The sequence below is a fragment of the Tinamus guttatus genome, unplaced genomic scaffold (assembly GCF_059628265.1).
Source record: "Tinamus guttatus ecotype Peru unplaced genomic scaffold, ASM5962826v1 Tinamus_guttatus_pri_ptg000027l, whole genome shotgun sequence".
NCBI classification, from domain to species: domain Eukaryota; kingdom Metazoa; phylum Chordata; class Aves; order Tinamiformes; family Tinamidae; genus Tinamus; species Tinamus guttatus.
In genome coordinates, this window is record NW_028288561.1 from 3088999 (window position 1) to 3158719 (window position 69721).

A 69721-nucleotide genomic window follows, 5' to 3' on the forward strand; every position below is an offset into this window, starting at 1 on the left:
AGCCCTGTGCCACGTGCTCTAGGTGACCCTGCGTGTGCAGGGGATTGGACTGGATGACCTCGAGAGGTCCCTTCCAACCTTGAGCATTCTGTGATTCTGTAATTCTATGATTCTATGTCCTGCCCAGCTAATATGGGGCAGTCTCTGTAGCAGAGACGGAGAAGCAACCAGCTGGGTTTGATATTTAGCACAGGACACATAGGGGGTCCTGTGCCACAGCAGGCTCCACCAATGTACCTCCCTGGGACACACTGATACCCTGACTTGGACCAGAAGAGAATAAACACTGAAGTGCTGAGGATGGCTCATGAGAAAGGAGTATGGAGAGGTGCCCTTCATCATCCTCACCGAGTGCAGCTGAGGGTGAAACCAGCTTCTGCTTTTGCAGGGCACCACAGTGCACGGGTATTTTCCCAGGCATAAGCACATGCTGCATAAAATAACTTTTGCTTTAAGGAAGAAAACCAACGCTCAATTCCTGGACTTCGTGGTTACCAAGATAACCCTTGGAGTGGGAGCAGTGTCTGCCACAGTGTGCAGAAACCAAGGAGCGATGGCTCAGAGGTTGCCTGTTCATTGTAGGAACGCGTTGATCAGGAGGGTAGAGGTGAGAGCACAGGTACTGACCTTGTTAGCAGCCCCACAGGCTTCTGGAAGGCATCTTGACTTTGTCTCGCTGGAGGAGGAGCCCTGGTGGAGCCTGCGGAAGGATTTCCACTACTTTTGTTCACATCTAATCCTGCCTTGGGAGCAGCGCTGGAGCAATGGGGAGAAGGGAGGGATACAGCAGCCTGCCCCCTCCAGAGCTGCTCCGTGGGCTCCCAGTGCACATTCCCGCTGGGAAGGGGTACGTGAGCACGTGAGGAGGGGGTTGTCCCCCAGCCCCGCTGCGTTGCAGGATGCTGCCCTGCTCCTGCCTGCCTGGGTAAGGCCGGGTGGCCTCCAGCCCCACGTTATCCCAGCTCTGGGAGTTCAATAAGGCAGATTTTGCCTTATTTTTTAAAGAGAAACATTTTAATTGTACCTATCATTGTAAAGTGACTGTAATGCCAGTAAAGCGTGCCTAATTGGCAGGATTTGGAGACCGATCATTTCAATTTATGCCCAGAACAGGTAGGGCAGCAATGACAGCCTCTCCCACCCAACCCCACCCCTTCTCACCCTGCCCTGGAGGGACCACCTGGAGGGCTGAGAAGGGAGTTCCCTCCCTGCGTGCAATAAAAAGGCACCGTCCTACAGTAAATAGCAGTTTAAGCTTATGGCTGTTTAATAGCTAGGATACGTCTGGTAATAAAGCTTTCGCGGGGCTCGTGCAGAAGAGCACCTGCTAGTGAATTAATGCAAAACGCAGGAGCGGGAGCCTTTTTTTTTTTTTCTTCTTGTCTTTAAAGACTTGGCAGGAAACACTGCAGTGGAATTTTCACTTCATGTTACCATGAGGTCAGTGGGAAAATAGCTCAGCACCCCTAGCCTGTCTGCTGGAAACGGTTCCCATCACTGCCACAACTTGCTGTAGCCTTCCCAGAACCGTGTGCTGGTTGGTATCACTTCCCTCTCTTGAGGCTTCTTCAGTGTGTTGAGATCTGCTTTCTAGTCCTTTTTGTTGAACCCTTTCCAAATTGCCAACCTGTCTCATGAACTGTCTCCCCTAGAACTAGACACAGGATTGTATTACAACAGGTTCGATTTCATCATTCCCACCTATTCTGAGTGCAACATAATCCACAAGGCAAAATCCGTAAGAGCTAATTCTGGACAAGGACACAATTGAGTCGCACGCATGATCGACAGAGGAAGAACTACCAAGGAGTAGTGGTTTTCTCTTGTAAAGTATCTGCTTAGCTAAATAAAATCCTTTGCCATAAAGAGCCATGTACAAACACCACGCCAGTGTGAGCTTTTAGAGAATCAGACTTCTGCAATTGCAAAAATAAAATAAAAATAACATTTTCCAGTAGCCATTAGTAGCACTGAGATTGCCCAATGCAGGAACCCTTACTTTTCTCGGCATCTGCTTTATCAGTTGCCTTCCAGCCCGCAGAAGTCCACGACTGTTGGCAGCAGCTCTTGCTGATGTGGCGAGGATTATTGCTCAAGATCCCTTTCATCCCCAGCCAGGTACTAACACCGCGCTCTGAAACTGTGCCGTGCCAGACCTGGCCAGCACACAGACCGAATGGGCTCCTCCGGCACAGTGAGAATTGTTTTGTTTTTCTTTTTGGCCTGTTTGGCATCTTTCTGGACATCCATTTTTGCTGTTGCATTTTCTTTCCCTGGGCTTATGCCCCTGCCACAGCTGCATCCCAGCAATAAGCAGGGGCCTGGCAGCCGCTTCTGGAAGGACACGCTGCACCAAAGCAAACTTTAAGGCTCGTGTTCAGCGCCGGTTTGCTTACGCTCGGGTATAACATACACTGGTGCTTGCTGGAAGAGGGGCCCAGGGGGAGAGCAGATACCTGTGATGTGAAAGTGCTCCAAATATACTAGGGCATGTAGGTGAAATGGAGCAGGATACAAACATTTTCCCAGAGACACTGTGAGCTCAGATCCATGTATATACAGATCCATGTAAATACATCCATGTAAATACAGATCTATGCATTTATCATTATTCATGTGAGTAATAATAGTTCCGCTGAAATCACTGAAGCTACATGTATAAAACGAAGCACATGTGTAAGATCAGGATCTAAATATATAATAGGCAAATACACCTGCAGCTATGGCAACTGCCTCGTAATTAGACACACACATATGTGCATAGAGCTGCTATTACATTTAGGGACTAAGAGACCATCTAAAGATACAATAAACTAGTGAAAGAACCAGAAACTGTGTCTCTGAATTCACGTGCTTTTGCCAAAGCTCAGGCTTAGTCTCATGCATCTTAATTTCTGCATTCAGGAATTAAGTCAGTATTCTGCATTTGTCAACTCTGCAGCTATATAATTCGCTTTGCAAGTGTACACAAGGGCTGAAGTCATTTCAGCTACCTTTTGCCTTCTGCTCTTTGGCGTTTAGGGACTCAACCCAGCAATCAGCTCTATTCTTAACTTGGAGCACAGAAATACATTGTGTCACCATGACCAGTGAGCAATAACTCAGCAGCAGGAAGGCAAAGCTGCTTGGAAGTTATCTCCATGGAGCTGGCACCACGAGCTGGGGTTGGGTCGTGTTAAGTGTAAGTGGCCATGGTCCAGCTTGTCTTCCTTGAACAACCAACTCCTCATTTTTTTTCTCATCTGACTCATCCTGTGGTGCCAAGTTATCCCATAGAGTTCATCCTGCTCCTGTGCATTTAAATGATAGACACGCTTACGTATCCTGATGAATTAGCTAGCTTTGTTTTCTGGCCTTTTGTGTTTCAAGCAACAAGAAAGGCAGAATCCGTATTTTCCATTTTCGCCTGGATTCGCGGAAGGGTGGCAAGCGGCTGTGCGGAACATCCCGCCCCGGGTCAGGGTCTCGCTGGCCGGGTGACAAGGAGGCTGCCGCTCGCAAGCCACCAGCGCTGCCCTTGTGCCACACAAAGCAGCGCCAGGCGCCTTCCCTTGCCCTCGTGATTCCCTTTCGGAATTACTCCAGCCAAGTAATTGTTTCATCATGTTGCACCGGAGATCTCTCCCCTTGCGTTTCTACAGCCCAGCTCCTCCGCTCACTTGCACAGCTCCGTAGAGCTCGATCGGGCGCGAGACGGATTTTGTGTTGTGTGAGAGAGACTTTGGTTCTTGCTACTGTAATTTCTAGACAACATCAATGAACTACATACCACAGGCTTAATGAGCTGCTCTGGCGATATTCTAGTAAACCCAAGGTATTTACAGAGAGCAAACACTGCGCTGCGCGGCTCTGTGCGGCGATGCGAAGCACCCGGTGTTGCAGCCTCTGTCAAAACAGGTCTGTGGTTCCCCATGTGCCGCGCGGAGGGGACGTGCGGGGCCTTGGAGGATTTGTTATTGTGTAAATCACTTGGAATTATAGAATGAGGCCTAGATAAAACCTCAGGTTTAAAGACCCTAAATCCTGAGAAAGGGCTGTGATAGCTGTGGAATGTGAGATGTAGGAATGCCAAGGCAAGAGCAGATGGGACAGGGCCAGGCCAAAACTGGATATAGACCAATATCTTGGACTGTAATTACCCTGAAAAAATAGTTGGAACTAAATATTCTGAATCTGTGAAAAATTTAGAACAACTGAAGGTTAAATTTGGCCCTATTCTGTGAAACTGTGACCTTGAGAGATCTACTGCACGGCAGATCACAGCATCATGTCGGGACCATCGCGTGTCTCCAGGGCCGCAGGGGCTGACGTCATTTCAGAGGGAAACTTTCTTGCAACCTCACGTAGTTCTGTGTCAGGATAACACAACCTTTAAACCTCACACGATCCCGATGTCGATCCAAGGCTGTATCTAATCTGTTCAGGTGTTTACATACTCATCACAGCATTATGCAGCTTATCTGCCCAGGCTGCGTCAAAATATGCTTCAGTTCATGCTGAAGAATTGGGAACCTCAGAAAACCTCAGGATATTATCCAAGTTTGGAGTTTATACCAAAGTTTGGCTTTGTATCACAAGGATCAGGCTCTCAGGGCATGTTCTGGGTCACAACAAATAGTTTAAATAGAACTTTGCTCTTTTTATAATTTCAGTTGTCTGTTTGGGGGTATCTCTCACAGGAGAAATAATGCCCTCACATATTTACTCTACATTGTCCAAATAATATTAATTTTACTTGATTGATTGATTGAAAAAGAAAAAAAAAAGGATTCAGAATTTAAACTGAATTATTTTCTTGGATGTGGTTAACTATATTCCTAGTCTTGTTTTGATTTCCTGCTCGTATAGGAGCCTTTCAACATACACTCAGAGATTTATATTCTCTAGGGCATGACTTTTGCTCTAGAACTCTGGCTATTAAGCGTCTCCATACAGTTAAAGATCAAGCAAAGCTAGTCTTAACACTCAGGAGGGTGGTCAAGGAAATATTTTTGCATTATCGATCAGTAGCAAAAAAAGAAAAAAATCCATCCTTACCCTGTTCACTGTACGATCATTGAGAACCGAATGCAGAGCCCTTCCATTCTAGTTTGGTGGCGTTTTAGACTTGGTGTTGGTATGGATGACAGGAAGATACAAGACAATAGTCCTTGTATCTTAAGTGATGGCATTAATAGTCACAGAAAGGATGATGTGTAATTTGGTCTCATGTACGTTTTCCTGCTTACTAATGTTGCACTGGATTTTATTCTGGTCGCTGCTAGTGAAACATTGCTCGAGGACTATCTAGCATGAGAATAACTTCATATTTTTATGCACACCCACATTGGTGACAGTTGTTCTAACAATACAGTTGTGAAGGTAAAATCTGCACAAACGTCTAGGATGCACTAGTTACACTACTTACAGCTTTTCCAGGTTGTAATCCGGATAGTTGAAGGCACTTTTTGGATTTTGATGAGAGGAGAAAAATCCACACTTATCAAATGTGACCGAGTCTCCTATCTCAATAATCCTGTGATGCATATGTGCAATTGGGGTGACTTTATCTGGTTAAACAATTAGTACAGAAGAAAGTGCAACTTTTCCAGCAACCTCTAAGAGTCATTAATGGAAGGCAGCGGGAAAAGCAACGCACAATGTCAGAGCTGCAAGGATTACCACATGCTTGGGCATACAAAGGAAGTAGAAAATAATAATCTGTATTAATACATAGAAGAACGGCTAACAAATTAGTAATTGTCAGTATATTTAATTATTTTGTTTTAAAATAGTACATAAAATTTCTTTTGCAGAACTAAACATGATTGAATTGAAATACCTAGTAAACGATAAAACAGTGTTAGATGCTTTGTCAATGGTAGGGATTTGACCTTCTAGATTTATTTCTGCATTTTAGTAGTAGTGAGGAAGACCTATATGAATCAGTAAATGAAATAAACAAAGTGAAAGAGGAAAAAAAGCCCCAAACAAATGTCGTTTATAAACTTCCACAAGTTTCAAAGCAGAAAACTAGAATCATTTGCCATAACTCAAGCATGGTTTGCTTGAGTATACACACACAAGGTCCTGCCACAACTTACACTGAGTTGATCTAGGACTGAGAAGATTTAGGACAAAGAAATCTTATAAGAAAACAGCCAGGATGAACCAAGCGATGCTTTCAAGCAACAGAATCTTATTTGTAATGTGAAGCTAGATCAATATTTGGAGCTGAGACAGCATTTGGAGAGGGATTTTCCGATTCCCCCACTGTGATTAGAAAAGGTTTTTGGAATCTTTTGTCTTCTTCGGTGCTTGGAGTTGTCTCAGATTCATTTCCAAAGTATTCTTTTTCTAGGAAGTATTTTAATTGCAAGGGGCTTTTTTTGTACTCTTATTTTTAAAGTAGGGTATTTTGTGACCTCTATGCATGTAAAAGTGCTACAAAGCTCCTAAAGTGTAGGTTATGTGGCTAAAACAAGATTAAAAAGGAAGGATTCAGAAATTCTCTTTCTGAATCTTCCATGAATTCCTTCTGAGACTAGAGTAAAATCGGTGCATTATATCCTCTGTTTTCCCTCTGAAATTGCATTTTTCTGACAAAGACTCAGCGCTGCACAAGTTCCCTCCAGAACAAGAAATCTGTGACCCAAATTAGGAGATACATTGGAATACAGCAGGAATTTAAACATCATTCTTTAAATTGCAACCGCACGCGGCTCCGACTCTCCCTAGCTGCAGCAGGCAAAGTTTAAGGACGGGGATTAGCTCATTCATGCTCTATCTCCAGAACTGGACTATAACTTAAACAAATATAAATACCTTTAGTACATGTTATCTTTCAATCTCCCCTGCCTCCCAGCCTCCACAAACAGAGCGTTTGATGGAAGCTTCGTCGCCTATAAGGAAGAGGAGACATGTACGTCCGGAGCCCTCCGGTCCCGCAGCGTCGCCGCGGCCCCGCGCGCGGGCCGGGAACGCCGCTCCTGCGTCTGGGGAAGGTGCTCGGCCTCCAGCACGCCAAGAAAACAGGACCTAGCGCCGTGGAGCAGTTTCGTAACGAGAACAGCAGGATCCACAGCCACGGGGGGCTGTGGAAACCACGGTCACGAGGGACGGCCCAGGCGAGAGCTCGCGCCCGGGCGCCGGGTGTTCGTAAAAGCCACTGGACGCCCCATACAAAGTAAAAAGCAAAAAGAACAAAAATAAAGAGGAGATGCATCTGTTTCAGGCCACACATATCACTTCTTACCCTGCCTGCGCCGCTCCTGGCAGGAGCAGCATAGCGGGAGCAGGAAATGCAAAGCAAAGTTCAGTGAGAGCTCCGGGAGCTTTACCTGCCCGAGGAAGATATGATCTTAAGTGTCAAAAATGTAAGCAGTTCCTTCAGCAGAACACATGCTTTGCTTAAAGAAACGCTAGAAATAAGCAGACAAAACCAAGAAGTTTTTCTGCTCTGCATTGCTCTTTATCCTGGGATATACAAATTCAAATCTGTTTTTTTTTATTTAAAAGAGAAAACTCTATTCAACTGTCAAACACAGTATGGACAGTTAGGAAGATTTCTTTGCGGGGCATAAGGAGTCTTATGCCCTGCACTAAACTCTGCGCTTAAATTTGGCCTAACAGGAAAATGGAAACTGCTGAGTAAGACCTTTGCTCAGCTCCCTCCAGCCACCAGCTCGAGCCTGTTGACTTTTTGCAGCCAACCCCAGGGCAGCAAGATGGGGACACGGGACGCGGTGGCCTTGGCCAGTCGGGCTCCCTGCAGCAGCAGCAGAGCCCGGGTTCTCCCCAAAACAAAGCGGTGGCTGCTGCAAACTTCCTCCTCGCCTGCCGCCCCCGCGCACACGGAAACCAACCCCTTTCCACGCAGAAACCCCAGCGTTCAGACACGCCGCTTTGAAGTTTGGAGGGGAAGTGTCAGGGAGAGCCGTTCACGCGCCTCTCACCTGGCCGGGCTCCCCGCGAGCTTCCTGAGCCACCACCAGATTACGGACGGCCAACAGAAACGCTACTTTCTCGTGTTTAGTCCTGTAAACTGCAAACATAAGAAATGCTGAACGGTAACTTGGAGATTAGACTCTCAAGAAAGAAAGAAAGAAAGAAAACCTCATTTCGGCCTGCCTGCCTTGTTTTCTCCACCCTCCCTCCCCCTTTGGACTTGGCGTGGCTTTGCCAAATGCTGCTCATGGCTTGGCCGGCAGGTCTCACTCTACGCATCAAGAACAGGGAGAACTGCAAAGAAGCAAAAACAAACACCTCCTCCCCAAACAACCCCGCGCAGCAGCTATGGCAAGTGTAAGAGGAAATAAAAAGCGGCAGGAAAAAACGGACGGGCTAAAGCTCCAGCTCTGCTCTTTTCTGGGTTTCTCTTCTTTTGTTTTGTCTGGGTTTTTTCTTTTTTTCTGTTTTTCTTTTTGCTGAGTCACCAAAAAAAAGCCAAAAGACCAACAAAAATCCTGGTCCTTCTCTCAGCACTGAACTGGATTCACTTGAATTTTCAGCTCTGTCTCCAATCTAACTTTAAAGATGCCCTCTGAATAAAACAAGCTACTTTTTTTTTTTTTTAACCTAGTCATAAAGTTTATTAAAATTGTTCATTAATGCTTCAAATGTAGCAAGAATGCATAGATCCCAAAATATACATATGTATTTTCTTATAGAAATAGATTATTCTTTATAATAAAAAAAAAAGTAGGAACATCTTTAACAGATTACTCAATTCATGACTGACAGTTACACGAGATTGCATCATGTACACAGCATTCCCAGCCATGCTTCGCGGATTGCATCACTCTGCCCTCGCTCTCCTCTCGCTTCTTTTTAAATAACCCCCCGCGCCCGCAGCCCGCCGAGCCCGCCCGGCCCGGGGGGGGCTCCCGCCGGCGCGAGAGAAAAAAAAAAGACCAAAAAAATAAAAAATAAAAGGAAAAAGCGACAACCAAACCGAGCGGCCGCCGGGCTCCGCGGCAGGAGGGAGGGATGGAGGCGGCGCTCGCCCCGCGCGGGGGTCAGCAGCGCGGCGAGGTGGCGAGCAGCGGCTCGGGCAGCTGTTTGAACAAGTTCCTGAGGGTGCTCAGCTCCCGGGAGAGCTGCTCCACCTTCTTCTGCAGCCGCTCGTTCTCGGCCGTCAGTTCCAAGACCTTGTGCTGCGTCTCCAGGTTGCGCATCTTGGCCTTGTCGCGGCTCTTGCGCACCGCGATGTTGTTGCGCTCGCGCCGCTGCCGATACTCCTCGCTGTGCTTGTCCACGCACTTCTTGGCCTTGTTCTTGCCCGCCGCGGCGCCGGAGTAGCCCCCGCCGGCCGCGGCCGACTTGGAGGGCTCGGAGGGGTTGGGGGTGCCGGGGGGGCTGGACGAGGACGACGTGGAGAGGTTCCCGCTGCTGCCGCTCGGCACCGACTGGTAGCCCAGGTAGGAGCGCGCGGCGCTGCCGTAGGGGGAGGACATGCCCCCCGGCGCCGGCCCCGCGCCCCCTTCCTCCTTGCGGGGCCCCTTGCAGGAGTCCAGGCTCTCGAAGACCGGCTCCACCTTGGTGTCCGCGGCGTGCGGCGCGAAGCAGCCGGGCAGCGGCGCCGGCTTGTGGGCCTGGCCGGCGCCCGGCGGCCCGTGGCGCGCGAGGCTGAGGTAGGTGTAGTCGGGCTTCTTGCCGCCGCCGCCGCTGCCTTTATAGTCCTCGGCGAAGAGATCGGAAAGGAAATCTTGGCCGCCGCTGCAGCTAGGCTCAAAGTTGCCCCCTGCTGCTGCCGCGGGAGGAGGCGGCTGCGATGCGGCGGGCTCCAGGTAGGGGCTGAAGTCGATGGCTCTCTCGTGGTCCCCCACGGAGAGCTCGCTCACGGCGCGGCCGCCGGCCGCCCGCGGGTGCAGCTTGTTCAGAGCAGCCAGACAGTCCGCCTCGTAGTAGAAATTAGCCACTTCCATGGATTTAAAGGCGGGCGGCTGGATGGGGAAGCATGCTGTGTCCCAGGCCACCAGGCGTTGCATGAAAGCAAAGGGCGATGCGGGGAGGAGGAAACGGCGCAGGGGGCCCCCCCGGCAGAGGATCAAGCTGCCGCCGTTGGGGTGGGGGGCTCCGGACCCGGCCGCAGTCCGTGGCGCTGGGCACGGCCCCCGGCTGCGCTGCCCGCGCTGCTGCCTCAGGCGCTGCGGCTCGCCGGGGCTCCGCTGCTCCTGCCGCTGCTGCTCGAGCCCGCGTTTCGCCTCCGGACCATCTGGTTGCGGGTCCCGTGTCCTAAAGTCTCTGACTTAGGAAAGTTCCTTCGCTCAGTTATTTATAGGGGCGGTGGATCCCATAGCAACAGGAACGTCAGCGCCTGGCCGCCTGCCACGCTGCACGCTTCGCAACCGCTGGCGCGGGCCCCGCAGGAGGCACCGGGGGTGTGTGCGTGTGCGACTGTACCGAGCCACCCCAACAGAGCCGGGCCGGCTGCCGAGGGAGGGACTCGCAGTCCCGCAGGTAAGGCAGCGAGCAGCCAGCCCCGCTTCCCAGCGGGGATTGCGGAGCGCTCCCAAAGCCTGCAAGCGACGCCGGCGAGCGCTGCTCGACCCCGGAGGGTCCGCGGGACGTGGGACCCTGCGGCCGCCTCGGCTGCAGCCTGGGTGTTTCACATCCACGGGTAGGGCTTAGTGCAGCAGGGCTGACAGTGCTGTGCAGAGGTGGGTGCCAATCCCGCTTGGGTCCCGTTTTACCCTCAGGGAAATCAAGGCAGGCGAGATTTTTCCGAGCTCTTTTGCCAAGGCAGGGAGAAAGCTGCAAATAGAAGCCAGATCCTGCTATTCTCCGGCCAGTGCTTGATTAAGTAAATCCCACTGGCAGGCAGAACTGTCCCATGGAGACGTGCTCCAAACTGCTTTACAACGGCGGGTGGGGAACTCGGTGAAACGGAGCTGGAGCCGGACACGGCGCTGCTCCAGGCTCCCTTCGCGTGGTCAGAAACCGAGCAAGCCCCGTGCACTCCCCTCCCCACCTCTTCGCATGGGGATGGTGGCCTTAAAGTTTGTCTGAGCATATTTACTTTACACGATATGGTGCAACTCTGAGGGTACACAAGTGATAGGGAACTGGTGCTCCGAAAGCAAAGGGGGCTGTGTTTAAAGTGAGCCAGAAAGAAAGTGCGATACGTGCACAGGAACATGGAGTCCGCTGGGGCCGCGATTTTAGAATCGCAGGGTAAGTTTGGGAAGGAAGACTGAATCTTGATGTCCGTTTTAATTAAAGACACCCACCTTGAGAATCAAACTTATATTTTCTCTCCCTTACTCCCACATTTACCTGTCTACAAGCCGGTGATTCATATCCAGAATAAAGGACATTAATTTAAAACAAAACATATAATTAAAGGAAGTAGGAGTGTCCTTCGCCTCAGTAAAGAAGACCCAGCACTGCAGGGAAAATGACACTGCCTCTCAGAATAATGTGAAGCAATCCTGCGGTGTGGGAAATATTGTAACGTTAAGCCAGAGGAACAGGTATTGCATTATACGATTTAAACAGTCAACTGTTCATAATGTTCAAACCTCTGAATTTGAAAAGAGGAAGAATTTAGAAAGCAGTCCGTAGAGGCCATCGGGATCCTCTGACTTTTCTGTTTTTCTTCTCTTTTCTTGTTCTTTTCACATTTTCAGTGGCTTTTGCTTTCCATAACTGAAGTACCCTAACAGGTTTGCAGACTTCAAATATTTCTAGTTCCATCTTTATCTACCAAGCTAATCTTCGGTGAGCGCACCAGAGATTAAATTGGAGCTGGGCCTGGCCAGAGGCCTGGTCTGCAGGTTGCAGTTAGAGCCCATACCTTCCCAAATACAAACATCTGTCCTGGGTGCAAATACTGGCAAGTTGTCTTGAGCCGGGGCTTGTTCTTCGGGCTGTTTACTCTCTTCTCTGGGTCTTTATCCTGCATTCTCATCTGACAGCTCTACGCGACGGCCGCCCTAACTGGCCCTTGCAACTGAGCTCGTGGAAATTGGGCTCATTTGCTTTCTACCTCCGGAATGTCTTGGGGCTCACAAGCAGGTCTGGCTCCCCAAAATTCACCCTTGGTCTTTGCTATTAGCTAAAACTGGACATTAAACTGAACTGGTAACGCTCCTGGGCCCCAGAGATGTTCTTGGAGGCCTCATATTTGCTGCCTTCCACCTTCTGCCCGATGCCCTCCTGCTCTGCAGCAGAAACGCGCTCCCGAGCCTGGGCCGAGCTTCCCTGGCAAAACGTCTGTGCAACCATCATGTGAAAGAGATTGTATCGGGGTGGCAGGGCCCACACCTCCTTTCCCGGCCGGTGCTGAGTAATTCCGTACTCACGGAGATCACACGTCAGCCAGAAAGGTAATTGAGGTCGGATGCCCGGCCTGTCGCCTCCGTCCCGTCCCCCCCGGCCTCCCGACTCTCCCTGCCGCTCTTTAAACTTCCTCCAGCCTCACCTCAGGGCCCGGCAGCCACTCGCGGGGAGGCAGCATCCGCTCTTCTCATGGGAACCTCGCTGTGGGCCTGGCCGCTTATCCCAAACGCTGGCGTTCTGCAAGCCGCTTTGGAGCTGGCTCTGGTTTCTTTTACATTGTTTCTGCGCTTGTCATAACGAATGCGTGGCCAGAAAGGGGCCTTCGGGAGCGGGAGCAGGTGCAGAGCAAGACGTGCACCGTGAAGGGTGTCCCGGCACCCCTGAGCTCCCCACAGCCTGTCCCTGAGGCTCCACACCTGGCCAGCTGTGCATGGGCTAATAGGAATCCCCCTGGAAAGCCTTCTCCATAGAGAGGTTCTTTAGGTAGGAGTTGAGATGCCAGGATGAGACATTCCTGGCTGAGGGGTCCAGGCACTGGTATTGCCCTGCGGAACGGCTGAGGACAGGAGCCCTTTTGTAAGGGGTCTCCCAACGGAGCAGCCTTCGGCAGAGTCAGCATTTGGGGAAAAGTGCTGCTTTCTAGTGACTTCCTGATTTCCTTTTTCAGAACTAGTCAGTTGGGGATGGAGACGGCATCACCCACAAATTACTTTGTTAGATTCCAGTTTAATAGTGACACACAGTGACACATCGTACACTGAAGAGTTTATAGGAACTGTGGACTGAGGTCTGTATGCTAGAAAAAAAAAAAAAAAGCTGGTGATAATTTGTGGTGCTTGTTGTTATATATAACACGAGGCTTGTGTTATTTGCCTTGTGGATCTCTCAGCCAGAGAGCCACAGTCCAAAAACCCAACACGCAGAGGCAAAGAGGGGCAAAGAGGGAGGACGTTAATGCCAGAAGTTGGCACCATGCACCAGTGAATGGGGATTTGCAGCCTGTGTTGGAGGCGAGTTAGAGAGGAGAGTAACTCGTGGGGAACAGCAGTGTCCATGCACACGGGCCGGGGCAGGGAGAGCACGGAGGCCACGTACGAAGGTCCCGGGGGAGTAGGAGGTGGTTTTGTCTGAGGGGCTGGCTTAAGTGGAGTCTTGCTACGATAAACGCTGCAAAATAGAGAGCTAAAATGGCAGTTTATTTCTAGGCATTTTCTGTGCTCTACCTTTCAGTTCTTCCTAGCCCCAGGTCCATTTTTATACAGCTGAAAACCTTACGCCAGCACAGCCACAGCTCACGAGGTCTCCCTGCATATCAGTCTCTTGCTTCCCACCCACCCCTCTCCACTGTATAAATTTGTGAAACACCAGATCTGGACAGCATCTCACTCAGGAAGAGGTTGGCTTTCCTTCCCTCTCCCCTGGTTCTCAGACTTGAGACTCTTCTCATTTTAACATGCAAACTGTGGGCACATCCTCTCCTCTCTCGTTAAGCCCCAGCCTTCGTGCTCAGCAGCGCCAGCCCCGTGGCAGGGCCCTGGCCACGTCTCCCAGCCTCATGTGGCTCTTTCGTCGCAGAGCAGAGTCCTCCCCCTGGCTCAGTGCTCCCTCACCCCTTCTCCCATGTGACAAGGGGATGCTCGGGTATTTGTTGGCCTTCTGCTTATTTTCTGCTCACCTCTGACCCAGCATGCTTGGCCTTTGCAGCAGCAGGTTGCTCAATCCCTGCTTTATCTACACGCTGCTCTTTGCCCTACCGGGTGCTGCAGAGATGACACCTGAGGATTGGCACTGGAGCCTCCAGCCAGTGAGACAACATGAGCAAAATACCTTCTCCCACCCGACGGAAAATTTTCCGGAGCAGATGAGAGGTCAGAGCACCCACGCTGGGGCTGTGCAAGGAGCAGAGAGGCAGGGTGTGCACAGGGCAGCAGCCGCGTGCCCCTTCAGGGCAGGGACAGTGAGAGGTGGCATTTTGTGACGAGTCTGTTTTCTTGTATGGCTAAAGACGTAGCAGAGGAGTTGCTGTCCGCTGGCTCTCCAGAAGTTCTCTGTAGGCATCTGACGTTTCCTAGCTAATCGTTCTCTCTTGGTTTGATAAATTGGTTGCAGATATTGGAAAATAAAGATTATCCCAGGCCACTGCTTTGTGTATGGGGTATCCAAGTTCTTTAAAGATTTGTGACAGAAAATGGTGATTGGATCCTTGTTGGATACCCTGACAAGTGTGAGAAGTTCCCACTAATAGAGGTCAGTCATTCACACTGAAATTTCTGAAGGAGAAACTTCTGTTCAGAGGTCCTGGGGCTGCAGACCAGGTAGCTGGAACTTCACAGCAAAACCTACAGAAAAAAACAGTGGAAAACCACTGCAAACCTGTAAGTGCTCATGGGCAACTTCTTGAAAGGTGGCAAATTAAATTGCTGTAACACAGAGCAATGTGTTTAATGCTTTCCCTAACTGAAAATACAATAGGGAGCAGCCTGGGCAGCAAATGCATCCACAATGACAGATCACTGCAAAGACACTATGGGTATATTTACCCTGAGGCACTGAAAGTATCACTATGGGTAACGTGGACCACGGGAAGCCTACACAGGGTGGCAGGAGAGTGGGTCTAACTGAAGAGTGAAACAGCTACTGATAATATTACACATATATGGGAGAGCTGTACCTTAGACTTCACAGTTACTTCATTTCAGGTGCTTTCATTTGAGCTCTGTGGGTAGCGTGGGGCTGCCTGGGATTCGGAGGTGCGGGTTTGAGTGCCAGTGTGCGAGCGCAGCCTCAGGGCAGCCTCATCACCCGGCCGCTCGCCTCTGCACGCCGAGTACCAGCGGGATGGCCCAAGCCAACGTGCACTGTGTGGTGCCTATTGCACCCAGCTCGGCGCTCACAGCCCTGGGAGGGAGCCGGGGCTGTTCCCCTTCTCCCACCCACCAAATCCTTCCCGTGGCCGAGGGTCCAGGCAGGGAACTGCCGCCAGCTCCTGCTCCCTCTGGGCCTTGTGCATCGGGAAGGGCCCAGGGTTGCATAAGGGAGAGGGACAGGCAGGAGAAATGAGTGTCCAGACCCTTCCTGATGGAGACAAGCTGTGCTGAGCACTGGAGAACAGTGGCCAGCAGGGATCCCCTCATTCAAAACGTCCATGTGCTTGGTAGGCACCACTCATGTTTGGGCATGCAAGAGGGAAGTGTAAGGAGGTGTGAATTTGCAGGGAGAGCAGTAGCCAGGACCCCAGGTCCCTTTATACATAGAAAACATTTAAATCATTCAACCTCTCTGGAGAGGAATGGTCTTGGCTGGGCCCATTGCGTGGGAGACACTGCAGAGACCACGAGCACACTGCAAACAGGACACACACAGAGAGCGGCAGGTAACGGCTTTTATGAAATATGTTCAAAACCCTGCGGTTTGGGGTGTCTGTAATAACCCACTGGCGAACAAGCGCAGCAGGTAGAAGTGCGAACACTTTCCCTTCGTCTGCTTTTGCCCCGTGCCCCCGACAAGGGCGCAGCCGGGACCACCGCGGAGCCGTCACGCTGCTGCTCACACCGAGCGCTACGGGGCTCGCACGCGTTTGGACCCTTTCCCACCCGCGCCCGGGCGCCTCGGGGCCGCCTGGCCCCGCTGCGGCCCGGTTCGGCCCCGCTGCGGCCCCGTTCGGCCCCGCTGCGGCCCGGTTCGGCCCCGCGCGCGGCCCGCGCCGCTGCCCGGGCTCGCGGCGCCACCTAGCGGCGGCCGGAGAGCAGCCCCGCTCCCGGCTCGATCCCGCCGGGATTCGGCCCTCGGGAGGAGCTGGCGCCGCTGCGGGGGTCCCCGCGCGGTGTCCCGGGGGAGCCCCCGGGCCCTGGCGGGCGCCTCAGCGCAGGGGCGGCTCTCGCAGACAGCAGGGAGCTGAAGCCAGGGCGGCCCTGCCCCGGACGAGCTGGCCGGGGGGAGCTCTTTGAACGGCCCCCGGTGATGTGGCCGCTTGGGTTCTGAGAGGGTCTTGCCCTTCTCCCAGCACAAATTGCACAGGAGTTGCCTGCATAATGTCCTGCTCCTGTTCAGAGGCTTGGCGCAATGGTCCCAGGAGCCACACGCCTCCCGGGAGGCTGCTGGATTCGTCCCTTCACTTCTAAGATGGAGTTTCTCCAGGATACTGCACTCGTGCAGCGCTGCATCCCTGCGCTGCGGCGGCACTGAGGCTGCAGCAGGTCCTGGAGCTGCGCCCAGCCCAGGAATTAACTTGCTGCTTCTCCCTCCCAATAGAGAGGAAAAGGAACATTATTCAGATGTGTCCTGAGCCTTGGCCAGCTGCTGCGCAAGGACCAAACCCTCAGAGCTGTTCTCTCCTCAAGGGCCTTGTGCCTTGAAATGTTCAAATGAGATTAGATAAGGCTTCAGAAACACTTTTGCTAGGTTTGTCTTTTAAGAGTCACATTGAAATTATTATTGGAAGATGTTGGTTTACTCCAGGCAAAATCAAGAAAAAAATAATAACCTTTTTCCAAGAAACTTTTATAACCCATGCAAAGCCAAACGTTGCTGGCAATTTACTGCCTCTTTCGTCCTGGCAGCCCCAGAGCCTTGACAAAACAAAATGACTAACAGATGTTGACAGTGCCTTGGGAGTTGCTCCCAAGAGCCATGCCTCATATAAAACCACTTATATTTTACATCTAACTTAAATATTCATAACAGGGATATGGAGCCACATAGCTCAAAACACCTTTAAATGTGCCTTCATCGACACAGTGAAGATGGGTTCCCGGAGCACCTCTTCCACGCCGACACCGCTGAGGCCGCCATAACCCTGCAGCATCTCGGGACGTGCTCGGCCCCGGCACAGCGCGACCCCGCACACGTCTATTATTTTTACAGACATGATGCAGTTCCCAGGTGCTGCTGGGCCCGTTGGGCCTCGACAGCAGCCCCGGGGCATCGAGGCGGGCGCTGGGAGGGGGGTGAGCGGCGCCGAGGAGCCGCCAGGGGGCGCGCGGGGGGACGGAGGTGGCCCTGGGGGTGGTGGCGCCGCGCGGTGGCACTAGGGGACACTGTGGGGGGGAGGGCACCCTGCCCCAAAGTGGGGCTTAGGACGCGGGAAGCCCCTCGCTGGTTGGCAGAGCGGTGCCCGAGGTGCCGAGCGCTCCGCACCGCTGGGCTGCCCTGGGTCACGCCGCCGAGGGCCGCTGGAGCAAAGGGCACCCGGACTGCGACGCCCGCAAGGCACCAGGTCACCGCAGCCCGCACCGGGGCCGCTCGGAGCGCGGGCGGGAGCCGCGAGAGCAGCGAGCGGCAGCGGCGGCAGAGGCCGGGCCCGGCCTGCGCCCCCCCCCCCCCCCCCCCGCCGGGGCAGGTGCCGCTCCAGCTGTGCCCCCCCCCCCGCGGGCAGATGCGCGGGGGCCCAAGGGCAGCTCCAGCTGTGCCCCCCCCCCGCGGCGATGCAGCCAGATGTGCGCGCGGGGCGGGGCGGCGGGGCGCGCGCGCGCTCCAGATGTGCTTCCGTGGCCGCCGCCGCCGCGCCATTGGCTGCGGCGCGCGGGGCGCGGGCGCCCATTGGCCCGGCGGCGGCGGCGCGGCGGCGCCCATTGGCGGGAAGGCGGCGGGGCGGGGCCAGCCGCGCCCGTCCCGTGGCGCCCCGCCCCGCGCCGCCGCCGTGGGCGCCGCCGCGCGGCCCCATTTCCGACGCCGCCGCCGCCGCCGCGGGGCCTGCGCGCCGCTGCCCGCCCGCCATGGCCCAGCGCGCCGCCCGCCACGAGCCCGCCGAGGGGCCCGAGGGCGGCGCGCGGCGCTGGGGCGCGCAGCACGCCGGGGCCCGCGAGCTGGCCGAGCTCTACTCGCCAGGTGACGGCGGCGGTTCTGCGGGCGGGGGGTGCGGGGTGCGGGAGGTCGCTCGCGCCGCCCCAACGGTCCCTCCGATCCCCTCCTTCCTCCCGGGCGGGCCCCGCTGCTCCCCGGTGCCGCAGCCGGGCCCCGCGGGCCGGGCCGGGTTCCCGGTGCCCTCCCGGGGTCGCTCTGCGCCGGGGGCCGCTGCGGTGCCGCCCGGGGCCAGGCCGGGCCGGGCGGCTGCAGGCGCTGCCTCTGCTGGGGGCTTGGGCGCGCGGTGCCCGCACTGCGCCTCGGGAAGCTGCGTTGTGTATGTGTGCATGCATAGATATATGCACACAAAGAAAATATATATATATATGTATTTGTATGGAGGGGGTTCTTTTGCTTTAGCTTGCTTTTTCTGAAGCTTGTGGTCACCTCGCTGGGCCCTGGCTAACAGCTATTCAGTTATTCTGTGCAAATAATAACTCGGTGCTATGGAAGTGACTGCAAACTCCTCAAAATAGAGCTCACTGATTCCTTTCAGGTCAAGCCGGGTGCTCGTGTCCTTCCCGGTGAGCTCGGCTGAGGGAAGGGAAGGGGCGGCGTGCGGGACCCTCCGTGGCAGAGCCGCGTGCCGGCGGATCTTAGGAGCTTAGCTCGCAGATCCAGGGAAAAGCAGGTGGTTTTCCTTGCGCAGCGATCAGAAGGTGGAATGTGCTCGGTGGTTTCTCTGCTTGCTGAGCTGTTCGGGCCCAGTCCGTGCCCGTGGCAGCGCGCGGTAGTCACCTCTCCTCGCCTCGGAAGAGGCGGCTGCGTGACGTCCTCCAGCCGCTGGCCTAGGTGTGCGGCTCCGGCCCAGGCCGATGGCTGCTCCTCGCAGCTCTCCCTGTGCCCTCGCTTACAAGGAAAGCGACTTCTCCCCAGGCGACCTGTTACCTTATCTCGAGTTGTAGGTGGAAGTTCCTGAAAATCATGTGATGTAGCTCCTATGTAGAGCAATATCTAGCAGCAGGGCGTGCTGCGTGTGCAGCTTTTTTGGTGTTACATAAGTAATTTACATAGAGAAGCAACATTGGAATAGGCATCTCTGGCAGTGGCAGGTCGTGTTGAACCGCCGAGGTCTCGGTGAGTCCGTTGGCAGAGCTGGGTCTGGGCTTGGACCCTGCGGGATCCCTCGGTTCGGCGGCCGAGTGTTTGCACAGCCCGAACTCGGGGGACCGCTAACGAGGAGAGCGGCGGTTCCCCACAGTCGCCTAATTGTTCCGGGCGGACCTACCCGCTTAGCTCTCCTAATCAGGGTGTGGATTTCTTATGCAGGAAGTGATGTTAATTAACTCTTATTTCATTACTCCAGGGATGGAGTCTCCTGCATTATGACCCAATGCTGTCTTGCAATTCTCTTGTTCTTGTGTCCTAATTTAATTTTTAGCTTCTCTGCTATTCTAGGATATTTATTAACTTACATACTCATCAAAACCCCGAGCTGCAAAAATCTTTGTTCTGACTTCTTTAGAAGATTGTGTGGAAGCACGCTGAGGGCTCTGCTGATCCTCCTTGATGTTCCTAGGTCCCTTTTCCTTTTGTGCTTGATCCAGAAGGGCCATTAATGTTTAGAGATGAACTCGAGCAGACGGTAGGTCAGTGCAGAGGAGGAGGAGGAAGGCGCTGGCAGGCGCCCGTGGCACCGTGGCGGCTGTGCAGGTCGCCCGCGGCCGCTCTCGTGCACCACGCGGGTCGATGCGCTCGGCCTCGAGCGCGGGACGTGTCGCGCTGCGCGTGGGAAGGGGCTCGGAGCTCCCCGCTGTGCACACAAGAACTGACCCGACAGCTTCCAAGCACCTTAGAGTTAACTAAAACCTGGGCCTTTCAGGGCCGTGGCGGCAGCTCGGGTCTCCTACCCAGAGGCCAGCGCTAAAGTTCGCCTCCTGATGCCTTAATCCCTGTGGGTCTCGTCCTGAGCCGTCCCTTGCTCTTGACCGAGGGCTTTGCAAGGATCTAGCACTGATTAGTGTACAAAGCCGCCTGGTTGTCCAGCTCTTCAGGTTGTTACAGGATCCTGACGTGTCTGCTCTTTTTTGGAGGCATTAAATGAGGCTTTTGTAGAGGGTAAAGCAGTACAGCAAGGTGCAAGAATGCCCCGTGCCAGTGCTTTCTCTCTGCTCATTCTGTCTGGTGTCAGGGCAGAGTGCCTGGGGATTGCAGCCTCATACCTGGCTGCAGGAGTGTGGGTTAAATAATATGCAAGAAGCTCAAGAACTGGACTCGCAGTGCTAGAGCAGAAATTCCAGCCACCAACGTGCTGGATAATGTTTTTCCTGTTAGCGTGACAGCTTTATTTACAAGTGCCGAGATGTTGAATATTTCTGTTCCTAAGGTGATTTAACTATAGGCAGCTGAGGCCAGAAATTTGTTCCTGAATTCAGCCGTAGCAGCAATACTGAATATTGAATGAAATGCATTTTTCATAAAAGACTTGATGTGGAGGAGCATTATGCCAGCAGCACTGGGAGAAGGAAACTAGGACAGTGTGAGAAGATACCAGCTCTGTCCCTGTTGTGTTTGGCAAGGGGGAGGGAAGGGTTAGTGGCTCAGGGGACGGGAATGTCATTTCACACAATATGCACACCTCGTGGATAAATAACTTCTGCTTCACTTTCCTGTTAGACCAATGGAATGAGTCATCAGGCAGTAGAACAGTCTTTCTGTATTATTTAGACTTTGAAATGTCCGCTCGGATAAAAGTAAAACATGCTTTTTCTCTTCAACAGGAAAAAGAGTACAAGAATGGATCTCTGTCATCTTATGCTTCTCTCTGATCTGTTTCAATTTTTACAATCTTCTCTTCTACTTGCGACTGGAACACACGCCCTCTGTTATTGTTGGGATATGTAAGTAGAAACGCTCGCTGCAGTGAACAAGGCAAGGCTGTCTGTTGCCATGCTGCAAACAAATGTGATATTTTACACTTGCCTTATTACCGGAAAGGGAGAGGGACATTTGTTCACAGGCAGTGGTGGTGTCTCTGAGATGATATCTGCACAGATTGTTACTAGCTTGTCTTTCGTATCAGTGGCTTCTGAAGAACCTCACCTGTGAGATTCCTAACTTGCAGAGAAGTAGCTAAAAGCTGTCGAAGTGGGTATAAGAACCCCACCTCGCAGTGTAGCTGTTGCAAGCATAAGGACTATTCAGGGAGGAAATAGATGTTAAAGTGTTAGGGCTGGAGAGGAAAAACACAAGAATTTGTAAGAGAATAAATGCTTTTATGAAAGGTGTCTCAGACACCATGTTGGCTAGGATTTCTGGGGACTGTTAATTAAAAGTGAATACTTCGGGGTTAGTATTATGCTTTCATGTCAGGCTGTGAGTTTGGCCTTTACCCTAAGCACTGAGCTTTTCTCTAAGAGTGTAAGAGAAGTTTTAGCTTCCTTGTTGTCATAAATATGACTTGCTAGGAAAGCAAGCTCAGCCTGGAGGACTGCTGAAGCTGTCTGGGTCCTGCCAGTACAGGGCTGGTCCTGCCCAAATTACCCTTTTAAGTATAACCCAAGTCTCAAGTGCTTTTTTTCTTACCGTAAGCAGAGGGTCTGTCTTGGAGTGTTCTGATCATTGCTGCTCATTGATTCTTGGATGGCAGATAGCTCCAGGATTGCTTTTATTTTGTCTTGGAGTTTAGGAACCAATTGGGTTCCTCCAGGACTGCAGATAATTGATATAAGCAGTTTCTTCCTTCCTGTGCATCAGTTGGGAGTGGAGAAGGGGTAGGAAGAAATGTTTTTATTTCAGGTATGGACTTCATAATTATGAAGAATGCAATATTGCTTTTTATGTCTTATTGAAGTGTTTTTTTAAATCTACTGGCCCAATCCATTTGCTATTTGTTTGTAAAGTGTTCAAGACACTTGTAAGGAGAAGTAGGAATTTGATAGTGCTGCTTTCCAAAGGGATTTTTAAAACAGTAAGTCTTTTAAAACAGTAAGTCCTTCTCCTGATCATAAGATGTATTCTGAATACCACAGTGTGCCAGCCTGCTCTTTCAGGTGGTATTCCAGTATCTTCAGTATCTTTAGTTACTGGTTTATAAAATTAATTGCAGTGTGAGTTGGTGACTCAACTTTATTGATAAAATTGGTTTTTGCATGAAATTAGGAGACAAGTTTTCTTCTTCACTGAACAAGAATGGCTACTAAAAGGGACTCCACAGTATTCATTACATCATTCTCAGTTTAAACCTGTCCACAACTCGAATGCTGCTTAAGAGTCAGAGAGAAAAAGTATGTGCCATATGGACTTTGTATTACTAGTGCAGCAATAAAATGCTGCTGCCTACAAACTTTCTTGAGAACAGGCAGAAGAGAAGGCAGGAGAATAAGCAGACTGAGCTGAAGCAGGTGGGCTGCAGTAGTCAGCTTGGCCTGGCCAACTCGGGCTGTTCTGAGCAGTCAACATTGTTATTGGTAGCTGGAATATCCTGCTGCAGATGAGAATGTTCCTGTGGCAAAATTCCTGTCTGTTAGATAAGTTTTCTAGGCGGCTGTGTGTATGTGCATGCACTTTTGTTTTGTCTAATACTGAAAGGCATGAGAGATTTCCCTGAAAAATGTGAGGGTAACTATGGGCAAGGCTCTTATACGTGGCCAGTATACATTGGGAACATGGGAAAAGTAAATGGAACTAATCTTTATTTTAAAAAAAAGGGGGGGGGAAGGGGGAAGAATGTTAGCTGTGCAATGCAGAGCTTTCCTAATTTGCTAGTGAAATTATAGCATGGAATGAGGCAGGGAGGAAGATGGCAACTAAGCATTTTAATAATTTTCCAGTGTGCCTGCAGCATTTATTGAAAGCAATGCGAACTCCTGGTTGTGGGCGTGTATAAATATGTGTTTTTATATGAAATGTCTTACTCAAAGGAGATAATTATGACACTGGATAAGATGGCTACAGGTGCTCAGGGTCTGTGTTTTGTTGCAAAATGTTTTTTTTGTTTTTTTTATAGACTTAGTGTGTGTTAACATGTTTTAAAGGAAAACAGTACTCGTTCATAATTATGGTGCATATTACTAATCGTATACAACCAGGATATTCAAATAGTGGTACCTAATAGGTGCAATGAATCCTTGTTAAGGCTGAGAAGTAGAAGCCCCTGATGGCTTGTCCTTCACTTGGATGCTCAGCCAGCGAAGTTTGAACAGTTGTCTTTCCACCATGAGTTGTTGTAGTTTCACTTGCTCAAATTAGTCTTTGCCTCTTTGCTGCTGAGATAGAGCTATTGAGAGACATGGAGGAGAAAATTCCATTGGAACAATGCCATCCTGATAAGGAGACGTGTGGGAGAGAATCAGTTATGATGATTAACCGGTAGTAGGATCTGTTTGCAACTGTCTTTCATGTCAAAGTTAATATTGATAAAAGCTCAAGTCCTCAGTTATTCTGGTTACCAACTTAACTGATAAAGCAGCCAATTCGCTGATAATGTTATTTAAGTAGTAGTGAATGATTAAAGTAGCGGAATCCAGATTCTGTGTAAATAAAGAAGTGTAGAAATAACTGATAGCACATATAAAAATGAGTGCAATAAAGTAGAGTGCAGCCCCATTTTGCTGTCCTCAATACATCATAACTCCAGATAAACTGTGGGTGCTGTCAGATTCCTACCATGCAGCAGTGATTAGCTTTTACTAGGTTTTGTGCAACTCCTCTGCCTAAGTGTCCTGCTTCCTACATAATCACATGCAGTACAACTGGCAAGACGGGATGTTGGGTCATGGACAGCATGGGATGTGGCCTCCCCAAAACCTACCTGGTGCTTAGGTTACAAAATTGACCCTTGTGCTGAAATTGGAAGATGAACATTCTGCTGTTGAACTGGCTTTTTATGAAGTTAGAATCGGGTCTTTGACTTTAGAAATTACAGGCATTTGAGAAATCTGAAAGTGAGGAGTGATCTGGTCTTGCCTGTGTTGTTGTGGGCCAGTTTAAGACGGCCTCTGTGTGCCCTTATGTAAATATTTTTTTCTTTCAAGGAATAGAGACAATTTTGAGCCTTTAGAACATTGTTTCACCTTGCCTAGACCCGGTCTATATAACTAAAGACTGCATTACTGTCCTCTTCCCTCAATGCCTTTAAAGGCATGCATAGTTGTAGGTTGAGTTATGTTATAAATATATTAATCTAGTAATACTTGGGACTAAAAAGATTTGCTCTTCCTCGTACTGGCTCCAGAGAGCGGTCACTTCCTTGGGAGCGGGCAGCCTCCTGGGGACTGGACTCCCAGGGCTCGCTGTAATTCGCTGTGTTGAGCTGCCTGCAGGCACACGGGGCAGGGAGAGAAGGCAGGTGGGCAGTGTATTATGCTGTTTTAGAAGAAAAAACAACAGAATTCAGTTCTTTATGCTGACTAAAGATGGTCTTGCAGGAAAGGAAGAGAAACTCATGGCTCCCCCATCACCTTCCCTTCCTCACCTGCAAAAAGCGAAAGGCAGAGGTTGGATTTCCCTTGTTTCTGTGTTTAAAAACCCCAGGGGAGGTTTTTCCCTTGTTTCTGTGCTAAATCTAGTCGTGCCTTAGTCTCAGTCACTGTGAGGAGTTAAGAAAACTTTTTTGTGCAACCTGACAATTACGGGGAAGTAGACATGAATTTAGTTACTTTCTTACAATATATATTATTTTATATATATCCGTATGTATATATGTAGCTGTGTGTGTAGGTGTGCATGCATACGCTTAACTGGTGTAGGCCTGGCAGGAAAAAAGCTTGAGATGAAGTTTTGACATTCCCTTTTTGCCTGTCGTGACCAAACTTCCCATTGCACTGGGACCCCTTCCTAGCGACCCAGCAGAACCAGTGCAGCCCGTTGGAAAAACACAAGATAAGTTTAATCACTGCTGAAGTGAGAGATAGGGAAATATGTATTTTTTTTTCAATCCTCTTTGAAGCAGAAATGCCTAATTATGACTGGTGCTGTGAACTGAGGGAGCGTGCAGAAAGAAATCACTTGGCATAGTTTAAAAATAGCACCTCGTTGTGATCAAGGCCCCAGACGTTTTGTCCAAGGCTGAGCAGCTCTGTGGGGCTGCAGCTCGGCTGCGTCGCAGAGCCCAGTGCTGAGCGTGGGACACGTCCCGTGCTGAGGTGACACCGTGGCACACGTTAAACCACAGCTGCCCTTCAAATGGGCTGCTTGCAAATCCTACTGCCTGACAGCAAAAGGGTCTTTTTGCATGTCTGTAACCACCCCGCGTCATTTTGGATTTACTTTATACACTGAAATGAATTTTTGCTTGAAAATTTGATTTAAAGTTTCTGGAAATTACATCAGAGAAATCTTTAACAAATGAGAAATCTCCTTTATTTAGGTCTTAGCCCAAATAAATCAAGTCTTTCTCATCTGCACTTTCATCCCATCAGAAATAACTGTTGGTTACCTGGTAACTGTCAGTAATTAGGTGTTTTCCATCCTAAACTGTACCACTTTTGGATGCGGAGTCTCCACAAATCGCTGTGATTAAAGAGATTCTTTGTTTTTCTTGCACTGATTCTATTGCAATAATACAATTCAATTGTTTACATCTTACTTTTTCCTGTTAATTCATTTCAAATGGGGAGGGGGAATGTTAAAATAGGAGCTCTGTTTCTTCCCCACTCCTGAGATCCTCTGGGTTGTTGGCCTTGAGAGGGGAATGGGAATGTGGAGCATCGCTCCTGTCTTGCGCTGGGGCGGGTGATTTTGACACTCGTTTTCCATCCCTCATCCAGCTCGGATTCGGAGACCAACTCCAGGCTCGCGGGCTGAGGGCTGTTCTGTGCAGGAGGGCTGAGGCTGAGCCACCTTCCTGCTCCTCCGGGACACGGAGGGAGGCCGGGGACGCTGGTGGCAGGGAGGGAAGCTGGTGACACGGCCAGTCCGCGCTCTCCTCCCTGGCTGTTTGTGTGCACCGGAATGTGCTGCTGCTCCTTATCTTGGTGACGGGCACTCCGGGACAAAGAAAACTCTGTTGCCTGCTGTGTTCTCCCAGGCTCTCTTAAAGTTGCAGGGCTTTCGGTAGAGAATTTGGGAAGCGTAGCTCTCGGTGGTCCTGATGCACTCCAAATAGTGCCTCTTTCACAGAATCACGGAATGGTTGAGGTTGGAAGGGACCTCTAGGGATCAACTGTTCCAACCCCCCTGCTCCAACAGGGACACCTAGAGCACGGGGCACAGGGTGGCATCCAGGCAGGTTTGGCAGAGAAGGAGACTCCCCAACCTCTCTAGGCAGCCTGTTCCCAGTGCTCTGTCACCCTCACAGTAAAGAAGTTCTTCCTCACATGGAGGTGGAACTTGCTTTCATTTAATCCCCCCCAAAAATACCATGCTGGAGTCTTGCCCTTACGAAGCAGCAAGTTGCAGCGAACGCTGAGAGTAGCGATGGGCTTGAGCAGGCGAGCACAGACCTTGAACAAACGCAGCATTCTGGCTGCTCCTGCCTGAGCCAGGCGGGTGTTTGGGTATTAAAGTCTCCTCTGGGTGCAAACTTGTGTGCAGAAAGTCATCTGGTTCTGCAGAGAGCTCAGCTGACCCTGCTTGATTCCTGGGAGTATTCTACATGCGTGAAGCCAGAGGATTAGTTTGCTTAGTCACAGTGGTGAAAGGATTGGATTTTTTACATCCTGTGATTTTTCTTTTAGGATCCTTTGTCCTTTTTTTCACAATTTCACATTCTCACAAATGCACAATCAACCAAAGAATAGGAATGGTTTGCTTTGCACTAATAGACTGAGACTAAAGACTTGAATTTAAACTTTGGCCATTCCTATCACTGAGTTTATGGGATGGCTTCTGACCCGGAGGCTCTGTTGAGGCTCCGTGGCAGTTCCCAGGACGGCAGGGGATGTGTGTGTGCTCTAGACAAGCCTTGCAGGGCACAGGGGGATTCTGCCGGCTCCCCGCGTGCGTGAGACTGTCGAGGGAAGGGGAAGACAGATCCTCTGCATCTGCGATCCTCTGCATGGTGCGACCACCGGGTGAAAGTGCTGTTGACTATCAGCTACCTACCGTGTTGTTATACATTTTCTATCTTGGACTCTGGCACATACTTTCCTCTGTTGAAAGGCTGAACTATGAGAAAGATGCCTCGAGGCAACAGGGAGTAAACTCGACATGCTGCTGCTGGATTGTGCAGGTGTAGCCTGTATTCAGCAAACTCTTTGCATTTTCATCGGTTGTCACCTATTCCAATCACTTCTGTTGCTGTGTAAGCTAGATCTAAAATGATCTTTTCTTATTCACCTTTTGCCTTAGGCTGAGGCTTAGGTTATTTTTTTAGCAGTCTCTGGAGCACATTTATTATAGACACAGCCTTTTTGGAAATCTAGCCATAATATGATAATAAAACTATAGACTTATAGAGACCTTTCTTCTGTTTCATAGGTCAGCTGTGTTCTGCTTGCTTGCACTGTTAGCTCCAGTTTTGACTGAGTGTTTTTCAGTTTGGCATGGGCAGAAAAGATCCAACTTTTCTTTTTAAGCTGTCGCATTTTATACTTGCTAAAATGCCCTAGAGTCCTTTTCTTATTGTGACTTGCCCCCATATCCAGCCCTTGCCTTCTGGGGTGCAATGGCAGCTACACTGCAGTAAGTGCACCCAATGAGAAATGCAGATGATTGAGGCGTTTTAGTTTTGAATATGTGTAATACATAGCGTATTCTAGCATATTAATTTTAATAGAAAATGAAAAAATCTGTCTTGACATGGAATTAGCCTCCTCCTTTGACTCTTCTACTTTAAAGCTCACAAGTTCATGTAGTCACTGATGAAGAGCTGTACTTTTTTATGATAACACGTAAATGTATTACTATTTACCATCAAATGGTGGTTGCCTCCCTCTCCAATCTGGGCCAAGATTCTACAACTGAAATTTTCTAGTAAACCTGAAGCTCGGTCTGTTCTGCAGTGGGGTCTCCATCTTAGATTTGAGAGGTAACTATGCAGAGTCAGTCTCATGCTTGGCTGTACAAAACCTCAGCGAAAACAACTTTTTTTTGGCTTTCCTGTTGCAAACATGCAAAATACCTTTATCTGTTGAACAGCTTCAGTCTGAAATGTTCAGTTCTCATTTGGCTCCTTTAATCTCATGCCTGAGTGCAGTCCAGTAGCAGGAAGTGGTTCATGACTTGCTCAGAAGAAAACTCCTGTGTTAAGGTTGAAAGTTGTAAACTCATAATTTTGTACTTAGCAAGGAAGAGAGGGAGTGAGGCCTTTTCTCTTGACACTAACCCCTCCACACTCTCTAGCTTATGAAGGGACCGCAAGCAGCAGCAAAACTCTCGAGGCCTCAGTAAGAGTTGTCATCCCCAAAGGTACCTGTGAAGTATCACAAACAGGGGATGGTTGGAAAATAGAGCCCTCCTATCAACTGCAGGTCTGCCACCTCTAAATCCCTGTTAAAACACCAGCGCAGAAGTGGTAGTTGTGTTTATCCTTTTGGACTTGAGTCAGGTGCTCACCTACTTTAAAATGTCTGCAGCTGATCAGACTCCATTTGTTTGCCTTTGGCCTCCCTGTAAGCTCGGCTTATTTCTTCTGATTCAGCAGTATCTGAAAACAGAAACACAGAAAAAAAAAAACCCTCTCTGTTAAGCATATTTTGCAGATTGCTTTTTAGTTGAAATGTCTTTTCCCCTCCTCCCCCGGCCCTTGGCCATATGCTCACTTCCTCCTCAGTTATAAGCTATTGACTCCTGTTCTTCTACCCTACCCCTGAGCAGGTTGCATTAAAGAAACTGAGGATATAGAACAGTATTTCTCTGATATTTCTCTTCAGCTTGTGGATCTCCACTCTTTACACTTCACACAGGAACACTGTGGGTATCCGGCCTTCTCTGACTCTGCTTAACTCACAATTAAATGTGGTTTGACAGCCCTGAACACACCTTACCCTCCTGACCTTGATGACAGGGCAGTAAGATCTGCACCATCCCAGAGAAGAAACTGAACTGAAAACCAAGTACCTTGGTTTTCCCATTTTAAATAAAGACAGTGCTCGGTGTAGGGGAATACTGAGAGTAATTCTGTGGTTGGCGGCGCTGCTGGAATGGGGCTCTGGCACTCGGTGTTCGGGTGTCCTGAGCACAAGGCCCAGCCCCAGGCACCGTTCACCCTCTTCCTAGCTTGCATCAAAGCAGCATGTGAAACATCTGGGAGCTATGAGTGCTTTCCTCCTTGTTTATTCTTTATGCTGTTATTTCAGATATTCCTGCTCTAATAAAGCAGTATGCTGGAGGTGATGCAAAAACTGGTTAGCAGGAGGGTGTGACCTCAGCAGGAATGGTGTTTGAGCTGCTGTAAAGTGAAGTTTTGTTTAGATATCTTCCCGTAATGCCAGACTGTTGGCTCTCTCACCTGCTTAGTGCAACTCCAGAAGCTTTTGTCTGTGCCTGTGGCTGGCATGTGTGCCCTGGAACAACGCGGGCGCACGCTGCTCACGCGAGCACCTTCACTGCTTATAGAGTGAGACTTGTCTGCAGCACCATAAAGCCAAAAGAGGTGATCAATAGTGTGGCTGCCTTCTCAGCAATACACACAGCTTGAAGAGTCTAATACTGTATGGAAGATTTTATTGTAATTAGGTGATGGATTTGGGAGTTTGACTTTTATATCCTGAAAGTATTTTAGGGTAAAAAGGGCCATAAATAATCTTGACTTTTTTTTCTTCTCATTTTTCTGAAAACAAGGGGAGGAAGGAATGTAGAAGGGATTAGTCAAGCAAAAAGAACCTCATGAGAAGTCAATCAAAAATGTTATGCTGCATGTGTTGTAGGTAGTTGCAGTGCTATGAGGATCACTTGTTCAATATTAACAAAACAACCTGGTCCTCTGTTACTTTCCAGAAGATTCAAAGTCTTAACAATCCTGCTAATGTTAAGAGAATTTTGCTAAACTGGGTTCTGTGGGCAGCTGACCTGGGCATTGACTGGAGCAGGAAGGTTGACACATCAGCCAAAGCCAAGGTCATGAGCAGGGTGAATAACAGCAGGAGGATTTGTGGGGAAAGACTCACTCTCTTGCTTTCTGCTGCCTCTCGGATTTTGTGGTTGTGAGAGAGGGGAGGAAGTAACAAAACGCCTTGAAGCCAAAGCAAAATGAATGATTTTAACAGCAATTTTAACTTTGGGCTTGGATTTTAAGTGAGGAGGAACCGTCTTGCCTAACTTCTGGCAGGCAGAGATCAGTATTGAAGGAAGTGTTCAGGCAGGTGGAGCGATGAGCACTGCTAGTGCAGGAGGAAAAGGAAAAGCCAAGGAAAAGCTGGGGTTCCGCTAGCGCGGGGAGCTGGTGAGGCAGTGAAAGCAAAAACGAATTTCCTGCATCACTTCTGGTTTTGTAACTCCCTGCTGCTCCCGGTGCAAACACTGTGCTACAATGGGCTACTTCTGTAAACAACCTGCTTGTGTAAACAGCAGCCGGGGGAGCTGCGCTCCTGACGCTGTGCCTGGTTCCCTGCTTTACGTGGCTTCCCGTGGGCGCTCGAGGAGCTTCTCGGAGCCGCGGGACGCGCCGGCAGCCGGGACCGCGTCCGGCCCGCGGAGCGCCCGCAGCGGGAGGCCTTGCAGCCGGGCTGCTCCGAGACACGCGCTCGGTGCGCGTCCTCCTGCGTTTCTAGCGCCGTGACTCGTTCATCTGCAGCCTGCAAGGTCAGGGTAGGATGTTTTAGTTGGCAGGAATTTTGTATATGACTTTAAGGGAGCGGCACCGAAGCTGGATCGCACGAATTCCCAGGTATAGCGTGTTTGCCTAGTAGTAGCTTTCTAGAGATGTGGGTCGTGGTTCTGCTGAGCCGTTTGGAAAGGAAGGGCAGGTAGGAGGGGTGGAGCGTCCATGGGCCTCCCTTTGGGAGCTCCGAGCGAGCCGCACGCCTGATCCTGAATAACCGACCAGCAATCTCTGTGTCAACCTGATGGGGCAGCAGGACGGTGCAAGAGGATCCCGATTCTTAATCTGGTTCATTCTTCAGCAAATCTAACCTAGGTAGCCCCTGCTTTAAAGGCTTCAAGTGCAGGCTCTAGGGCAGTCTCTCTGCTGTGTTGCTGCAGTCATGCCGGTTTTCTCCAAGTTTTCCCTGTAAGAAGGGAGCTTCTGGGCCAATCTCTTCTGAATTTTCCTCCTCAAGATGAAAGAGCCTGGCAGTGCTCACACACTTAAACAGCATCTTAAACTCTCTTGGAGGAAAACTGCTTTTGTTTGACTGCAGTATGAAAGTACTTGTAGTTGGCAGCTAGAAAAGTATTTGCACTTGTAAAATCTTGCAACAGGCTTCATTTAGCAGTATATCCAAACTAGCATGAAGGATCACCAGTGTAAACAGGCAAACTTGTATTTCAAATTGTGAAGATGTGGATCCTGCAGTAAAAATGATTTCATATATCTGACTGTCTGTCTTTTTCCATTCCAGTTGCAGGAGTCATTACAGCTGACTTTCTATCAGGATTATTTCACTGGGGAGCAGACACCTGGGGATCTGTGGAACTACCCATAGTTGGAAAGGTTTGAGTTTCTTATCCTTGAACACCAAAAAGTTTTGAAATATTTTTTTTTTTTGAAACTCTTCCAGTATTATAACACTTGTATCCAAACTCTATTGGACAGTGTGGGCAAGCTGTGTGTCTTTTTTTTTTTTTTTTTTTTTTTTTTTTCCCGCTCTCCCCTCCCTCTTGCAAATGTGACTTTTTCTCTGCTTTCCCCCACTTTGGCCCCATTCCCTTCTCTGCTAAATGGCACAACGTCATGTTGATTGAGTGCACTGAACATTGTATTTACACTTGGTCTAGATGACATGTACAAGGTGACACCATCTTATTTTATCACCCCGATTAGGGATTGCACACAGTTTTGCAATATCACTGTTCCCAGACAGCAGGAATGGCATATGATGCCGCAAGTGCAGAAACCTGGCTAGACTTCTGCAGTACTTCCAAAAGGTCAATAAATGCAGAGATGGGCAGAATTTAGGTGCTGTCCTGCTTCATCAGATACTTTGTTTCTGTAGCTAAATTCTCTGAAAGCCGACTTGAGAACCTGGATAAGCTCTAGTAAGAAACTTCTCCAGTTCTTTGTGCCCTTGGCACCTGTGCAGTAAATGCAGCAGTACTGGAATGGCATCACTGAAGACTTAGATCACTTGTAGCTACGAGTGCCAGATGCTTGGAGGAGACTTCACTGATGCCTATAATAAGCAAACATCTGTTCTTTAAAGTAGACTTCTTCATAGGTACTATTAATTACTCCTCACATTACAGTATTAGGAGACTTTTTATTTTTTTAAAAGAATGTATATGTGTTTATTCTTTGTAATTAAACAGGAATATATGAACCAGCACTGCAAAGTTAAGACTTTTTTTTTTATTTACCTTCAATAGATTTATTAGTCCTTGAATCTCAGAGCCTGTTGGAGCATAGTTCCAGGAAAAAAAAAATACACTACACTAAGTAAACACAAAAGTTCAGACTTATCAGAACACTTTTGCACTTGTACATGATGTATGTGTTCAAAGCAAATAAGTATTCTCGTTTTACTGTCCCTGTCCTACTTGCTCTATTTCACATCCTTTCTCTGCAATTGTATTTTGAGATGCCATTCCTATTCCTAGAGGAGAGTTTTTGTGTATTCTGTTTTACTTGGTTTGTGCCATTTAACTTTCATCTTGTCTACTAATGCAGTCATTTATAGCCCAAACAAAGCATTGGACTTATTTGTTTCTATTGCTTAGCAAGTGACTTATTTTTTCCGTGAAATTAGTATGGTGTTTCTTTATTGAGATCTAAAAACTGAATGCTCTAAGTGAACATGAACAAGAATAAAACTGAAATTTAAAACTAGATTTGAAATTAGGTTTTGCTTTGCAAATGTAAATCAAATTATTTCAGATGTTGTTACCGCAAAAATTTTGAATCTTGTTTCCTTGCTTGGTAGTAAGGAAGTCTCTCAAATGCAGTCATCAGATTTGAGCCTAGTACTGTTTTGATTGTTCTTGATTCATGATGTGCGTGGGGGTTTTTTTTTGACTTTTTTTTTTTTTAATTTATTCTTTCAGGCTTTCATCAGACCATTTAGAGAACATCATATTGACCCTACAGCAATTACCAGACATGATTTCATAGAGACCAATGGAGACAACTGCTTTATGACATTAGTCCCGTTGGCAAATATGGCATACAAATTTGTTTCTTTTTCCCCAGGTAAGCTGTGCTCATTGCTAATGTGGATTCGGGGTTTTTGTTGATATTCAGATGAACGTTTGTCTCTGTGAGGATGGAAGAAATTGGTGGTTGTGTGTCCTTGTTATGCGAATGTGACAACTTCAGCACTTACCAGTCTGTCTTGTGACTTTCTGCAATTGTTTATGACTCACTGGCCCTTGTGACACTCTTGACAAAACCACTTGGTTGAGACCTTTACTAGTTCCTGCAGCACTAAGCTGGGCAAGGCAACACTTTCTTAGTAGAAAGCTACCTTTTCATAAGCTAGATTTTAAACTACACATGTTGTTTTGCAGAGGCATTATATGAAACATGTCCATGGGAGTGCTACGTCTTTGCCCTGATCATCTTCATAACCATGACGAACCAGATTCACAAGTGGTCCCACACGTACTTTGGTCTTCCTCGTTGGGTCGTCTTTCTACAGGACTGGCATGTTATCCTGCCCCGGAAACACCACAGGATCCACCACGTGTCTCCACACGAGACGTATTTCTGCATTACAACTGGTAACGTGTTCTGGTTCATCCTGCAAACTCTTTTCGCCAGTCTGTAGTCCAGTTTACCTGGCAAATGCACTTTGGTGGCAGCCTATAAAATTAAGAAAATGTGATGTGGCAAAGCTACCTAGTTTCATAAGAGCTTATGTGGCTTTAGCTGTTACTGTTGCGTAGAAATGTAAGTTATGGCTTGAAAAAGAAATGTAAATTTAGCTTTTAAAAAGAAGGTGAAGGGAAGCTTCATGACTGGCTAAAAGGTGACTTGCACTCTGATAAGCTTAGTCAGCAACGCTGAGATATGAGTGCATGACACATTGGGAATCTCATGCTACTAACCTGTTCCATTCATTGTCTGAAAGCTGCTGTTGCTTCTTACATAAAGAGCATTATATCATTTGCAAGTGCATCTTATCTCAGATACTGTTATTCAGAGAAAAGCTTCTGGATTTTCAGCAGGCATTCATTCTGATGTGAGCCAGAGGAGAGAACAGCCTATTGAGAAACTTATCTTGGATTTAGGGTGATCTTATGTCTGTACTCAGTTTGATGTTTGCTATACAAGTAGATATATTCAAATACCACTCCTGAGATTCTCTGAAAAAAAAATATATGAATATACAAAGTGCTTCTGCAGCACTGACACTTTTTCAGTTAGGACCGAAGCAAGAGGAAAAACAGAAATGTACGCTATTTTAAATGGGCCTTTATTTTGTAAAGTATGACTAGTTAGTGTAATGTGCCTTGCACATAATCACTACTGAGTACAGTTACCCTAAGACCAAGACTGCCAACTGCAGAGAATGTACTTGGTTTCAGAGCTAATCTCTGCTCTGAAGATCTTCATCATTGCCAAGGAAGTGTCAGATAACCCCGTTCTGGCATTTCCAGTGCTGCAGCTTCCAGCCTGATTACCATTTTGAGATACCAAGAGGGGTCCATTTTCTGAGGGAGCTGATTGTGTTAAGGAGAGTTGTATGGGATGCTTTCCCAAAGATCATGAGTGAGGTGGGATTGCAGCCTTGCAGCTGAGCAAGGAAAGGCCATGTCCACTGCAGAAGCTGGATCATTAAAACTGTAGCTACATCTGATGAGGAAGAATCTTGGTTTTTGGAAATACGACGTTACTTGTCAGTAGTGGCTATCCTGAATGTTCCTGGTTGTAGGAGAACTTCTGCAGGGTAATAACACTTGGCAGCTCTGATTTGTTTTGGTTTTCATAAAGTTATTGCGGTATTTAATAAAACAGAGCCCTAAAGTTGTTATGCAATATTTTGTGACCAAAAATAAAATAAAATCCTGTGAAATTGCCTCTCATGCACTTTTGTGCTGATTTTTTTTTTGAATGTCAATGCTAAATCCAAGGTGCTACTAGTCAGAATGTCTTGCTTTTAGTGAAAGTCCATTTAACTAGTTAGTCTGTTTTCTGGTAGCTTGCTGGTAGCTTTGTGCAATAGCCAGTATTTTTAGCTAGAGTTCTCTGCCTCAGAACTCTTCTTGCATTTACCTTGTGTTTTAAATTAATGAAATTAAATAAACATTGTAAGACACTGAATTGTGAATAACACAACTTAAACTAATCTTTTTTCTTCTTCTTTTCTCCCCACCCCTCTCTCTTTTCCATCACTCAGGTTGGCTGAACTATCCACTAGAGAAGATAGGATTCTGGAGGTGCTTGGAGAACATCATCCAAGGAATTACTGGGGAGAAGCCAAGAGCAGATGACATGAAATGGGCTCAAAAAATTAAATAACTTTTGCCAGCCTTCTGCAATCCTCATCTTTGTTGCCAATGTTTTTTTTTAAAAAGAAAGCCATCAGCCAAATTCAAGACTTGCAAAGAAATAACAGACTCTAAAGCACAAACTAAAAAGTGCTAACACAGACTGTAATTAAAGAACTAATTCTTAAAACAATACTTGAAGATGATTACAGAGCACCTTTTGTTTAGCCATGTCTGCTTACATCTTAGAAAATACTTCATCACTGTATCTTGTAAAAGCTATCGGGCAAGCCAGAAGGCAGGACAGTCACTCCATTGATACATGGTGGCATAGTAAACATGTGTTGTATCAACATTATTTAACACTTCAAAATAGCTTGTTGCCTAAGACCTACAGGGGGAATGGTGACAAGAGTTTGTCACTCTGGTTGAGTCCAAATGCACTGCATGAAAACAGTGTGTCAGAGCAACAGAAGCCTATAAAATCATCACTGTTCAATGCACTTAGTGGTTGGTAAACATACAGTTCCATCTTCACTATCATGTTAAATCTAGTTGATGTAATGTGGAACAAACTTTGAGAATCCCACTCCACCAGTGGGCCACAAGTCCTTAAGTGTCTTCAGTTTCCCTTAAAATAAAATTGTTCTACTCTCTACATAGAATTGAGCAAACCCTTTCTGCATAAGCCTTCAGCTGTACCTTAATGGATATCTGAGGAGATGGAGGGCACCTTGCTGTACAGCACAGGCTGGTCTTGGTTCCTGTGGAGTGCTCACTGATGAGAGCCTTCTATTACATGTTTCCTACCCTGATAATAAGTGTTTAAAATAGTTCTAGCATTGGGCATATTGCAAATAGCTGTATTCAGGAGCTCAAGGTATCAAACTTGTGATGTAGAAGGGAAATGTCAATGATTTTTTTTAAGGTGCTTGCTTGTTTCTGTAAATAATATAAAGCCTTAATCTCTTCTTGTGTAATGGAATAATATTTTAATGTGATGTTTGAATGTATATAATATTTATAACAAAACAGTTGGATAATACTAATCATGTTTGTTAAGTCTTGTTGCTGTTCTTCATTCATGCATTCTCAGTGTTCTTTTCAACAACAGTGTTCTGATCAAATTGAAAAATTTGATTGCTCAGCTGCTAAATACTTGACATTATTCCAGCCATCTGAAACACTCTGCAGCCTGTGGATTGCTTCAACCTGAACAAGAGTTAATTATTTTTTCAGGTTTGTAAGAGCTTGATGCTACATTACACAGGACTTCACTACCTTTCCAGAAGTTCAACTCATCCTGCATTAGATACCAAGGATTAACTGTTGGACTGGGGAAAATATCTTCCCTTAATGCATTCTTAAGTGTCCATATCTAACAGGCACTTTGTCAAGTGAACATGCTCCAGATCTTGTTTGAGTTTCTCCTAAATGAAAACTATTGAAGGTGAAATCCAAGTGTCGTTTTCCTCCTCAAGTGTAACGGTCTTGCAATCAAACTGTCCTTTCCTTCAGTGCATGGTAAGGGGTTTTTAAGGCATAAGTAAGCCTTGTTTAGACTAACCTTAATCTGGAATTATTGTGCCTGTAAACTTCAAATGTGATGGACCGTATCATCTTAAGGGCTTGGAGCTTGGAAACTCTGCTGCCCTCAGAGCTCCTGAACGTAGAAGTGTCTCAGCTGGTTCTAGGGGATTCAAGTCCCAGCTTGTGTTTTGGTTATCAAGTATTTAAGGTATTTAAATGATTCAACTTCTTTGCCATATAGTGCAAAATATGGCACAGTCAATATTGGGTTTCCATGTACTCTGAGTCGTTAAAAATATTCATGCTTCTATGGAGGGGTCCTAAAACACCTTTATTTGAAACTGGAGGGGAGAGGGAGGGAATCCTTTAATGCCCGTGCTAGGAAGACATGTATGATTTTGTATTAGGAGGAAGAGGAAGAGTAGGTGGGATCCTTTTTCCACCAGCCCCTCCACGGAACGTCTTGGCAAAAAGCTATGCCTGAGGGCACCTCCTTCCACACTTAAATGGGTATAGAAGGTTTCTGTGAGCTGGCCTGTGCTTGGTTTATTTTTGCCTATGTCTTGTCCCAGATCTGGGCCTTTGAGCACTGTTCATGGCTGAAACATTTGGTCTAGTAGGTGTGAAAAGTGTTCAAGAAGCGCTGGGTGCTGGTGGGGTGGAGACAGCGATGTGTTCTGGGCGAGGAGCCCTGCTCCTCCTGCTTCCCCCTCCAGTGCACAAGTATCCTGCACTTCCAGGTGGAAAATCCTGCTCAAGAAACAGCATCTCTTGCTGTGAGCACCAGGAACTGCTGTAGTTATTTCTGAGGCTTTTGCATTGACCTAAATGTAAATTCATGCCTGCTCCTCGCTCGTGTCCCCTATACCCATAGTCTTACAGACTTACTCGTCCTTGCTTGTCTCCCTCATGTCAGTCTCATCCCTCACTCTCCCTTCCCTCCCCCTGCACTCAGGTTTGGTAATAAGCCCTGTTCAGAGCCTAGGGATGCTCAGGCCTCTTGTGCAACGCAGCCTTAAGCCAGTTACGGGATGCTCCTTGCTGAGAAATGCCAAGTGAACAACAGCGGTGCAGGTGTATCACAGGTGAGTGTGAAACCCTTACTGGGTTTTACACGCAAAGGCTCTTGTTGAAGGTAACTGCTTGTTTGACCCCCGCTGTCTCAGTTGCTTTTTCAGGAGCTTTAGTAGAAATAAATTTGATCTACTACTCCAGGCTGCTGCCGTGCCTACCTACCTGCTAATCTTGTGTCATTATAAGAACCTGGGACAACGTTTAATCTTTGGCTGCTGTTTCACACGGTCCCAAGCAGCACAGTCGGAGCACTCGCGTGGCGATGCAGCCCTCGCCTGTTGGTGACTCACGGCGCTGCCATCCACGGTCCTGCGTTAGGGATCTGCGCAGCAGGCAGGAGAGGGATGTGCAACCTTGAGCTTTCCCTGACTGCTGTGAGCTCAGGAATATCGCAAAGCTTCCTCATCCTGAGAGGCAGGTTCATGAATCCCTATGAGCTGGCTTCTTTCAGTCCTCAGTTGGTTTCTGGAAACTGTTTTGCCAGTTTAAATGGGAAATGCTGCTGTAAAATCAGTTTGGCAATCCTGGAGCGTGGCTATGCAGATGCTCCTTAACGGATGTAAATCTGGTTTGAGATAAATTTATCCTAAGTTGATTAGGAGCAGATTAGAGCTAAAGCAGAGTAAGCCATTCCTTTTAAACTCCAGAGCGATGGCCTGCTATTTCACTTTAACTAATCAATTTTAAAAGCCATTTGATTTAAGACTAAACCTTTTCTGCAGGAGAAACAAGGTTAGGTTTTTTCCTCCCTGGGTCTTCAGAGCAAGCAGAAAGACTTTCTAAATGTCCTCCAGGCCTTTACCTTCTGCTGAGTTTGCCCTCCCACTCGTAGGCTCCTGCCTATGGAGGCTGTTGCTGTTTGCTCCAACGTCCCTGGTGTTGTGTTTTAGATGGCTCCGGCTGTGCAATGCTGAATTCCCCGTATTGCCCCCCAACATTTCGGGTTGTCCCGCTGCAGGGAGCGGGGCTGGAGCTGCTGGCGGGTTTTGCCGATGCCGCGACGTTTTTCGGAGCCGCGCGGCCGCGTTCGCTGGGCTCTCGTGCCACCTAGCTGTGCTGGCGGCCGCCGTGCTCGCCCCACGCGCAGCAGGGAGGGCAAGGAAGTGAAATCCACCCAGCCACACGAGTGCTGCTATTTTAAAGTAGCTTCAAACAGTAGGTGACAGAGAGGGCGACTTGGCTGATGGCAAAAAGAAAAGCCAAGCACGTTCAAGTTGGTAAAGGGCCTGGATCAGCACCATGCACCTCAAAGCCTTTTGCTTTGTAATAGCTTTGCAAATTCTCTTATCATGCCTTGGGGCAAAGGTTTGGGGATACGTGTTGCAACACGAAGCAGAACTCCTTTCTCTTCAGATTTTTATTTTCTTATCAATGCATTGATGGGAGAGCGCTGATGAGAGACAACCCCGCAGTGTGAGCAACTATTCCCGATTTCCCTTTGTATCTTCCGGCCTTCCCACGTTCACAAGTGCCGCTGTGGGCCCGAGGACACCCCCTTGCAGGGCGCGAGCACCTCTGCGGCGCGGCCAGGAGCCCCCCAGGGACCCCCAAGGGGACCCCCCGAGGCCCGCACCCGCCCGCGCCGCTTTTCCGCCGGTCGCCCGCCGCGCACTTAAGAGCTCTCCGCGCCGCCCCGCCCTTCCGCGGCTCCTCCTTGCGGCGCCCGCGCGCAGCGGCACTTCCCGCGTTGAGGTGACGTGGGCGGGAGGGAGGCCGGGCCCCGGCGACAGCGGCGCAAGATGGCGGCCACCACGGGTGCGGGTGAGCGCGGGCCGGGGCGCCGGGAGCCGCCGCGGGGCGCCGGGGAGCGGGGCCGGGCCGAGCCGGGCCGAGCGCGGCGGAGCGGGGGGCGCCGGGGAGCGGGGCCGGGGGGCGGCCGGGCGGAGCGGGGGGCGCCGCGGCCGCGGGCAGCGCAGGGCCCCGCGCCGGGCCGGGCTGCGCGGGGCCGCCCCGGCCTCGGCCCTGCGCCCGCCCGGCCGCCCCTCGGCGCGGTGCGGAGCCCCCAGCTGCCCCGTCCCGTCCCGCCGCGCTGCCTCCCGCCCCTTGCACCTACTCGCTTATCTTTTCCGTAGTAGCTTTGCCCGGGTTGCCCTCGTCTTCACCAGGACGTAGCTCCCCTGTCAGGGCAAGTACGTGCGAGGGCCCGGGGTTTTCTCCCTCTGGGGCTGCTCCCCGCTTGCTGTGGCTCGTTAAGGAGCCCTCCCTCTACGTTCGCCATCGCACGTCTAAACAGAAACGCTGCACCTCCCCTTCGTGCCTTTTTTTTTTTTTTTCCTCTTAACATAATCTGAACAACTTCAGATGGAATAAAATAATTCCACTGCTGCCCTGCCAGCTTCACTTTCCTGTTCTCCTAACTCCGAATGGCAGAGCAAGCGTTAAGTGGCAATGCTTGTGTTTAAATCGCTTCCTTTTAAGTGGGTGCCTCATCAGAAGATCCTTCCGAAGACTCAGCGAACGTTTTCCTTAGGGACAGGCGTCTAGCAATCATTTTCCGGTGTTAGGAGTAATTGTCATAACGCAAATAGTTCACAATAATCAAGGTTGTGCAAACACACTTAGAATGTATGACTGCTCTCAAGAATTGTACATTATGAATTTGTGCTTAAAAGCCTACGTGACTCGAAAGTATTGGAAAACGTGACAAAATGTGCAAAAATGTGTAATAGAGTCTTCTCATCCTGTTACGTCATGTTGTTCCGGTCACCGTATCTTCCCAGTGATCCATTCAAGCTGCTGAGTCTTCGTGTATTTTGGCTGATGGAGCAAAACAAGTGTTTTTCTTCTTAAGCCGGTGCCGCTTTGTGAATTAATTGTCTGGCAGATCATGGGGGGTATGTGTGGAAAGAGCCCTGGATTGCAGCAGATCCTATTGCACCGCTTTCATTTTGTCCTGAGCAGCCTTAGCTACCAACGTTTGTTGTGGTAAGCTGGAGCTTGCCGTCATCTGCTCGCCACATTGTGTTCTTGGACTGCTTCCTACTGCTGTGATTCCGCGAGGCTCCGAGAGCTGCCCGTGTCCCCGGGACGGGGAGCTGGAAGCCATCGGCGCAGGTAGAGGGGAGGAGGCGCCGCGGTCCCTTCCCCTGCAGCGGGGGCACCGGCGGCTGCTGCGACATCCCGGGAGCTTCTTAACCACTTATGGCAAATTTTGGAAGTCAGCGTGTTACTTTTAGAAAGGTGCTGCAGCAACGCTGAACTTCTGCAGTAAACCCTAAATTCCGCTCTGAGGAACGCGCAGCCGCAAAGCCGTGACACCGGGTGGTAGATGTCAGGCTGCCCAGGCTGCAGGTTGCTGCCTGGTCTTCTTGTGCTAGCGAGTGCGGAGCCTTTTCTGCCCTTGAATTAAGGGAACAGCGTTGTGTCCAGCTGCTGGTGGTGGTGGTGGTGGAGACACTGCAATGCAGTGTGTGTGGTTCCTTCCTGACACTGCACTGAAGGTATTGTCTGACATGAAAAAAAGAGCTCGGAAGTGGCGTTATTTTTCCTTGCTACTCACTGATTCACTGTTGGTCTTTGGGCAAATTATTTAATGTTCTATTAAGCAATTGTAAAGCCAGTTTTGCTAATAGCTGTTTCATGGATTTTTTAATATATTCATGTTTATTGTAAAGTACTTGGGTACGTTTGGTACCCTGTTTTTGCAGAAGTTCAGCAAAGGACCTCAAAGCAGCAGAAGGTGGCTGAGCCCCTAATGCAAAGTATTTCATCTTTAAAAACAATTAAAGACACAGAGGAAGAAGTGTTGGCAAGTGTTGTCCATACAGGTTAAAAAGGTCATAGGGCTGTTGCCAGGCAGGCAGGTAAGAAACTTGTAGAAATAAGTAATAGGGAGACGAGGAGGACCTCACCATGAAGAATGGTCTCGTGTAAGCTCTACCAGTGCCATTTGTACAGAGGAGCATCCTGACACTGTGCTTTTTATTTTTCCCCTGGTAAGTAAGTGAGCAAAAAGAAAAGGTTGACTTTAATCATTCTGATGTGGCTCTCGACAAGAGAGCACAGAGACACCCAGCTGCAAGTGCCCTTCGACCGGGGCTCGGGTACAGCAGCGATCGGAGCGCGGAGGGGCCCTCGGCAGCGGCTCCACTTTGCTGCTCGCGCAGAGCTCGGGTGCGTTGCAGCCTCCCTCCTGCACGTGCTGGGGTGTCCTGGTCACAGTGGAAGGACAAAGTCATTATAAAAGCTTCAAAAACTGGCCGAGGTGGCTTGTGCGACACCGCTTTGCCCAACTTTCCCCCCGTTACAGGATTAACGACCTTGTTTAACCTGCTGCTGTGTTGTAGGTGTGTTGGGTGGTCTGCAGCCACACGTAGGCGTTGACGCTTACTAGCAGCCTTGAAGAACTGAGTACTCAAGTGATTTATCTGCGTTTAGCTTATTCAGAGTCAGGGGCTGCGGAGAACTTTGGACGACAGATTGTGAGCTGAATGGGCATAATGGTAACGTGTTCTTTATATTGCTCTCGTGCTGTCACGTCAAAGAGCAGATGCTGAGAAAGTTCATTTTGGAGCCTCTCTGTGTCTTGTAATGCAAAGACCCTAGAAAGCAAATAGGTAAATAATTCAAAACTCTTGCAAGAGTATACTCTGAATATGTTCTTATGTAATTATATAGCAGAAATGCCTTTCTGACCTAGAGTTTAAGAAGATTCATTAAATGTGTAAGTAGAGATAATATAAAATTTGTCAGTGTAACTTCTAAGGGATGTTAGGGTCTCTTTTTCAGGTGTTAAGGGAGTTTTTAACTCTTGCACGCTCAGATTAAGCAGAGTATGGAGTGATCTGTGTGTGCCCGGTGCGTGTCCCGCGCTGCCCCTCTGCGCTCAGAGCTGCCTGTTCCTGCCCCAACGTGGCTGCTGGACGGAGATCCCGGCCCCGAGGGGAGACTCTGCCCCGCTGCAGCTGGGCCTTTAAAGCTGACCCTAAACTCAGTGAAGCCGCTTGTGCGCTCGCTTTGGGGGCAGCAGGAATTTTAGGAAACCTAGTGCTAGTTTGTGGGTAGAAGAGGCAGCGAGGAGGAGAGCGCTGAATTCTTGCTCGGGACCAGTGGTTCCTATTCAGAATGTAAAGAGGAAGCGACACTTTTTTTTTTGAGGAGGAGGAGGAGGTAAGATTTAGAGTAAATATATCTCATCCAAGAGACTCGCCTGGGTTCAGTGCTTTCTTAGAGCAAATTCAGCTGAGCTGGTGGCATTTTGCCTTTAGGCTGCAATACCAGAACTCACTCTACCTGTTGCAGCGTGCACTGCTGCAGAGCTTTAACCTGGGACCTTGACGGTAACGCCAGGCAGCCCCCGCTGTTATAAAGCCATCCCTTCACCAGGAAGGGGTTTAGAGCATCCAGATACAGAACCAGCCTTTGGCTTACGTGCAACAGAAAACGCTCTAAGTTTTGTGTCAGGTGCTCTGGTTGCTATTTTGGATATGTTGAAATATCTCAGTGCCTGCCTGCATTATGAGAGCAGGAATTGTGAATGCAAAGGCAGCACGAGAAATGTCAGGTTCCTGTTTCCTGGAAGCTTTTGTGACGGCAGCTGAAAGCCTTTTATTAAACTTTAAATAGTACCTCACTTCAAAAGCTTTGTGCAATTTTGACACAGGAATGATTTTACTTTTTTTCCAAGCAACTGTGTAAGGGCAAGCTACCAAAGTTGGAACAGCTCTGATGTCTGCGGAGAGACCAGAAATGTATTGGAGAAGGTATAATTAAGGCAGAGCATCACGTGTACAGAAGCAAGCAACAGAAAATACTTTAGCATATTTAGATAACGGAGATATTTGAAGTTGTTGATCTTCTCTTGAATTAGAATTGGAAACTAGGAACACAAAGTTAAAATTGGTCTGAAAACCCAGAATATGATAAATCTCTCCTTAGAAATGTGTAAAGCAACCCTCATCAAAAAGACAGCTCTCTATGGAGCCTCTAGCTACTGAATTGCATTTTCTGCATGCTTTTCTTCGGTATTCTATATGGTTTTTATGCTTTATTTCTCAAGAGAAATGCTTGTACTCCAATTCTGTTGTAGAAAGCAAAAATATACATGTAATTTTGAAGTTTTTGTGAACAAGATTGTATTCTGACACTGATGAAAAAGATTCAGCTGGAGGATCTACCCTCAAAAGCCTGTTGTCCAGTGTTTCACTGGGTTTTGTTTGTGCTGCATTCAGCTTGATACACAGCTTCTAGATTTTGGATTGCTTCCACTATATAGCTGGAGAAAAAAAAAGATTAAGAAGTATAATCTGTTGGAAAGCATTATTCTCAGTTTGTTTAAAATTATAATCTGTTTCACGTGAATAAGTGTAAATATAAGATGACCAAAATAACCGCAGACTGGCAAGATAACTTCTAAAGCAGTTGACAGACACACAGATACACATCTGTGTATCTGGAGTTGTGCCTGACATAAAGCAAATCTAAGAGTGTTTGAAACTCTTCAAAAATCTGAGCTGACAGTCACTAATTCTGTCCTTTCCTAACACAAAATAATTAATGAGACTCTGACCAAAAATAAACCAAACTCCTTCTGTCATAATTCAGTGTTTTGTGTCACAGTCGTGCAAAGCTTTGCTTGGAAAACGGCTTTGTTCCCAAGGTGCCGTGATGAGGACAACTCACGGATAATGTTCAGTGTGGCAGGGCTGGTAGGGAAATTTCGAACAGCAAAACTAAAGGTCCTGTTTCTCTTTGAAGATTTGAGGCTCTGCCACCTAAAACCTACTACTTTCCTATCAGTGGCTGTAAATTCTCTGTGTCTTGGTGATCTGGGAAAGCAGGTCTCTGATTTAGTTTTGTTTTATAGTTTGCCATCAAAAAAAAAAAAAGAATGTTTCTGAAAAACTAGAGTCTAGGGCTGAGACCAGGGTGCAAGTTTCCTAAAAGATTAATTTTGATAGTGCAGGCACAGGTGTCATCAGAGGTGCTAGAATCGGGCTCTCCTCGCTTTGCTGCTGTGGTTAGTAGGAAATTTCCCGCTCCCTGTGCTCTGAAATGTTTATACTGTTACTTCTGGGAGTGTTTTTGAGGTCGGCCAAGCTCCAAGTGAAGCAGTTATCTGTTTGTTACTGTATTTTTGTATCATAAATTAAGTTACAATTTGAGAGGCTGCTCAGGCCGTGACAAGGTCTGTATTAAAATGTGCAACACGAAGTAGTTTTGACAACCTGATCAGGGCTCCTGTCGCCCAGCTCAGGCTTTCTCGTGTTGAGCAAAGGTCTCTTAGGAAGATCAGGGTTGGTTTCGTTCGTGCCTGGAAAGTCCCCGCTGCTGCACGGGGCATTTGTGGGGCGTGCGGGGGGGTGACACGAGGGCTGGCGCGGCCGCGGGATGTCCCCGATCCTGCGCGCGCCGGGCGCTTTCGAGGAAGCCGGGTGGGTGGGATGGGCGCGTGGGGCCATCAGGGCAGCCCTGGTCCCACGGGATGCGGGAAGCGGCCGGAGCGGCTCCCGGACAGGGGCCACGAGGGCTCTCCAGGCTGCCGGGCCGGGAAGCTGCTCCGTGCTGCGCCACTCAGGGCCAGGTTGTTTGGACATGGGTTGGGTCCTTTGTGATCCTGAGGCCCTGTTATTTCATGTGTACGTGTGGGTTTTGTCCCTGCTGAATCCTTTGGGGATGTGGGGAGGAGGGGACAGGCATGGTCATCGAGGAGGCCCCTGTGCCCGGCTTCCACATTATCTTTGGAGCTCTAGCATATGGACACAGCATCTATAGAGGGCAAGGAGGCTGCTGAGGGACTTGCATGTGAAGTGATCCAGCATCTTCCATACTGATTATGTTGTATGGTGAAGAGCTTGGAAAATCAAATTTAGATACTTGTTTTATTTCCTCAGCTCTCCCTGCCCCCGAGGTTCCTGTAGTGTTCTTAGTTGCTCTAGCATTAGTAAGTATTTATGTCAGCTTTTCCTGGTGTGAGGAGCCACTGAAAGATATGACTCTCTGCAGACCTCAGACCTGTCTGAGAGCTCTAAAATCCTTTATGAGTGTTTTATGGCTCTGATTCATTCTGAATCAGAGCAGCTGTGTCTTGGAAAAGCTCTGAAACAGTTGCCTTCTGTTCCTGTGAAGATTGCAGAGACGAGGCTGGCTCTGCTTGGGAAACGTCAGAATTAAGGCTGCCTTTCAGGCTTATCGTGGCCCCTCTGAACATGCACATGGTGATGTAAACTTTAATTCTGTGATCACAAATTATTTCTTTCACCCAGGATTTCTGCCTTCACCCAGTGGACAGAATACTCAAAAGGGTGTTCAGCCATAAACCATCCAGCACCTCCATGGTGCTGGCCATTCTCCTTGGGTTCTTACCTGCAAGTCTCAGTAAGTTATTTTCACAACACTGATGGAGGTGCTGTTATCAAATACTGAAATGGAGAAAGATTAAGATTATGGATTTTAAGCATCACAGTGTTGTGGTCCAAAAGAGCGCGTATTTTTTGGTAACCCTGCATATGTGAGGCAGGCCTCGTGCTGACTTCAGCTCGTTTCTTTTCTCAATGGAGACGGTCTCAGTTTGGATTTCTGATGGCAGCTGCTTAATGTTTTCTTTTGTAGCGTGACTTGCCTTGTCCGAGAGATTTTGTATCTGAGTCAAGGACAGAATCCTCCTCTTCGGAAGGACGTTCCCTTGTCCTTGTTTGTCCATTTTCCCCCCTTAGCTGCCTGCTTCCTTCACTCCCCGCCAGCAGCCAAGGCTGCAGTGCAGACAGCAGCTTCACTCATTGCACAGCCGTGACTCATTCCCACTCAGCAGCTCTCCCGTGCACAGGTTGAAGCAGAAATTGTGAAATAAGTGGTATGTGAATGTGTAACTAAAGATAACATCTTGTCCTTCAGCTCCTGCTCCATCTGTTTCTCTTGTCCTCCAGCTCTGTAATCCTCGGTGTTGGTGTCAGACTGCTCTCTTCTCTGCTGCTCCTAGCAGCAGCATGGAGAGCCTTGGGACTGTAATAAACATGGGGCAGCTCTGTCATAATTCAAGTACAAACTGCAGGCTTGAACCCTCATGTGCCTGGGGTGCCCAAGATACACACTTCATATTTTTAAGACTAACAGGGAAGAGAAACATTGACATTTTTCATGCTGCGGAGGTGGTGGGGGTCCCCAGGAGGCCCCCTTTCCTCACTGGTTTGGGGCTGTGTTTGTGACTCAGTCCTCGGTCAGGCTTACGGTGGCGGCTCCACCAGTGCTACCTGACTCATTTCCTTGCACCGCTGCAGATTTGTGTTGCTCGACAGCCATGGTGACAGCACAGTCTCGCCTGTAGTTAGCACAGGTTTGGCATGGAGCTGAGTTTGAACGGTGCTCAGCAGTCCCCAGTTGCTCTGGTTTGCTATAGCTGCTTCACTTCTGGTGTCCTCTAATTGCAGTTTTCTAATTTTGAGTTTCTGTTCATAGTGTTGCTGCAACTGTGTTACTGAATAATGTTTCCCTAGAATATTATTGAATGTGATATCTTCTCAAATATCAGTATCAAATATACCAAACTGGCCAACAAACTAATTTCAGTAATAACCTGCTTTTTTGCATCTCTAATTTGTTTTGTAGTGAATGAAATTTAGGCAACTTTGATTCCACAGTAAAATCAACATTGCATTAGTTTGCTTTCGGCCTATAACATATTTAGAAGGGGTTTTAAAGCCTTCAGAGTTTCTGTTTTTTAAGCACTGCGGCACTGCACAAAGGCTCTCTCCTTCCTGCGCTGCTGAACAGCTACAGCAGGGATTGCTGGAGCCCTCCCTCGCTCTCTTGCTAACATCCTCCACTAGTATCTCATGGGTGCTGGCACAGCTTGCACCTCCAGACAACACTTGATACCCTGCTGATTTCCCATTCCTTTCCTGCTGCGCTAAATAAGTGATGCTGAAAGATGTGAGTTACTGTGTTCCGTTACATTATTCACTGTTGACGAGTTAACTTGGTACTGTTGGAAGAAAAAAATCCAGACCCCAAACTCGACCTCCTCTGTTGAGTCAGAACAGAAACCTCTTCTGTATGCCAGGTGGCAGTAACTCCATTGCATGGCATGTTCTGCTGGTGATTTTGTTTCTTTGGAGGGGAAAAAAAAAATACTTCACACAGGTACTTTGAGGGAGAGGTGGTGATATAGTATGTATTTATGATTTATAGTGTCTGGGGAATGGATACCTTGAAAAGGAATGAATGATTAAGGCCTGTATGGCCTGGGTTCTTATGGTGGGTTCCTCCCCTGGCACTGACTTAATTTGTGACCTTGGACATATCATTTAAGCTCTCTAGGTCGTTGCTTTCCTTTGATATAATGGGGATAAGCAAATTTCTTGCATTTGCTGTGTTTCAAGGATAATTTGCCAACAATTACGAAGGCATCAAATTCTTTGATAATGGGGGTCATACGTACAAAAGATACCATTGCTACTGATGAAGCCCACTTAAACTTCAGATTAAAGTACTAATGTTACAAGACCGCTTTATTTGCTTCCAGTGATATTGTTAAAAGCTTTGAGAAGGCTGAATCATGTCAAACTCTATCATTTTGGAGAATCTTGTTCATTTTCATACTATAAATCATACAGACAAGTACTTATTAGAGCTCTGTAATAGTGTGTTTATCTCTGAACGGATGGAGAAGCTTCCTTTCATTTTACTACATGCCCTAATATGTGGCCTGTCAGCCTATTAGTGTATTTAATTTTGGAATATCTTGATGTTGCTCAAAAAATCCAAGCTAAATATGAGGGTATCTTCGTGCTGTTGAAACATTGTCATTTAGAACTAATAGCATTATTAATTTCTTTACCCCAAATGTTTTCTGTAGGATTACCAAAAGTATCAGCCAAATTACTAGCTTTATTTCTCCGCTAGATTTCTCAACTCAAGATATTTTTCTGATTATTTTTAGGAGTAAAAGTTCCTCGTAATTTTCGTCTGTTGGAAGAACTTGAAGAAGGTCAAAAAGGAGTAGGTGATGGAACGGTTAGCTGGGGTCTTGAAGATGATGAAGATATGACACTTACAAGATGGACAGGAATGATTATTGGGCCTCCAAGAGTAAGCATCCACTTAACATGCTAGTGTGACCTAAATCTGTTTTCTTCACCTTTCCCTCCTCTTAGTCTAACCAATGAAATAGAAAACAACAAGAGAATAGAGAGAAAAATAAATATATAAAAACCTTTAGCAAGGTTTAGCAAGATTCATGTTTAAGGTTCAACTGGCATGTGTATAATTTTGGGTTTCTGTGTCTTTTTGCTTATTACTCCAAATATTGTTATACCTTTCTGTGGTTAGTCCTGTTATATGTCTGCTTTATATTTACAGATTCATTAAGACATAACTTTTGAGATTCCAGGATTCTAGTATCCTGTACTCTTGAATACAGCAAAGTTTAAAATTCTTCGGATAGTGAGATAACATATGGAGCTAATGTAGGTAAAAATGGATGTTTTGTTCAGTACTGCTAGTCTTTCTGCTGTTTCTTGTTGAATTTATGAGTTTGTTTGTATTGCAGCAGTGCAGACTTACTCTTTTAGAGCCTCAGCTAACTTAGGGAAACTCAAATTTTAATAATTTAAATTACTTCTCTGAATGTCTCTTCTCTCCCAAAGTACCTTCTTCCATTGCTACCCTGCTCTTTGTGATAGTGTTCCTGCATGTTCTTGCTCTCTCTCCCAGTTCTCCAACCCTGCTGAACTGTGGGTCTCCACCCTACAGTTGTGAACTCGAGAAGCTCATTGTGCATCATATATTTGCATGTGCTTTAAAAACAAAGCATGTCCAAGCTTTCATTTCACCGTGTTTCACTGCTTTGTTTCCTTGTAATCCTTACCATGAAATACAAGTCAACTCTCAACTCTCCTTTCCACAATACTGTGTGTTATCTTCCATACCTGGCCTCAGTATCGTTTCTAAACAACTCCAGTGTTCTAAAACTGTTTCATGGCAATCTTTACAAACCTTTAATCATGCTGCTGCCATACGTGTTTCCATTCTAGTTGCCTTTGTGACACAAGATGAGAATTTATGTTACAGCGGTGTCACATGTGCAGTAGTTTCTGTCTCATCCATAAATGCTGTTTGCTTCTTGTCTGCCATTGTTAATGTCTCCCAGTGTGATCACTTCATTTCTTCTCGGTTTGCCCAAATTGTTTTGAAACTGTCATTTGATTTTTAGAACATTGGGAGAGGTTTTAAGGAGCCTGCAACAAGATTATGAGAGTCTCACTCTGTGCTTGCACCTTGTACAAAAGTGAAATTTAACATTAAAATTTAAATTAAGCTGCCAATAGGTACACACTGGCTTGTCAGCAATGATAGAAAACTGAAGTTCATGTCATAGTGCTGGGATAGACAGTTATCACAGATTATTCAGTTGTGCCTGTGCTTCTGTCTTTCTGACACACTGATGAGTACAGACTTCCTGCAAAACCCCTCTTCTCCCCCACACCACCCCCCAAAAGTATAGACTTCTGGAATTTAGCTTATTGCAGAAAGCAACGGGCTGCATTAAAAAGAATCTGGAAACATTCATCATTCTTGCTTGCTGGGTGGTTACTCTGGCTTGAACAGTTACATTATTACCATTTTTTTCTTAATAGGATGTGGGAAATGCCGGCTCTGGATAAAAAAAAAAATAAAACCCTTTTTTCTCCTGGGTGGTAAATAGTCATATATAGTCATATTTGTAGCAAGTGGAGGAAATTCTTATTGGGCATCCCGAAGGGAAGAAGGAGCTGTAGTGCGGAGTGAGCGGAGTGCAGCCTCTCCTGCTGCCATACATGGAAGCCACTTCTCCTTCCAGACTTGGTTTCGCAGCCGGTGATTCATCGTGTTTGCACAAGCTATTTAAAAACAGCGGCACTGTCAAAGCTTGAGCTTTGTCTGCACGTACGTTATGTTGGCTACAGACACGCGCGTGGTCAAGACTTTCCATTCGCTGAACTTGCACGTTAGGGCTATTAGCACAGAGCCCAAAACCTGCCCAAACCCCTGTGGTGTTGATTGCTCTGGGCACAAACACAGGCAGAGACGGTGCCCGCAGAGCTGGGCAGTCCAGGCAGAGCCAACATGACTTTCGCCACAGCTCTGCAGTGCTCTTCAGATTGCCCTCATCCTGTGCTGGGATCTGGGAGGTCGGCTTGCTGAGATGCTGGAGAAGCTGCTCTGTTTGGGGTGGCCCTTGAGAACTGCAGACTGGCTTAAAACCCTTTTATGTTTATTGTAATTCATTATAATAATACATTTATATTAATACATTGTGCACATCAGGCTTCTCCCATTGTGAAAGGTGCTAGCAAGTCCTAGCACTGTGCTGTGGTTGGGAGCAGAAGCTGTTACCTGTTTCTGAGCTCCCACATCTGCAGTTCCTGCTCTTGATCACTACCCTGGCAGGTTATTCACTGCAGTGCTGAGAGTCCAGGAAATGGTGTTAGAAACTTAAAATCTGGGCAACTAGTTTGCCTAAGTGTCCCGTGACGATCCTGTCCCTGCTGCGTGCTGCCTACGGTGCCTCATTCCCCTGGTGCTCTGAGCCCGGCTGCTCTGTAGCTGCATTAAACACAGTTTAGCTTTATCTATTCTTGGAACACACAACAATATTAACTGTTCTTTCTTTTAATGACTTATAAATATTGCAGAATCAATGTAGCTTTGTTGCACTATTTCTCTTTTGTACCTATTGATTGGAAGTTCCTGATTTCTCTTTCAACTGTTAAGTGTAACAGTGTTATTGCTGGGCACATGGAAAGTGATGATGCTGTTTGAGATCAGGGTGTGCTATGAAATGTATTGAATTCTGGAGCATTTCTTTCTTGACACCTAGTGTATTATGACCAAAGAATATTTTTAAGTGTAGTTTTGTGACAGTCTGAATTTAGATGGTTGCTTAAGACTACCTTGAAACTGAAGCCACAGCTTTAGCTATCTGTTTATTAGCAAGTTGACAAAACAAAACTGTTTTATAGGCGTAGGGGTGAAAAGTGGGTATCTGAACTGTGCGGTTATTAAGAAAAATAATTTCAGTTAGTGAACAGGAAGCAGTGTTGATTTCATTCTTAGTATGAAAATGTGGTGGATGCTTAAGAGAGCAGTAGAACTTAATACTCTAAAGACAAAGCATTTAAAACTCTTAAATATTAGCAAAAACTTCCTCAAAATAGAATATAAAATGGCTGCCCTTATGCTTAGCAGTTTGTGTCCCTAAAATAACTACTGCTTTGAACAAATGATTTTTGCACTTCCTGATGTAATTGTTCCCCTCCTTCTCTTTTTTTTTTTTTTTTTTTTTTTTCCCCTCAGACAATTTATGAAAACAGAATATACAGCCTTAAAATAGAATGTGGGCCTAAGTATCCAGAAGCACCTCCATTTGTAAGATTTGTAACAAAAATTAATATGAATGGAGTAAATAGTTCTAATGGAGTGGTAAGTTTTTGGTTTTTATTCATTTTTAACATGGCTTACACATGCAGCTTCAAATTACTGCTTCATTTTTTTCACGTGAAACTTGCTTAACTACCTATTGCTTGCCAGTGTCATTTCCTCTGAGTAGAAAGTAGGTGTGCAACCAAGTGTTTTCTGGTGTTTAGATGCAGAATTGACTTTCTTCTGTCAATTTGCAACTCGAACAGTTCCGGTGTGTGGATTGACTGTGCTCTAGGAAACCACCTGCTTGCTTTTGCTTGCTTTTGTTTCTCCCACTTCGACTCCTTATGGGATCTTTAGCTGGAGGGTGTGTGATGGGGCATGAGTTTCACAACTGTTGATTCTGACAGGAATGGTTTTTTGTCTGTTTTAGGTGGACCCCAGAGCCATATCAGTCCTAGCAAAATGGCAGAATTCTTATAGTATCAAAGTTGTTCTGCAAGAGCTTCGGCGTCTAATGATGTCTAAAGAAAATATGAAACTTCCTCAGCCACCTGAAGGACAATGTTACAGCAATTAATTAAAAAAAAAATCATGCCCCCTCTTACTCAATTTAAGCTGTCTTCATTTTCCACAGTAGTAAATTTTCTAGATGCATCTTGTAGACCTCAAAATACTGGAAAGGAAGTTCCCATTCAAAGGAAGTTTTTTTTCTTGAGATACTGTAAATGATACTAATTTTTTCATTTGAAATATAAGTTGTGCTATAACATATAATCCTGTTGTGTAACCACTGTCCACATAGCTGAACTTCTGGTATCAGGAAAAGTCTATTTAAATTTATTACTGTCAAGACCAGTGTGGCACATCTAACTTAACTGTGAAAGCATACATCCCACAATCACCTTGCTGTGTGTCTGGCCTGGGTTTTTTCTTTTTCTGTCTTTTGCAATAGAGTCGAAGCTCAGGGCTATTTATTAGAGTAGACACAAAGGTTTTGGCTCCCAGTACTGCGCTGGGCGTTACGGACTACTAATGGGGATGTGTGCTAACCTCAGTCATCCCTCCCTTTGTGCTATCTCTAGTAAAGGCTGAATGTGACTGTGGTCATTTTCGTTTTTGTATTTTTTTAAATGCCCTGATAATACGGGCGAGCTTTCCTTCTTCCCTTTGGCCAAGGCACAGATTGTATTTCTCTTCCCGGTTCCCCTCCCCAGTAACATGGGCTTTGGGTGAGGGATTCGGGCCTCTTTTAATCTCTTCCCCTCTTTGCAGTGGGGGTGCTGCTTTCTTTTTGCCCCTTTTTGTGACTCTTCTCACCCCTGGTCATCAGGGGAGAGCGTTGGGGCAATAACTTGACCCGTTCCCTCTTGCTTATCTGTTTTGGTTTTGCAACAGACTTAGTCTCCACCAACCTGGGAAACAAGAGTATCTGTTCTGCTGGAAAACTTGGATTTTCCTGCCCTCCGGCACTGCTGCCACACCGCCAAGCTGGCCACGGCTGATGTTATTAGATAGGCTTTTGACATGGTGAAAAGAGCAGTCATTTACCAGGATTGCTGAAACCTTCTGCTGCCAAACTTTAATGAGGAAACCGCACGTGGAGATTCAAAATACACACTCCAGTTCAACTAGTTGCATTTTGGTGCTTCAGATTGACCTGAGAATGTTAATTAACTAAACATTGCACTTATGTTTTGCCCTTCTAAAGATCTGACAGTCACAGACAAATCAAGTTGGCCTAGATTTTATTAGGATTCTTTAAGTCTTGGTAGAGAAAACTCTTCAGTGAAGATTTTTGTGGAAGTGGTGTATACAGCAGATTAAGGACCTTTCTTGGCTTTGCATCCTGGCAAATCACTGACTTTTCTGTTTTACTGTTTTGGACCACTAATTGCTGAAATGTGGATGCAAGCTTAAATACAAACAGCCTAGTGTGTCCTCAGTTTTATGAAAAATTCAGTGTTTGTGTAAAAAAAAAAAAGAAAAGAAAAAAAAGACAAAATAAAAATAAACACAATTTAAAGCAGCAGCTATCAAGTCAATGAACAATTGATGTTTCCATTAACTCTTTTAAGGAAAAATATTAGTTGTAAGGATTTAACATCCTCTGTAATTAAAGTTTAACATAACAGTATTCCATAAGCAGCCTTTTTATTGTATCAGACCATTGCCTGATTTTAATATAATAAAAAAGTGTGCATTAATATTAGAAGGCTTTAATTGTATTTATGTTTAGAATTTTGATCCCTTGTGGAATTACGGATTTGTTGGAAGTATCTTCCTACAGATCATGCTTGCTTAGCAGTCAAGTATGAAGACGGGTGGTGAAACCCAGCTGCTGCTGCTGTGCCTTTGAGCATCCTGTGCGAAGGAGAAGCTGTAGCTCAAACCTGTAGGCTTGGCAGGTGGTAACGTTTCTGTCATGTTAAGGAACTGCTGAAATGTTCCAGATGTATTTGCTATCGGAAGGTACCGTTACTGCAACGACCTTTGTCTGCTCTAGTCCTTCAGAGGGAATCAGATCCACTTACAGCTGTGCACGTTGTCTGCCAAGTTGAAGAAGAACTTCACAGCCTGAAACTTTACCAGTTTCTCTCAAAAAGTGAACTGTACAAAGCCGGCCTTCTTTCCAAATCTGGATGAAAATGAAGCTGAGAAATTTTGGCCTTTTCAGGTACAGAATGTCTCCATTAAAGAGGATTGCCCGAAGGTACTTGTTGTGCATTCACTTTAAAATTTTGGTGAAACAAGTTTCTTCCTGGGTGTAGGAAAATAAAAGGGAATGACCTGTATTTGTGTAACGTAATGCTGTTTTCTAGCCTAAAATATTTTTCAATCATTTAATAGCTCAGAGAGTTATCTGTGAAGACAATGTGACTGATACTCTGTCAACATCATGTGTGTTTTTTAAAGTAACTTGACATCTAAAAATGTTAAATGAGAATCAGAAGACTACCTGATAATTACAGCGCACTTCTTGAATATCCCTTTTTTTTCAGAGCTGTTGTAAGAATGTCCTTGTCCTATTCCGTAGGATAAGGTGTGCGATTGGCACCTTCCTCAAGCTTCATACTTCAAGTAATAGTTTTAAAATTCTTGCAATTGTCTAATTTGTTTTGTAAGTTGTAAAGGTTAGAATATTCCATGGTGACCCTGAACCGTGCTGCTGTTGGATCCGTGCTAGCAGGTGTTGTGTTTTAACAAAAGTGTGATATGAAGTTGGGCGCTCTGAAAAAACGTGGTTCACTGTAAATTTACTGACCTAAGAGTTGCTCTCTGAAAGTGCTCCCGGGCACTTACGTTCCAGTGGAAAGTAGGAGTAAAATGGAAAAATGATGTAGTAAAAGTTGGCTGCTGTTGGTCTGTGTCTTTGCTCTGTCACCATGTGGGGCTTTTGGACTGTACAGTGGAAGAGACCAGTGGTCCCACAGCCACCGCGTGGTGCTAGTTGTTTATGCTCCAGAAATTATGCAAGGAAATGAACCCACATCCTACCTGTCTTTATTCACCTCGGGCAGTGGAAAGGCAAGGTTTTGTCCTGATCCATGCTGATCCTCAGTTTATGTCCAGAGCCGATGCCTCTTAAGGGAAAGATATGATGAAACTATAGATTAAAAAAGTGTATTGGCCATAAAATAGGTGTTCCCACGTGATTGAAACAGTGCTCAGGAAGGTGACTGAGCAAGAAGGCTCCATGTGACTGCTCTGTAATGGTTCCCTAAGGGACTATATAACGCATTATTGTAGCAAATACTTTGTCCTGGACGCTGCAAATAAGAAGCTTCACCTGTCTCTGAGACACGGAGGTGTTTGACTCCGCTACCAGCGAGGAGACAGTAGAGGGAGCTCGCAAGCTTTACAAGGCTTCGCTCCGAGTAAGGTGCAAATGCTGTTTAATTTAAATGTTAAGCCCTCCTATGAGAGCAACTTCTGTTTATCCTGCATCATCTTAGTTTTTTTTTTTTTTTAGTCCATTTAGTCTCGCTATGCAAGAATTAATTTGCTGGGGGAAAGTCAGCCCTGCAGTGAGATTTTAATTATTAATGAAGACCTGGTTGTCATTTGTTTCTTGCTTTGCAGTAATTAATCTGTGTGTTATGGAGGGAGTGTGTGGTTGAATATGCCTTTTTTGAACTCCTATGGCTACTTTTAGAGCTTTGGATTTAAATTTTAAGTTTCTACTATCGCTATTAGAGTTGTTACGCCATGGAATGTATCGTGGACGGCTCCGAGAGGCCGGCGTTGTTCCCGTTTCCAGCTGAAATTGTGTGTGGATGTACAGTAGCACAGCAGGAAAAGCAGCTAATGAGTGCAGAACTGGTCCTTAATTTTGGGGCAAGCGGTCTGATTCAAAAAGATAGAAAAAAAAAAAAAAGGAGTGGTTTTATTTTAGTGCTGCTGAGCTCCATGCACTACAGTGGGCAGCTGTGGTGCAGGGGAGCAGTGTTCAGTTACGGTACTTTCAACAAGGGAAGCGGAGATGTCGGAGCCTTTCAGGAGCCCTGGGCCACGTGGGAATCGATGGCCACGGTGCCCTCCCCGCTCCGGTGGGTCCATGGCCACGGTTTTATTTAGGACGCTTTCTCTGGTGGGTTAGTTTTCCTAAACCGGTGGAAATTGTCCTATCGCGTTCATCTCTGGCTAGGATGCTTCCAGCAGCATGCTAACCTTGCTGTTGACTGGAATTCAGGTTCCTTAATAGCTTCTCATTTTCTCCGGGTTTGCTGCAGCAGATTGCTGAAGAATGCTTAACTTTTAAGCCTGCGAAGAGCCCCAGCGAAGTCAAATTTAAGTTAGGCACACACTTAAGTGCTTTGTTGGACAAGAGCCAGCGTGCTTAGTCTCTTCCTAGGAGAGACTTCTTTTGGCCTTTATTGCACATCTTCCTAGCCCGCCTTTCTTGGGGCTGCATCCTTGGTGCTTGTGCCTTTGTTTTCCTGATGCCTCCCACATCTGTTGCAATAAAAAAGCAAAGAGCAGAAGGAGATGTGGAAGATAAGGAGATAAGTTAGATTTTTCATCATCTTATATCTGCTAAGCATCACGTCGTCTTTTTCATCCTTATCTCCTTTTTAAATAAAGTCTACAAAGGGTTTTCAGAAAGGTGGGTCTTGTGCTAATTTTCCAGCTCTCCAGCCAGGCTGCTGGTGGCTTTGCCCTGACATGTCTACAAAGCCCTGCAGTACCTTGATGGGTAACAATAGGGGAGAAGAAATGTCAAGTGGTTTGTCTAAATTTCCCTTCCCTGCTCGGTTGCTCAACATTTATTCTCCTGTGTTGTCATATGTTATTAGCTCTGCTCACCAAGGAATGTTTCTGGATAGCCAAAGCTGAAACTTCTCTTGGAAAAAAAACAAGCGGGAGTTTTGGAAGGAGCAGGAAAGCAACCTTCTGAGCCATCTTTGTGAGAAATAGTCACTCTTCCCTTCTGCTCACCCTTTTTGTAGGACTGCTTTAAAGCTCCTTACTGACAGTTGCTGCAGAAGGGTGTCCGGGTCTTTGGAGAACTGTTGAACCCACCCTGCTGTGGAGGCTTTCGGGGGCAGGTATGTGTAATATCGGGTGTATTTATTGATAGTGGGTGCTGCCAGGGCGAGGAGGGAGCAGAGCGCAAGGTGCGGGGCTGGCGGCCCCGTCCCGAGCACACGCGGTCCCTGGGAGGAATCCGTGTGTGCGACTTGTCCCACAGCTGCTTTCATCCTGTGTGTCTCAGCAGAGAGCACACATCCACCTTCAGAAGCATTCCTGGAAATTAGCAATAATGTCTAATTAAAGCTATTGTAATCACTGGCGAGACCCGAGTGGTGTGTACGCAGGGCTTTGGTGGAGAAGGGCTCCTGTGTAGGGCTGGAGCGGCGTGCAGGCCTTGAGAAACAACTGCAGCGGAACAGAGATTTCAGTCAGATGTTTGCCAAACTTCTTTCCCTCCGAAGAGACCTCTTAAATCCCTGGGCTACCAGATTATGTGTTGTCCAGGGTTAGCGGCCAGATGTTTCTCAGCTGTTTGGACTGATTTCCAGCTGAGACCAAATGAGTGGCTATCCAAGATGTAAGTATTAATATAAACATTGTAGAGGCCTTGCCTTGAGCAAGCCATTAAAAACTTCCCACGATACTGCGAGCGATGCTGGCTTCCTTAGAGAGCATCAGGATTGTGTATATCGCACTCGAATATCCTGAGTGGGTCAGACACGGGCTGCCACCTGCTAATGCAGCGCTCGGGCCAGGCCTCCCCCTTGTTCTAGTGGCGCCAGAGCAGTGTGGTCCCTGGAATTTGATTATTTGTGTTAGCAGATAATTTAGGCCAGAAGGCTTAGAGTGTTCCCTTCCTTCTCTGGATGTCGTCATGCTTCCCAGCAAAACACAATCCCGGGTCCTGTGTCCCGTCCCTTCCCCTCACCCCGCAAGTGTAACAAAAACGCTTTCAACTTTGCCTCGTCTAAAGGGTCACTGTCCACTAGTTTGAAGCTCGTCTGTGGCTTCTGCAGGCCTGCCAGAAGGGGAGGATTTTATTAAATCCAGCATGTAGAGTTATGTTTTTAATCATTATGTATTTAAAATAAAGCGAGTTTTTAATGCATGGTTCTTCTCCTGAAATATTGCTAAATCTACCCGTGAGCATTGGAGTTAGGATGTGAGCGATAGAAAATGACACTGCGCAGTCTCTCCCATTGGAAAGAAAGGAGAATCTTTCAGTGTTCATCACGACTTTCAGCAAGTTTTAATACTGCACTTCTCTGAGACCTGGACTGTTCTAATCCCAAGCTGAACAGGATCTTGTGCCAAAACTGAATCCCGTTGGAACTGAGAGATATTTATTTGTAGAGCCAGAGGCTGTTCCGCATAAGTAAATGTGTTATGGGTTGAATCTGAGAGGTGGGTTTGTACCGTAGGGCCTCGCGTTTCTGCGGTGAATAGCACAGCTGACCGCAAGCTCTTTACGTTAGGCCGCTTTATCAGCAGCCTGGATGGGTCGTGTCTGCCCCATTGCCCGTGTGCGTGAGCGTGGGGTCGCGTGGGACGAGGGCGTCTCGCGGGGAACGAGCCCTGCGCTCCTCACGTCAAGGCCGGAGCACTGGGAGAGCTCCGCTCCTTGGGGGGTGTTTTTGTTATTTCCCCCTTCCGTAAAAGGTGTGGAAGCCACTGATGTTAAGGGCGGTTGCGAAGAGGATTTAACAGGAGTGCTTGAAGTATTGAGATCGAAAGGGTTCGTTTAAGGCTTCTTCATTCAGCGTCTGACAGCCTCACTCGAGAGCAGAGCCCAACTGGCAGATATGTTCATTGATGGAATAAGATCCACTGCCAAAACACTTAGATTCCTTACAACAGCAACTGCAGGAAAAAAAATGTAAATACCAGCATCAGAAATGCTTCTCTTATTGGGCATTGATCAGGAGCCCCTGAAAGCAAGATTCGCAATTTCATTTGCCAAAAGCCAAAACAAAAAACCTGAGAATGTCAAAGCAGCCTGTGCTCTTTGCTTGTTAAAATCCTCCTTCAAATGTTCCCGTTGTGGCGTAATACTGTGTTGTGCAGTGGAGGAAAAGGAGCCCTAATTAATGAAACATGTTTCCCTCAGGTAGGCTGCTCTTCAATTAACTTTTCTATTAAGTGCCCTCTGCTTTTATTATTCCCTACTTGGGCAGAAGGTATAATTCTGCGTGTTGCTACAAGATTTCAGGTTGTTTACATAGTCTCTACTTGATCCCCAGGTTGAATCCATCAGTTTGATAGCCTGGTGACATTCTTACATGGGGTGAACACTTCCTGTTTAAGTATAATTACCAATAATAATAATAAAAAAAAAAAAAACTTTGGGAATGAGAATTTTAAGACGGCTTCTCAGAGTAAGGTTGTCCAGTCAGTCCAAACGCTATGGTTTACATCGGTTATCTCTGTTTACAAGCAGAGGAATTTTGTCGGGTGGAAATGTGCTGTTATAACCTTTCAAAATATCTCAGATTTTGAGATGGAGCAACTCTGATAAGACCCTTGTGTGGCTCTAACGTTTTTAATGTACACTCCACAAATGTTCTGCTAATAACGTGGAATTTAAGAGGAGATTGTTGCTTCTACCCTTTGCTTGGGTGTTTTTTTCCTCCCTGCTTTCAGTGTTGTTCATGATTTGCCTGCCCCTTGTTGGTGTGAGTGTGAGCACACGCACATGGGGTCTGCGGCTGTGGAGTTGGGTCCCTGGTGCTGTGACTTACGTGTTATTAGAATGACTCTTGGGGAGATGCTGCTGCCTTCTGAGCTGACACGTGCACTGCCAGGTCATGCCGTTGTGAGCAGAGCAAGGCATTCGCTGAAGTTATAAATTGCCACAGTGTGATTTCTCTTGCAGTTTGATTTCTTTCCGAGCAGATTTTGCACATTGCCCTGCTGCAGATCTCCAGGGATTTGATGCAATGCAACTGCGACAGCCGTGCGTGCCAACCGCAAATGAAGCGAATCAAGCGCTGTGAGAAGAGGAAGGGTAGGGTTGCATTCTGACTCAAACTTGCTAAATACTGAGATTGACTCTCACAAATCCTCTTGTTGCATAGTTGAAGGCACAAGCTTCTCCTGCACCTGAGAAGCAGTAGTGCTGGAATGGTTTTTAACACCCTCTTTCTTATTAACAAGCATTCAAAGTGTGAGTTTGTTATCCCTTGCTGAAAACACATCCCTGTTTGCTTTGTGGACCCTGCCTGGAGAACATACTCCAGACAAATACACAGGCTTCTTCCGAAATCATCCTGAGCTTCTGAAATCATCCGCAGGGAAGCCCGGATAACTCTTGCCCTGGATTCTCCCCTTGTGCTTCCCTGTGTCGCAGAAGAAAAGTTCAGTCGCTGAATCATTTCTCTGCATCATCAATGCAAGTCACAGGCTTGAGGACAGCCCAGTCTGACTCCACAACACGGAGCAGCACATTCGTCGTAGAAGGTGGCAACAGCCTTGGAGCAGAGGAGCTCCAAGTGCAGGAGTTCGTTAATAAAGATTGAAGATGACTGTTGCAATGGATGCAAACTGACGTGGATTTATGGAAGGGAGAAACCGTCAAGCCATGTTTTTAATGAGATTACCAGATCGGTCGGTAAAAGCGGGAGTGCTGATGCAATATGCCCTGACTCGTGCAATTTCTTGATGGAGCATCTCGGATATCACACAGTCAACAAGACACCCAGCAAATGGATTGAAACCTGGCTGATGGGCAGTCCGGGATTGTTTGGCTGCTGGAGTCCCTAGTCAGCTCCTCGGATGGGCAGTTTGTGCGTCCTCTATTTCAGTGCTCGTTGTAACCTGAAAGGAAAGGTGGCAAGTGCAGGTGATCTGCTGACCACTGCTTTTAAGGTGCTTTAGGGCTCCTGGTTCAAGGAAGGTGATATGAAGTGGCAAGGGGCTTTGGCGAAGAGCTGGGGGCAATGAGCTGATTGGAGCGTGTGGTTCCATGCAGGATTTCTGGGCAGGGAGCCCAGGGGAGGCGATGGGGACCGGCAAGGGGTGCCGGGGTTGGGACATGATGCGTGATGTACAGAGCAAACGTGGCTGCATCAGTTTAACCCAAGCCTTGTGCAGGTCAGTAGCAGTTCGTGCGAATCCATTAGCCTGGATCTAGCTAGGCTGGTAGATAACTGCAGTGTTTCATTTCATTTGAAAGAGAAGAAAGGCTTTTCTCCAAAGAAAAGTGCTCCTCAGTAGGAGATACCTGGGTGAAGCGCGTGGGCTGGAAGCCGGCTCCGTTCCCAGCTTGGTGGCTCCTCTGCCCTGCTTGGAGCCATGAGCAGCAGGAACAGGACTCCTCTGTGCTTCAGCCCTTTGCTGTTTCGTTCCTTGCACTATAGGCTCTTTTTCTGCTTGCACTCAGGGCCGAACTTGGTGTGGGGTGAGGAGAGGAGGCGGCTGCCAAAACCAAACCAATAAGTCATGGAGAACTGCTCCAAAGTGCGAGAGGAAGAAACTGGCCCTTAATGACTGTTCACCTTCCAGGAGCCTCGGGGCGGAGGGAGCTCAGCGCCTGGTTAGGAAGTTAGTTATCTGGCCAGTTATCTTGCTTTAAAAATCTTACTATGTTTTAAACATTCCTTATCAATGTGTGTTCCCACATATGCAGGCGAAGAGGCTTTGCTTTATTGTAACTGACATTTTAATGTATTTTCATGCAGTGGTCAAATAATCCTGTTTTCAGGAGGAACTCTTAGTTACACGGGCAGCCTAGGTGCTGCTGTTGGTGCTTGTGTAGACACCGAGGTCCTCAGAGCATCCTGGTGGGAGTGGGACTATGGGGCAGCTTCTCTCTTTCTTCCTTCTTTTGTTTCTTGTTTTAAAATGTTTTAAGAATGTCAAATAACTGGGATATTAGCTCACTCTGTGCTAATAACACAGTGGCTCCTTCCCAACGTTTAACTCCGTGGCTTGGGTGCTGCTGGCTACGCTGGACTGCGGGTTGTTTCCGCAGCTCCTGGGACCACGTTCTCTCCAAGTTCAGTCATAACCATGAATTTTTGGACCTCGGTTCTCTAAAATCATTCCCTGCACGTTGTCTGCAACCCTGTGCCCCCCAGGCCGAGTCCCTCGGCTCGTCGTGGATCTGCCTCCTGCCGAGAGGAAAAGCAGAAGCGGTGTCTGGGAACGTGCTCCTGGGGGTTCCTCCTAATCCCGCTGATTATTCAAGAGCCGGGGGGATGCAGTGTCAATAACCCTTTGGGAGATGCCACCGCGGGTTTCACAGTGGCGTTTTCACGCGTCACGTGTTGCCTTTGATGCAGAAATCACTCACCAGGCTCTGGGGTCTGGTTTGGGCTTTCTGAGCGGGAGGGGAAGAAGCAAAGGCAAATGTCGGTGACGGGGGCAGCTTTGGAGACCCGAGGACCATAGGCAGGTATTTGTACAGTGCTCTGAGACTTCTCAAGCTCATTTCATGCAAGCCACCGGGCTGTCACAGTTGCAACAGCTTTTGGCCTGTGTTGGTCTGGCCAATTTGTAACCGGTGATCTGCGTGTGAAAAATTCTGTATTCACATTCCTCTGGTTGGAGCAAATGTGTGCAATAAATAATTCTGGGCTGGTTCCAAACTGTCCTGATGTTCAGGAGTGGTCGGAGCTGGGCCTGGGATTTGGATTCGTTTCTTTTTCCATTCTCGGGAACTCTGCATCCCTGGGTGGGAAAAGGATGCAGTTTGATTGAAAAGAAAAATGAGAAGTGTTTTTTTTCTCTGCCTACCACAGAAAGGCATTATTCCAAGAAGGAATTTTCTGCACTGAATGCCGAGATGGGTGTTTTCAATCATTCACTTTCCTTGTGCTTCTCGTTCATTTTTTAACCCATTTCAATTTATTTGTAATGGCCCTGACACCCTTGTTTATAATAACAAATAGTGAACGTGTAGACACAATGAGACTGTTTCAGGTTCAAGTGTTTTTAATAACCTCACAGCAAAAAATAGACCCACTCCTCCGAATGGCAGAGGAACACGCGGAAGACTCTCCTGCTGCAGGGAAACACGGTTTCGGCTTTGCCGCTGTGAAAACAGCCCATGACGGCTATCGCTTCCTTGCTTTGACTCCCGGCCAATCTTTTTAGACAAGACTCCCCTTTGTATCACTCTAAGCCCTGATTTCCAAGCACTGTTTTTGTCTTCCAGGCATAGCCCCCCTTCGGCAAAGACAAGGTGGTCGGTAAAGATGTTTTATTATTATAGTAGGTTTGGAGAAGAGCCTACGGAGCTGGAGACGGCGAGGAACAAGCAGACGTGGAGACGTCAGGGAGGCAAAGGTGGGTTTGGAGCTCGAGGTTGGGGCTCTGCAGCCATATCCCATGGGAAATGTGTCCCATGGGAAACGTGCCCCATGCAGCCCTGGAGCAGGATGCTCCCGAAGCCCCTCCGGACCACGGGCAGCCCCGTGGCTCTCCCGGCCGCGTTGCCTCGCGGGTTTCCCCATCTGCACCCTGAGGCTGCCCTGTTGGCTTCAAGGACGAGGAAAGCAGAGGACGTTGGTCCTCTGGACGTTGGTGCCGCCGGTTCGCTGCTACCGCCCGCAGGACACACCATTCCCGTCTCTGCCACAGCAGCCTCCTAACGCAGGGGGAAAAAGTGACGGTCCGCGTCGTTGGGCCGTGCGCCGTTTAATTAGGTAAAGTGTTATTAGCTCTCTTCGGTGGTGGAACAACGTGGGGGGAGTCGCTGCTGGCCAAGAAAAATAATCACGTGGGTCTCCCGGCATCCCGAGCAGGCTCGCGGCTGTGGTTGGAGGCACAAATCCAGGGCTGACGGCTGCAGAAAGGCTGCTCCAAGGCCGTCTTTCAGGAACACGGCGCGCGCCCGCGACGCCGGCGCCTCCGCGCGAGGCCGCCGAGGGAGGCGGCTGCGGTGCCCAGGGCGGCCGGGACGGAGGCCGGGACGGAGCAGCTTCCAGAGCTCGGGATGGGCAGCAAAGCGGCGCCGTGGGGCTTGTCCCGCCGCGGGGCTGCCCGGTACAGCTCCGAGCGCCGGGACAGGTCCTGTTCCCGTCCGGAAAGGCTCCTTCCCGGCCCCTGCCACGCACCTTTCCTGCCGCTCACCCGCGGAGAAGGAAACGGCTGCGCAGGGATAGAGCCCCGGGGGTCCCTGATCATAACAGTGGAGCCCCAAGGCCCCGTGCTGGGAGCTCATCCCATAGCACCGAGCGGCTCCTTCATCCCCGGCCTCTGGGATCCCACTGGAAGGAGGGGAAACCCCGTGTGCAGAGAGAGGCCGAAGCTGCCGCTTGTATTGAGGGCTCCTTAGGCGAATTCCCGCTGGGATGGAAGCCCCTGCCCCGCTCCGCACAGTGTCAAACGGCAGCTCCTTCCCGGGCCGCGGTGCCGGCCGCCAGCGCGCGGCCCCGGAGATGGATGAGGCGGCTCTGGGCTGGCGCCCGGGGTCAGCGCTCGCCAAGCCGAGTCCCGGCGTGACCCCGGGTAGAGACGAGGGCCCCGGCGCCTCCCGCGCTGCCCGGCCGCCCCGCTCGCCGCGGACACAAACCCCGCGGGGGCCGGGGCGCTGCTGCGGCGCGGCCGGGGGCTGAGAAAGCCCCGCGGGCCCTTTCCCAGGCGGCGCGGCCGGCTCCGCCGCGGCCGCCACCGCGGGGCCGTTCCCAGGCAGCCCCGGCGCCCCCGCGCTGCGCTAAACCGCAGCGGGGAGGAGCGAACCCGTAATCCCCCCTTCCCTTCCCAAACACGAGCAGCGCTGGAGCGGTTGTGCCTCGCGGAATGATCCCCCCAAAGCCCCGGTAATCCCAGGCGGATGAGGGACCCCGCGAGCGCTCGCGGCGCTGCCGTCAGGGGCTGCGAAGGGCAGCGTGTTTGGAGCTGCTGCGCGAAGGTGCTGGGACGGATTTGGGATAGCAAGGAAAAACATGAGCAAAACGCAGGAAAAAGGTGTTACTTGGGCGCTTTCGGCATGGGAAGGAGGCAGGGAGGGAAGGAGGCCCCTGCGCTGGGGTGCAAATGGGGCGTCAGCAGCGGGAGCTGGAGCCTCTCCGTGCCTTGGGCAGGGTGTCTGGCCGGGCTCTTCCCCCACCTCCCCTTTAATTAAACAGCAGCCTCATGTATGTGCAAAGGCAGGAGAAAAAGAAGAAAAAAGAGAAAAAAAAAAAAAAGATCAGCAAGCCCAAACCCTTAGATTACTGTTTACCCCCTTGAGGAGCACAGAAGTATATTGTCCATTTAATAGAAGCCTATAAATCACTGAAAACATTTATAAAATAATTGAAGGTAATGGGAACCATTTGTTTAAATAACATCACGTTCATGCCCCAGAGGTGCAATAAAAGTTAGATTAATTGATAGGATTTTATATCTCACTGTGAAAAACTAAGTCACATTCTAGACACCGACAGTTTGGGAAAGTTGCAAATTCATCAGGCACCCAGCTACTATCAAAATAGTCTCTTCCATGCAAAGAGGCACATTTATATGACCCTGAAGGGTTTTGGGATGAGAATTATTTACTTAAACTGTGAAGTGAACTAGCCAGTGTGAGATCCTGACCCAGATTGGAGTTTTTTTTTCTTCCTCTCCTATCTGCTGTTTCATTTTTTTCCCCCATTATGATAAAAGGCAAATAAATATCTCTAAACCAGAGGCTCGTTCCTAATCCGGGGCTAAAGTTTCCCGTGTCCGTTCCCGCTCGTGGGAATAGCGCCTTGCAACGGGCGGTGAGGACAGAGGTCCCCGCTGCCCTTGCCCACCTCGCTGGGCGCCTGCACGGGCTGGGACCCGTTCCCCCACCTTCACCTCGCTTTGTTTGGTGCCTTATTTGATTAAGGGACATAAAAATGAAACAAGACGTTTTTCCAGCAAAAGGGCGGCTAAAGCGAGCCGGGTGCAGGCAGGGTTCTTCTCTTGCTTCCCCAAGCTCTCTCTCTGCCAGCCCTTGGCTCTGTTTTTGCTGTGTTTTCCCTCAAACAGGCTCTTTTCACACTCCATTCCCCTGCTTTTAGGGTCTCTTTTGCAAGCTCTGCCTTGCCGGGGCTCGCGCAGGAAATTTGCTCCCCGGCTGCGTTGCACCGTTTACCCGGGAGCACCGGGAGCACCGGCACCCCAAAACGCCGCCGTGGGGCTCGCGCTGACGCCTCGTCCCTGCGCAGAGCCGGGCGGCTGCGCATGAGCTTTTGATAAAGGCACGCTGTCAAACAAGGCCGGAATAAATCATGATGTGTTACCAAGACGCATTACAGCTTTTAAAACAACCACCGTGGCATTCTACCCCACGGACTGATGAGTCTGGGGATGCCAGATCCCTGGCGCTGCGCAGCCTTGCTGGAGCCAGCGCACATCTGGAGCGCAGTAAACGTACCCAGAAGCAAGAAAGCAGCTCTGTAAGGGTCAGGAGTACAGAGAGCGGCTGCTGACTCCAGGCGCCACCCCAAAACCCACATGCATTTCCTTGTGTAAACACATGTGGCCAAAAGGCAGCCATGGTCACCTTTCTCCAACGTGAGCCCTATAAAACCGCCAGCAAAGTGAGGAACAATGTCACTATTATTGTTTTAGAGGCATTCCTCCGAAGCAGGAAAGCATAGCCGGGCTGCCTACAAGGGTGTCTTTAAAAGCAGGCCTGACAATTGACTCCAGAGCCGAGGGGAGGGAAAAATCCCCCCGGGCTGATCCTTGGTGGTTCTTGTGGGCTTCCAGAGCGGCCCGTTAACCTGTTGGGTCCTGCGGCGGGCGCGGGCAGCAGCACGGGACGCTGGCGGGATCGCAGGCCGTCCTGGCTTTGGAAGCTGTGGGAAGCATCCTTGGCTTCCTCCTGCCTTAGACCAGCACAGACCCCCAAACCATCCCGTGAGGAAGCCGGGAGGCCTCAGACGCGGCTCTCCAATGGGTGATTTTTCTCCCAGTCTCCCCACGAGTGGAATTGTCCATCTTGTTGGTGCAGTCGAAGAGATCTCGGAATTGGCATCACATGGGGAGGGAGCTTAATGACCCTGCAAAAAGAAAAACCTTGGCCCATCCTCAAGAGGGCCAAGCCCAGCAAGTCCTTTGGATTTGGAGAGCTTTCCTTAGGGGGTCCCTGGTCAATGGGAGCGTGTCCTGGTCGCTGCTTCTCTCAGGGGGATTTATGGTGTGCGGGGGGAGCCGTGCGGAGGCTGCGCTCCGATCCTGCCGGCTCTGGGTGTCCATCGGGAGTCACATTTCGGGACGGCGGCGCAGGAGGAGGCTCCCGGCGCCCGGGAGCACGGGCAGGGCTGGGAGCTGCCAGCAGGTCCCCGGCCCCTGCCAAGACTAATCCCTACGTGGCTCCCCGGGGAAGGGGCTTCCCCTCCCTCCCCTTCCTGGCGCTAATCCTTTCCTTATTGCAGCCTCGCGAGGATATTGCTGCCCCGCGCGCGCGGCCCGGCCTTGCCCACCTGCATGCATTTAACACCCCATTCAGCCCCCAACCGGACAGGATATCCCAGCCCCAGCGATACTGGGAAAGGGGCTCTAACAGGAACCATACGGGAGAGGGGGGGACGTGGCTAGCGCAACGAGGCGCGTTGCTGCTGGCGGCTTCCGCGGCGAGACGCGGAGGTTCGACCGCACCGAGCGGGAGAGACGTGAATCCCGGCTCCGACCCCAGCGCCGGCCGAGCTCCGTGTGCCCGAGGGGGTCAGCTCCGGACACACTCACTGCTGCGCCCAGTTTGGGGAGCACCGGGGCTCCCGTCTCCAGGGAGGCACCGAGGGCTGGATGTGCCGGGAAAGCCACGGCCTTGCACGGGTTTCACGGCACAAGGGGGCCTGGCGGAGCCCAGCTCGGTCACACGTTGCAGGTGGCGATAACAGGGTAGATGGTAGGAAGGGTTTTCTGGCAGCTAGAGCATGTTTGAAGGACGGCGTTTGCAGCAAGCTGGATCTGCTTCTCATGACACCATCTTCCTCCTCTCGTGGAAAGTATCAGGAGCTGCTCCCAGAAAGAGCAGGGCTTGTGCCAGGGAGACCCACTCGTGGGGCCCGGGCAGAGGATCAGTGACTGAGAAATGACTGTGAATATGTAACGAGGGCTGAAGGCCTGTAGATATGGAGATTCTCCATGCTTAACACCTGATTGGGATGACCTTGCACTTAGATAAGGGTCTGTGCTCCAAAGGAAAAAGAAAGATGAGCATTTGAATTTCATTGATAAGCCCATCAAATAGCTAAGTGTGTTATAGACTACATGACTGTCCCACAGAAAAAAAGAAAAAAAGTTCCTCCAGTGAGTCAGGGTCCCAAAAACCTTTCTTGTAGGGAGCTTATCTTATCAGGCAGGGAATACAACATTTGGCGAGGAAACATGGCCAGCTCAGTCTGAATAATGACTTGAGCTAAAGCATTGCAAAACTAAAGGTACTTTTAAAAAGTCTTGACATCACAGATGGAGGGGTGAGCAGGGAGGAACAAGAGACTTAGTCATGTTGGCCATAACCCAAGTACGTGGTGCTTCTCCAGGGCAAATCCTTTAATGTTCTTCATGAGACAGAGCTTGACATTTGCCTTCCCCGGTTCCCCTGCGAGAGGAACGTGAGGGCTGCTCCCAGCAGGATCCACCCATCTTTAATTCCCTGCATTAGACACCGGGGCCGGAGAGAGGGATGATCCTGACAGCCGGGGGAGCGAGAAGCCCCGTTCTCCCACATTGCTGGGTGCAGAGGTTGCACCAAGGACAGTGCATGGGCCTAGAGGAGAAAAGTTCTGCTGTGATGGGCCCCAGGCTTCCTCACAAGGGCTCGTGCAGGTTCAGGTAGCTCCAGAGCAACACGAGTGCGGTACCAGCTGGGTAGGAGAGCGGTTGGAAGGGGTCC

At 48.3% G+C, this 69721-nt stretch overlaps 3 protein-coding genes across 4 annotated transcripts; 2 read left to right on the forward strand and 1 right to left on the reverse strand.

Moving 5' to 3' along the window:
- Window positions 1-8539: 8539 nt before the first annotated feature.
- On the reverse strand, window positions 8540-10225 carry CEBPB (CCAAT enhancer binding protein beta). The gene has a single exon (XM_088528521.1). It carries the CDS (start codon window positions 9966-9968, stop codon window positions 8997-8999), a length of 972 nt encoding a protein of 323 aa, XP_088384647.1. The 5' UTR covers window positions 9969-10225; the 3' UTR covers window positions 8540-8996.
- Window positions 10226-17975: 7750 nt separating this feature from the next.
- On the forward strand, window positions 17976-36557 carry PEDS1 (plasmanylethanolamine desaturase 1). The gene is made up of 6 exons (XM_088528625.1): window positions 17976-18087; window positions 20823-20942; window positions 31485-31576; window positions 33124-33268; window positions 33586-33798; window positions 35418-36557. Exons 1-6 carry the CDS (start codon window positions 17976-17978, stop codon window positions 35537-35539), a joined length of 804 nt encoding a protein of 267 aa, XP_088384751.1. The 3' UTR covers window positions 35540-36557.
- A 3252-nt stretch (window positions 36558-39809) lies between these two features.
- On the forward strand, window positions 39810-54606 carry UBE2V1 (ubiquitin conjugating enzyme E2 V1). Of its 2 annotated transcripts, none has more exons than XM_088528612.1 (4): window positions 39810-39867; window positions 48989-49137; window positions 52384-52509; window positions 52883-54606. In XM_088528612.1, exons 1-4 carry the CDS (start codon window positions 39852-39854, stop codon window positions 53027-53029), a joined length of 438 nt encoding a protein of 145 aa, XP_088384738.1. In that variant the 5' UTR covers window positions 39810-39851; the 3' UTR covers window positions 53030-54606. The 2 variants fall into 2 exon arrangements, with proteins under 2 accessions (XP_088384738.1, XP_088384729.1); XM_088528603.1 differs by having other exon boundaries at window positions 39813-39873.
- Window positions 54607-69721: the final 15115 nt, after the last annotated feature.

Excerpts from the sequence above, each read along its gene's own strand:
- PEDS1 (XM_088528625.1), top strand. The coding sequence starts at position 17,976 with ATGGCCCAGCGCGCCGCCCGCCACGAGCCCGCCGAGGGGCCCGAGGGC. Across the intron at positions 18,088-20,822 it reads GGCCGAGCTCTACTCGCCAG|GAAAAAGAGTACAAGAATGG; the intron begins GTGACGGCGGCG and ends TCTCTTCAACAG. Across the intron at positions 20,943-31,484 it reads CTCTGTTATTGTTGGGATAT|TTGCAGGAGTCATTACAGCT; the intron begins GTAAGTAGAAAC and ends TTTCCATTCCAG.
- CEBPB (XM_088528521.1), bottom strand. The coding sequence starts at position 9,968 with ATGCAACGCCTGGTGGCCTGGGACACAGCATGCTTCCCCATCCAGCCG.
- UBE2V1 (XM_088528603.1), top strand. The coding sequence starts at position 39,852 with ATGGCGGCCACCACGGGTGCGG. Across the intron at positions 49,138-52,383 it reads TGATTATTGGGCCTCCAAGA|ACAATTTATGAAAACAGAAT; the intron begins GTAAGCATCCAC and ends TTTTCCCCTCAG. Across the intron at positions 52,510-52,882 it reads TAAATAGTTCTAATGGAGTG|GTGGACCCCAGAGCCATATC; the intron begins GTAAGTTTTTGG and ends TGTCTGTTTTAG.